General features: G+C 46.0%; 1 protein-coding gene across 2 annotated transcripts; it reads left to right on the top strand.

Annotated features, from left to right (window-relative positions):
* Positions 1-16,938: 16,938 nt before the first annotated feature.
* Positions 16,939-32,699, top strand: LOC147236746 (uncharacterized). 2 transcript variants are annotated; one of them, XM_086173448.1, is made up of 5 exons: positions 16,939-17,211; positions 17,913-18,085; positions 20,930-21,048; positions 29,284-29,457; positions 29,543-32,699. In XM_086173448.1, exons 1-4 carry the CDS (start codon positions 17,201-17,203, stop codon positions 29,434-29,436), a joined length of 456 nt encoding a protein of 151 aa, XP_086029574.1. In that variant the 5' UTR covers positions 16,939-17,200; the 3' UTR covers positions 29,437-29,457; positions 29,543-32,699. The 2 variants fall into 2 exon arrangements, with proteins under 2 accessions (XP_086029574.1, XP_086029564.1); XM_086173438.1 differs by having other exon boundaries at positions 29,284-32,699.
* Positions 32,700-62,409: the final 29,710 nt, after the last annotated feature.

The following is a 62,409-nucleotide window of genomic DNA, read 5'->3' as shown; positions in this document are numbered from 1 at the left end:
TGAATGACGCAAACGGTGAAATAGCACCAATTAGAACAACCCGCACATACACTTTTGGTGCCAGCAGGAATTTGAATTACGGTCCTAAAATGTGATGCAACATTTGCAAGGGGTGTAAAGTTGAATGGAATAAACCTGCTGCAATTCTGCTGATAACTCCACGTGAAGTTTTCTGCGGTCTGCAGAGCCGGTAGAAACTAATATTAGAAAGAATACCGCTTTTCTTTGCCACTAAGGGCGGCAAGCGCACACTAATGCAGCTCAAACCCCCAAAAAACATTTCAAGTCACATTTATTCGGTCGCTAATCAATCACTAATGCATGAAATCTCAATCTGAAAAGTGCATTGAAGGCACTATTGTTATTTTTTTTTCCAGTTCTCTATTGAAAATAACTTACTTTGTTTATTGTTATACCTGCTATGACCACAGGAGTGTCCCAACGCCCCACGTCTTCCAGACTCATGCCTCCATGAGACGTCCCCTCACCGTAAAACACAAGGTAAATCACAATCATATCTTTTGACCAGAAAGTTTATCTGGTCAGCTGAGTTGCAGAGCTGATGCAGGCAGAGGCAAATACATTTGTTTACTTGTGTGTTTTTTTCATTTCTTCTCAGACGTCGACTTCTTTTAAATCCCCCTCACCACTTTTAGGGGGCTTGTTTTCACATGTGTGTGTTTGTTTTCTATGCATGTAAGACTGGGAAGTGACTGTGCATTCAGACAAGTGCATGAGCATTTCAGCAGTATGCGTGTGTGTGTGTGTGTGTGTGTGTGTGTGTGTGTGTGTGTGTGTGTGTGTGTGTGTGTGTGTGTTTGATCTCTCATGAGCACATCCCGTTCTCAATAGCCGCCCACGTATGCAGGGGAACCCTGCATTGTTCCACTACTGCAAACGCAGTGAGGTTTTTTTTTCGTTTTTTGTTTTTGGGTTTGTGTTTTTCTGCCTCCTCAAATGTGGAACGTGAGAGTAATACGTTCTTTGCGTTCTTTGGGTTCCTCATATGTATTCGCTGCAATTTTGTTTGCATTGTCCATAAAGCCAACACGTTTTGGACTTCAACGTTAAAGGTTATTGTGCAACTGAATGCTCTAAAAAAAATAAGAATGCATATTTCCCACAACAACTCGGTAAGTAGATGCAGTGGATGCCGGAGAAATGTAAATATAGATTGAAACAACTTTAGTAAACTCTGTGTTTTCCTTACATTTCTTAGAAATGATCAGCCAGCCTGAGGAACCGCCTTTCCAACAAAATCATGTGACTTCACCCACTGATTCAGAGGGCGTCTGAGTCATTCGGGTGTCGGTTGAATCTCCAGCCCGATGCCACGGTTTCCTCCCCGAGCACATCATTTCCCATCAGGCCTCTGGTACGCTGCATTACCTGTAATCAAAACGCGTGTGAGGGTGTTTTTACGACACAAGTTTTCACTTGTGGGCGAAGGATTTCCTCTGTGGTTGGGATCCCTGCGCTGAAATGTTGCAGAGACAAAGGGGACTCCCCCTCTCTCCATGCGCACGATAACGTTGACAGCGATCTGGAAAGCAGGATTTCGGCGAGACGACTTGACCTGAAACGTCACGTCTGTGGAAATCACGACATCAGAGAAGGTTTTCAGATGAGCGATTTGCTAAATTCGAAATCCAGACTTGGTGCGATCTCTCAAGATATGTGTGTAACTCATGAATATCCTGAGAACCTCCAAGATTCTCTTCTTTCACACCATCCCGAAGCTTTCGGGGTGCACCAAGGTGATGACAGTGTGCTTCATTGGTTTTAAAAAAAAAAAAAAAAGGTCTTTTTTTTATCATGTGGAAGGATCACTGTTTCCCGTATTTAATGAAATTCCCCATTCCCCCCACTAGAGGTGCCCCGTTCTTGTTATTTTCTTTGAAAGCAGGCCAGTTCCTGAGAAATGATGAAGAGTTCTTTGAAAAAAGGCCCCAGCTGGTGGAGAACCAGAGGAAGTTCCTCAGCGACGGGTGTGTGTGAAACTGGCACGTTCCTCAGTGTCCTTCTCAAACGTTCATCCATTCATTATCTAAACCGCTTTACTTCATGGATGGTGGTGGTGTAAGGAGGTGGAGCTGGACCAAGCTGCTGTCATCAGCCATCAGCTGGCTTCCCCCTGGACCTGTGGATCCAACGCTTGCATATAAAGGTAAGCAGCAGTTCAAACAAACTGTTCTCCCTTTCTGACTCAAGGTAAACACAATCACGCATTTCTTTCGTGCGTCTCAGCAGTTGGTTTTGGAGGAAACGCGTTTTGTCAGACGCTGGAAACCAAAGCAACATCTGCGTCAACCGGAGTGCTCCGAAGACACGAGATACCAGAGAACTCGGTGAGTGATGTGGTCACACGCATTCATGCTAACACGCATGCACGCACGCAGACACACACACACACACACACACACAGCGGCGTACACACTCACTGTAGCCTCATGCACCTGCTGCGGAATGAAGGGGGGGATTGAAAAAAGTGTTATCAGCCCTGTGGATCTGCTGCAAATGCAGCTGAAATCATTTGGCTCCTCTTACATCAGCAGTTCACTGGCGGTGGTGAACGCGTGAACGCAGCGTGCTCAAATCCATGCTTTCAGGTGAAGCGTCGCGATTTTCGGAATGGAGAATCCCAGAAGTCGAGGCCTCAGGAGGTTCAAGTCGGGAAGGCGCCGTCTTCTCCGCCCGACCTCATCGGGTTCCAGAGAATCTCAGGGTTCGACGACTATGAACATCGTTTCCCGGAGTTTAAGGTCCCATTTCGGAATAAGATATTTGAGAATCATACAGAGACGCTGAGTCGCCTGTGCCTCGATATGACGAGCAAATGACAGGGTGAAACGGCTCGTATTGGGAAACTCCCCACAGACATGTTTCCATGAAATGGATGAGAGGGTGAATGGTTGGATGTTTACATATGAATTTTGAGCGAGCGGGTGAGCGGTTGAATGTCTCCATGTGACAGGAATGATCTTGAGGATAGATAGTTGTGTGTCTTGATATAATGTACAAACAAATGAGTGAATTGTAGGACATCACTGTATTTTGTGTGAATGAGGGATTGAATGTTTGTGTGTTAATTTGAAGCAAGAATGGTTGTATTCTGCCGTAAGAAGTCTTTCATGGACTCACTTGCTCATTCACTTAAATGCAAAAAATTGCGCCGTAAATATTGCTATCACTTTTTCTTGTTTTTCTTGCAACTGCACCTCAGTACTTCTGTCACTTTCAAAACAAATCAAAATTAAATTGCACCCGAACAATATCCACCTCGGCATAACTCATTGTTGTTCTCCATGACAATTTTTTTGTACTTTTGCACCGTGGGTCTTAGGGTAACGCTATTTCAATGCTCTGTATATGTGAATGTATGGCGGTATTGACAGGAAAGATGACTGACCATTGGACATTTGAATAAGAGTGAATGATTTTAATTCTCTTTACGATTTAAGTGAGAGGATGAATGGTTGCATGTCTTGATATAATGGAAGAATGACTGAGCGAATACTTGGACATCTCTTTGCGAAATGTGAATGCTTGAACGTCTATATGATGTGTGAGTTACAAGGTGAATGCTTGTAACTCCATAAGTCTATAAGACTCTCTAAGATATTTGAATGAAAAAGTGAACGGTTGTAATTCTCTTTACGATTTACTGTAATTTCTGAACTAAAAATAAACAAATAAAAATGTGTACATATATAAGCCACACTTGTCGATAAGCCGCAGGTGTCCACATTGCAACATGAGATATTTACACAGAAACCTTTATTTTAACTTTTAATTAAATATATACCGCTAACATCCACAATTATATACTGGAAATGCTTTTTGTTCCAAACAGTGCCTGTTGCATGGCTGATGAAAAAGATTAATCATAGATAACACAAGGAAAAGTCCATCCATCCATCCATTTTTGGTCCCCGCTTTGTCCTGCTCTAGCTGATCGCTATCTTGGTCTTCCTCCTGCGCAAGAAAACCGTTAAAGTCGTCTTCTTCGCCGTCTGAATTGAACGGCCTTGGAATTTCACGCCAATTTCATTGATCCCGTGTGATGTGGGTAAATGTTTTGGCGGCATGAAACATGTCAGCTTGAAAAAATCCAGGTCCGAGTTGAACCGCTTGTCTTGTCCAATCACAGCAGGGACAGGCGCCATCCACTAGCGACCCTGGCTGCAGGATAAGTAGTTTAAAAAATGAATGAGAGATTGAAAAGGGAACAATATGTCCTGAGTGAAATTAACACCCCGTCAGTGATGGAGTAACAGTGTGATGAATTTAGCGCTATCCTCACACACACACACACACACACACACACACACACACACACACACACGAAACACACGCGTCAAAAGAGAAGCACGGCTTTCTTGTGGCGCGTTCCTTTTGTCACCCAGGCCCCTTCACCTTTTCTCGCTCGCTGTTTTAAGTCCGACCGCAGGAGATTTGATTAGATATCAACCTTAATCTGAGGCTGCCATGAATCCCCCCCCCAACACACACACACACACACACACACACAAGTGTGCAAAGAATACGCCAATGAATGCTTCTCTAAATGTGATATCACATGTGACATCAGCAAATCGAACCCTCGTCCACTTCTCAAAGTCTCGTCTGACCTTTGTGACTTTGTGTAGAAGCGTGCACGTGTCCTGACCTTTGACCTTCACCAGCTCTGTGTATTCAGCCCCCCTGTGTGATCCTGCATCGTCACTCCGGCTGCTGAAGGCTGCCTGGCTACGGAGAGCCACACCTTGTACAAAGGTGTGTGTGTGTGTGTGTGTGTGTGTGTGTGTGTGTGTGTGTGTGTGTGTTGCGTGCAGGTGTGTGTGTGTAGACATCCATTAAGGGATGTCTGTGTGTTCATATAATATGAACGTCTCCATCTTAGTGTTGACAGTCGTTTTAAATACGACAAAACCCTGTTGTTTTTTTAAGCAAAAACAATTCTTATTGATGTGTGTGTGCGTGTGTTTGTGTGTGTGTGTGTGTGTGTGTGTGTGTGTGTGTGTGTGTGTGTGTGTGTGTGTGTGTGTGTGTGTGTGTGTGTGTGTGTGTGTGCGCGCGTGTCTGCATGCATTCATCGTGCTAGTGTGTGTTTGTGTGTGTGCGTGTGTGTGTGTACTTCTCCATCTACTATATGTTGTCTGTATGTACATATAATATTAATGTCTCCATCTCAGTGTTGACAATAAGATTAAATATGACACAACCATATTTATTTTTTTAAGTAAAGACATTTTTTTTTTGATGAGTGTGTGTGTGTGTGTGTGTGTGTGTGTGTGTGTGTGTGTGTGTGTGTGTGTGTGTGTCTATGTCCGTTATGGGATGTCTTTATGTACATATATTATGAATGTCTCCATCTCAGTGTTGACAATAGGATTAAATATGACACAACCATATTTATTTTTTTAAAGTAAAGAATTTTTTTTTTTGATGAGTGTGTGCGTGTGTGTGTGTGTCTGTGTCCGTTATGGGATGTCTTTATGTACATATTTTATGAATGTCTCCATCTTAGTCTTGACAGTTGGTTTAATTTGACATAACTATGTTGTCTTTATTAATTAAAAACGATTCTTACTGACGTATGTGTGTGTGCGTGTGTGCATCTACATCCATAATGAGGTGTCTGTATGCACATATAATGTGAATGTCGCCATCTCAGTGTTGACAGTGGGATTGAATGATGAGCCAGGACTCTCCTAAGAGATGGGTTTGAGGCCCAGACGCTGATAACCTTCAGGCCACCGGTGGAAACTGGGCTACTGTGGGTCAAAGGCGGAGAGGAGGACTTGCAGCAGGTTCGGGTGATTTAGGATAGGGAGGGGAATGTATTGACAGATGCCAGAAGAGAGATGGGAAGATGGAAAGGGTACTTTTTTTTGGTGGTTGAAGGGTAGATGAGGTGACTATCATGGACCACGAAGAAGCGGAGATTAGTAAAGGTGAAGTGAGGAAAGCATTGAAGAGGGTGAAGAGTGGAAAGGCAATTGGTCTTGATGATATACCTGTGGAGGTATGGAAGTATCTAGGAGAGGCAGCGGTAGAGTTTCTGGTTGAAGAGGAACTTAGAGAATAGGATGATGCCTCAGGAATAGAGAAGTGTGACGGTTCCTATTTTTAAGAATAACGGAGAGGTTAAAATTTGCAGCAACTATAGGGGGAAAGTTGATGTGTCATACAATGAAGTGTTGGGAAGGAGGAGTGGAAACTAGACAGAGCAGAAGTCAACATTTGTGAGCAGCGGTATGGTTTCATGCCTCGAAAGAGTACTAAAGATGCAGTATTTCCATTATGAATGCCTGGTAAAGAAGTACAGAGAAGGTCAGAGGGAGCTGCATCATGCCATTGTAGACCTAGAAAGAGGATACAACTGGGTGCCAAGAGATGGAACTATAGTATTGTATGAAGCAGTCTGGAGTGGCAGAGAAGTATGTTAGACTGGTGCAGGACATGTATGCCAGGTGTGAGACAGTGGGGAGGTGTGATGTAGGTGTAACAGAGACGTTCAAGGTGGAGGTGGGACTACATCAGGAATCAGCCCTGAGCCCCCTCTTGTTTGCAGTGAAGATGGACAGCCTGACAGATGAGGTTAGACAGTTATACAATATCCATGGGCCATGATGTTTGCAGAAGGTGGAAGATCTGAAGTACTTGGGGTCATCAGTCCAGAGCAATAGAGAGTGTGGAGAAGAGGTCGCGAAATGGGTTCGAGGATGGGCCAGAATGAAAGGAAAGGTGTACAAGACAGTGGTGACACCGGCAATGCTGTATCGTTTACACACTGTGGCACTGAGGTTGTCGAGTGTGTGTAGCACTGTGTGCTACGTGATTTCGCCTGTATTATCAATGAACCAGTCCTGGTGTTTTCTGCTCCGGTGGCTGGAGCCTGAAGCTGACAGAAGACCGTTCGGCATCAATGGGGACATCTGTGTGCAGCAAAGACTCAATGTCCCTCCAATTTACAGCCAGATTGTCTGAAACTATAGGCTTTTTCAAGCTGGGCGCAGCCAAGCCTCTTCTTCCCTGACCCCTGGGCGTATTTTCACATGGGACCTGGTTATGATTTGTCAATGGTCTGTCCAGCACCTCTCATTATACGGGTATGCAAGACATCTTTTATATCAGAACGTCTCATAATGATGTAGTCCAACAAGTGCTGACCATTGGAGCAAGGGTGCATCCAGGATGTTATGTGTTTATTTTTGAGCTGGAAGAGGGTGTTTGTGATGGTCGAGTTGTGTTCAGCACAGGGCCTCAACAGCTGCAGGCCACTGGCATTGACCTGACAAATAGTGCGACTCCCAATGACTCCCCTCCACAACTTGCTGTCCTTCCCCACTCTGGCAGATGTAGATCCCCGCGCAGGGACATTATTCAGAGTGCCACTGGGGGTGTGCATGTCCCAGCAGCTCTTCTTCTTTACTGCAGGACGGCGTAATCCCGTGGCAAGGAGGGCCCAAGACGACCAGCACTTTCTAGTAGTTGCAGGAGGCTACAACTGCTCCGGTTTTCAGGAGTACCGCTTATCGTTTGCCGCTGGCACATTGCTTTACAGCTCCCTTGGCCTTTTGTCATCCCAGACTCACCCACATTGCAGTGGGCAGAGGTTGATAGGTTGATAGGTGGGCCTGCGCACTGTTGCGCCCACTGCTACTCCCAGATCCCCTGCCAAGTCAGCCCGGAGCCACAAGGTCCCAGTTACCATGTGTGCCACAAGGAGGCCCAGCAGGAGCCCTGGTGGCGAAGAGGCTTTGTATGGGTGGAAAAAGACTGATGCACAAGTTGCACTTCATTCACCACAAGGGCTAGCCAGCGACATGTTCTGAAAGCGAGAGGCAGCAAGCAGACAGGAAGTACACATGCACCTTCCCTCCAACTACTGCAACAGACACGTCACAACACCCTGAGTGCAGGGACACCACACACACACACACACACACACACACACACACACACACACACAGACACGGTTCTTACCTCAGAAATCAAACCCCAGGCCCCAATCCGACATCAGCTTTGGATTTGTGGAGTGTGCTGCCCTAGCAACCAGTGATACATTTCTAATCACGCCTCTGGTTTTCAAGACGATATGATTTCCCTTCGTGGATGCGGAAAAAGAAAAATGGCACCCGAGTGATCCCGGATTGTGCGGGAGGGCGGCGGGGGAAGGTCTTCTGTTCACTTGTTCCCTCAATTCTCTCCATTCTCTCCATTTCCTTGTTCTTCTCTTCCCTCCATTTCCTCAATCCTCTGTTCCCTTGCGTTCCCTTGTTACCCCATTTTTCCTCCAGTCTCTCATTCCTACATTCCCTGTGTTTCCCTAAGTTTTCTCCCTCTTGTTCCCTCCTTTTTTTCGTTCCTCTCTTCCCTCCGTTCCCTTTTCCTCCGTTCCCTCCGTTCCCTTGTCCCTCCATTTTCTCGGTCTCCTGCACTCCCTCGTTTTCCTAGGATCCGTCAGTGATGACGTCGTCACATCTTCCCGCTCGAAGGCAAATCTCAATCCACCAAAAACAGACGAGTTTCAGTTGTGTTTTTTCGCGTTTTAATTTCACACGCGCAGGACTCCGAACCCGCCTGATGTGATTGTGTTGTGTGTGTTATCACTGTTATTATGGTATGTTGCGTTAATATGTCAGAAATGGGGCTACCATCCCGTGCAGGGGGAAACACCAGGCACGCTTACAACCAGTTCTGCCTCTTTTATCTGAATATCTGCTTCCTGTTTCTGAAATATCATCTTCTTGCAGTCATTTTTTTGCTGCTTTGCAGCCAGCAGTAGATGCGTGTGTATGAGAGTGTGTGTGTGTGAGGTGTGTGCTCAATGTAGCGTGAATGGAAGGAGCCGCATAAATGTTTTAGGTGAGAAAATGTCACGAAGTCATGTGTCTGAGGGAGGGTCTATTTTAGTGTTTGGCTTGGTTTTGGTTTTTTTTGTTTGTTTTTTTTTTGACATTTAATTCCACACAGCGTTTCCTCCTGAGCTTCACACCCTCTGCAGGTGGATCCGCAGCTCGTCTCAAGAGTCCAACCCACAACCCAACCGAGAAGGTAAGGCATCCTGTTGGTCCAGTGACGACGACTAACCACCTCCTTAACAGTGATGTGGAAATGAATTTTAAAAGTCCTGCAGAAAAATCAATATTTACCCCCGTAGCGCTATCAGTTACATAGTATATATATATAATGTATATACAATTAGGCCAAGAAATATTTGGACAGTGACACATGTTTTGTTACTTAAGCTGTTTCTGAAAACATATTGAGGATACAATTATATAGTCAATATGGGCTTAAAGTGCAAACTCTCAGCTGTAATTTGAGAGTATTCCCATCCAAATTGGAGTAAAGATTTAGGAATTACAGCTCTACATTACATAGCCGCCTCTTTTTAAGGGATTAAAAGTAATCAGACAGTTGACTCAGAAAGCTGCAAAAACAAAAGAAAAATAACAAGGCTACATGGGCTCTTCCCTCGCCAACCTTTCATCAATTGAGCATTTAAAAAGTCCGGAACACATAACATGCAAAGGAGCTCAATGGAGGTGAAACAAACCATCCTGACGCTGAAAACAAAGAAGAAATCTGTCAGAGATTTAGCAGAAATTTAAGTGTTTGGTACATTCTGAGAAAAAAAGAGTGCGCAAAACTTAAGGCAGAAAGACCCAGAAAGACTTCAGGCAGTCATTGCCTGCAAAGGATTCTCAACAAAAAATTGAAAAGTAACATTTTACTAAGTCGCGAGCAGATGACAAGGCCACATGTGGAGTCCTGCAAGCATTCACACCTCTGGACAATTCAGGGTCTCCTGTGAATGTCAAATATGTATATCTTTCTTTGGGTTTTTTTCTTTTCTCTTTATTTTATTTTAACTCATCAAATTTAATTTAATGTGTTATAATTTTATTTTATTTGATTTTATTTTATTTTATTTTACTTCATTCTTCTTTTCCTTTAGGTTCACCCCTACAGGGGTCGCCACAGTGAATCAACCTTCTTCATATAACCCTCTTGAATTCAATTAAAATTTGTTGTAATTTTATTTTTATTTTTATTTTAACTTATCAAATTTAATTTAATTTACTATAATTTTATTATTATTTTTATTTTGTATTTTATATGTCTTATAGTTTTATTTATTTTAATTTATTTTATTTATTTTTTAACACCGTGTGGTGTTTCTCTGATGGACTCATTCCGAGAACAGATATATCTCACATGTCTCCTGGCCATTTTTTAATCTTTTAATCAAAGTGAAATTGATGTCACTGAGCAGAAGTTGTCTTTCTTCATCTTTTCCTTTGAGATGCTCCTTTCCAGAATCAACCTCCTCCATCCAACCTCATTCAAGATCCAATATTCAAAGCGTTTATCGGCACATGTGCAATGTAGAAACGTGTTTCCCTGTACGGTGAAATTCCTACTTTGCTTTCTGCAGTGCGTTGGAATATGTGCTGATAGGAAGCATGTAAACATGATTTTAAATATGATTATAGATATAAATGTGAACATTACAACAGAACAGTGAGTACACACAGTGCAATACGACGTTTTAGGGCAACATGGTGTGCAATCGGCAAAATGCATGTGCAAGGATGAGTTTAAATTAAGTGGCTGTAGACTTTAAATGTGCATCTTCTCTTATATTCTATCATCTTCCACTCCATCCTTAAATACCCCGGTTACCCCCCTCCTCTTGCATACTTTTCTCCACCAGAGCCAATCGTCTTTGCTAACTTTCACTGTCAGGTTCTACGCACACATTCATTGGACATCTCTATTTTCCGTTTACTCCTTTCATACTGGAAAAAAAAAAAAAAAAACCCCAACCACTGCACTTTCATTTTCCTCTTATGACGCCCAAAGTGAAACCCCCGCCTCTCTTGCCCTCCTCGGTCTTATCTGACGTGGACTTTGGCTCCCCGGCAGCAGACGGAGGGACCGAACCTCAGGGTTCCTTGTCAACTCCCGTTGTGAAGCCTTTGGACGTCTAACGAAGAAAACTCCTTCTCCGGCTTCAGCCTCACACGCCGTCCTCGTGGAACCCTGTTCTGATCTCCGTCCAGGGGCCCCATCGATGCCCTCCTTTTGTCAGAGGCAAAGCCTTCCTTTGTGAGAAAGCTCACAGTTAGCATTAGCCTAGCCGCAGGGTAACTCGGCTGAGGGATGTCCCAGGATGCACCTCTCCCAAGTCCCTTCACGGATGCACGATAACAACGTCATATCTTCTCCATCTTCTCCTGAGTCCTCAGGCGCCCGTCGCGCGGATTCTCGGGAACGTGTCTTGATCTGCAAGGTGTCTTTTAGGATTATTAAAGCGAGTAATGTACGACATCCCATCTTAGCGTGTAATTATTAACTCTATCGGTATTTGTAGTAGATGTTTTGTCCGTCTCAACCCACGTGCATTTATCTTTTTCTTCCGTTCGAGGCCGAAGGGCGCCCCTGTTAAGCGGAGATCTTTCTGAGGCTTCCCCCCAAAAGCAGCGTTTCCTCGAGTTCTTGCTCTATCGTGTCATTTCCGCTGTTAGCATGTTAGCATCGCGCGACTGGGATTAGGCTTTCCTCACCAATCGACATCCTGATGTTTCCTCACCCTCCCATCTCAGCATCGGATGGCGACGCTGCCGAGGTCGAGCTGTCACTCATTGACTGTTTTATCAACAAGCATTGGGATTTATTACCGATTATCGGGGAGGGACAGATGACCGTACTTGCGTGATGCTGCTATGGTGTGTGTGTGTGTGTGTGTGTGTGTGTGTGTGTGTGTGTGTGTGCACAGAAGTGTGTCTGTCACTGCGGTTTGGTCAAAGCAGTGAGAACAACTGTAATACCAGACTGCTGGAATGAATAAACAAGCAGAGCAAACACACACACACACACACACACACACACACACACACACACACACACACATACACATACACACCTGCACATGTCGATGGGCCCAGGCATACAATGGGGGGAAGGAGGTGTGTAGGACAGTGTGTTTTGCCACAGTGTGAGATGAGACAGGGAAAATGAAAGAGGAAAAGAAAAACGCAAACACCGGTTTTCATCTAATTTCTTTGAGTAGTCCCACCCTACTTTCACCCCCCAACCCCCGCTCGTCCCCTGCGCCGGTGCATGTCAGTCGGTTGGGGGTGAGGTGTTTTCCAAAGGAAGTTGTGAGGAGCATCAGAAGAAGGATGAGTCACATGACTGAAGATAGATAGATAAATAGAAAGACAGATACTGTACATAGATAGAGAAAGAGAGTTTCCATGTAAAAATTGATTTATTTTGTGTTTATAGTGTGTGTGCAGAAAGAGAGTGCAAAAAAAAAAACAAAAAACAAATGCAGCTTGAGCGTGAAGAAGGGGCGAGACATATGGAGTGGGTGGCAGTGACAATTGAAAAATACTGTTTATGAATTTAACAGAGTTCAGCATTCTTTACACACACGGGTAAGGTAAATATTTGGCCAAAGTACAACGTGTCATTTAAATTTTGTTGTGGACTGTACTTGTAAATGAAATCCATTCACCTATCCTTTGGTCTAAAAGTCCTCCATCTTCTTTTAGTTTTAAAAGTCTCTCTATCTCAATAGAGATTGTTCTTCAGGGAGGAAAGACACCCTTCATCAGTCCGATTCCAACAATACGCGATATTTATACATACAGGTTTATATATATATATGTATGTATATGTGCAGTCAGTAAAGGCAGGGGAGGCCGGGCCTCACCGGTCATCATGGGAAGAAAAAAAAAGCAAAATGAAAAAGTAAATTAAATGGTTATATTTACTCAGTGATTTGTACTATAAAGTTATTTTCCACTTAACTTTATCTCTTTTTTTTTTTCAAAATCGCTGAAAAGACAGTTCACATTTACTATTCAAATATGAAGAAGAGACGTCGTGCGTTGACACGGCAACCAGCTGAGCCCACTATGTATCGCACAATGATTATGCGAACTGTGCTGGCATGCTATGCACTAAGACCGTATTGCTGTCTATGTGTATGTCACTTAAAATATTCAAACACTTTTAATATACAAACTAAATTTCCATAGTTTGGCTGATGTGTATAATGTTTTCCGTCAACAACTGTAACGTGTTTCGTGTGCTGAGCGATCATAAAACGACTGCGAAGAGACCTGAAGTGAGGCACGCAGTAGCGGTGCCTCATGTTAGGGGGCACTGCTGATCCCAGGGATCCTTCTTACTACTCGGCTGCAGAATAATATGATTAGCAATAGCAAGCTACAGTAAACGTCAGTCACTGACGTCACTGCACCACTCTGTTTGAAAAGACCGTCTTATTTTCTGCGCCGTCGTTTGAAACAAATCGTTAAGCTCTGGCGCCGGTTGCGGTTATTTTCCATTGATAAATGTGATAGATATTGCCATTGAGAGGCTTATATATATATATATATATGCATATATAATCTTCCATTTTTGCAATCATGGTAAAATAATAGAAGCAAACAAACTGACGCCCCGCACTTGACTTTCTCTACTTGATTGTTTTTTTTTCGCGAGTATATAATAATACATGATGGTATTATTGTATGTGCTGCCCCCCCTTCAGTGAGGCAGCACAGTGGCTGCCTCTTCTGTGTTTAGTCCTGCTTATCGGCGGCTGAACTTCTGACTCAACTCCTCGCTCGTGCCTGCGCAATCGGAGAGGACACACAGGATTACGTGACAGCTGAGTCGTCTTGTTGACGCCTCACTCGAAGTCTTTCCCCTATATTTGAACAGGAAAATACACAAATTCAGAGAGCTGGAGGTAGATAGATGGATACAGGTCTGTCTCAGAATATTAGAATGTTGTGATGAAGTTCTTTATCTTCTGTAATGCAATTAAAAAAACAAAAATGACTTTTTCATGATATTCTAATATTTGGAGATATCATTTTTGAGTTTTCTTAAGATGTAAGCCATAATCAGCAATATTAAAATAATAAAAGGCTTGCAATATTTCAGTTGATTTGCAATGAATCCAGAATGTATGACAGTTTTGTTTTTGTAATTGCATTACAGAAGATAAAGAACTTTACCACAATATTCGAATTTTATGAGGCAGTCCTATAGATAGATAGATAGATAGATAGATATGAATAATAACACTACTTCTGTAGTTAGTGTAATAGATCTGTGCGTGTGTGTGTGTGTGTGTGCGTGTACGTGTGCGTGTGCGCGCGTGTGTGTGTGTGTGTGTGTGTGTGTGTGTGTGTGTGTGTGTGTGTGTGTGTGTGTGTGTGTGTGTGTGTGTGTGTGTGTGTGTGTGTGTGTGTGAGAGACAGACACACACGCTCGCGCGCGCGTGTGTGTGACACATAGTTGTGACCTCTCTCAGCATGGTGTTAGGTCTTCAGAGTCACAGTGCCATTGTGTCCTGACCTCTCACATTACAACCAGTCAATATTATGATGGACACACACACACACACACACATGCACACACACACACTTACACTATTCGTCCAGGTGGCCATTATTGTGTTGGGGCTGGGAGGTCAGGGTTCATCGCATGGGAACCTATTGGCTTTCCATTAGCAGTGAATTGCATTCATCAATATGTTAAACATGCATGCACGCACGGGCCTGAGCACACACACATGCACAAAGTCATCCGAGGTGTGTGTGTGTGAGTGTGTGTGTGTGCACCCCTGATGAACCATATCGCAAAAAAAAAAAAGGAAGTGTGCTGTCCGTCTTCCTTCTTTGCTGACCTTCTCCTCTGGAGGACTGTCTCAGATGTCAGAAGAAGAGGTCCATTGAGGTCTGAAGGGACCAGGATGCAGTCATCGCGGCCGGCGGCGGAGCGGCTCCTGCTTCCTCCTTTCAGCCTGGAGGTCTCTGCTGGGATTCCCACAGGAGGCCTTTCTGTATGTAGCCTTCATGTGTCTGCGTGGGGTTGTTTATCTCTAGTTACATGTAGCTACATGGGAATGAGAGGGTGAATGATCTCGTCAAGGAATTTTATTTTGTGTTCTATGTATAGCTGTATGTGACGAAAGCGGTATTTCTATTTCTTCATCGCTTCCTATCCGGGCTTCACTGTGGCTAAAGCAGATTTTCCTCCTGCAGGGACACACCTTTCTGGACCGTGCGCGTGACAGTAACCCTTTTGTCTCAGGAGTGTATGATATTTGTGTTGGCTTATTTCCAGGTAATTGCGCATCACGCTCAGAGATGTTTCTACATGACGTTTGACTGAGAGGGTGAGTTGTTGGAAGTCTGTCTACGAGGTGTGAATGGTTACAAGTAAGGACTTTCTAACTAACCCCCGAGGCTGAACGGCACAGTAAAACCTTAATGTTTCACTGGTGAGGCTTATTATGGGGTATATTATGGGGTAGCGGCTCATTTCTTTGCTTTCATACATACTGTGCGGTCAGACACTTTGAACAAGCAAAACCAAACAGCAAACTACGAGTAGGAAGTGATTCACAGATTGCACGATGACCGAGCACACTCACACTTAAAGTATGAAGTATCAATCCGCCTAAGCGCACTGGGAGTCTTGAAATCTCGTGGGGCGACCCAAGGAATTTTATTTTGTGTTCTATGTATAGCTGTATGTGACAAAAGCACTATTTCTATTTCTTCTATTATCAATCCATCGCGTCCTATCCGGGCTTCACTGTGGCTAAAGCAGATTTTCCCCCTGCAGGGAAACACCTTTCTGGACCGTGCGCGTGACAGTAACCCTTTTGTCTCAGGAATGCATGATATTTGTGTTGGCTTATTTCCTGGTAATTGCGCTTCACGCTCAGAGATGCATGCGGTACCTTCTACGTCTCAGTTTGATTGACAGCTGTAGTTTAGCCGTCAAACTACGTGTACGTTTGTATTTTATAGTTTTTAATGATGGCTTTTTATGTGTCTCAGATCCGTGTGGTAACTTCTACTCATGTGCTACATACATGGCAGTCTTGCCATTTTTGTTATCGATTTATTTGTTGGCTTATTTTTTCTATATATTTTACCTGAGGCTATCAGACTTTTTAATTCCTCTTCCTTCAGCCGAAGGGAATATTCAAATCTTTGTACTTTTTAAGACCTTAAAACACTTTATAGCCTTGGCTTTGACACTTTGACATTTTCATTTGTATTTCTTATGCTCCCTCCTTCCTACTATTATTTATTATTGTTATGTTTTACTTGAAACTCTGGCGCAACAATTTCCTTCGGGATAAACAAAGTTGTTGTTATTCTTTACATGCATTATTTACATAAATTTGAATATTTTTTTTTATTTTTCTCTTGTTTTAAATGATGGCTTGATATGAAAAGGATATTAAATATTAGCGAGTGAGTAACTGATACACAAACGTACAATATCATTATCAGTAATAATATTTAATTTCATTGTTATTACTGCTATTGCTTCTACTACTACTCCTACTATTACAATAAGGATAATGATAATAATTACTAATTTATTGTATTTATACTATATTTACAAATATGTACTAATAATAATATCAAATATTAAATATATGTATATATTTTGGTATCATTGTTGTTAATATCCTGTGTATAATTCTGTATAAATATAGCAAAATAATATTGTAGTATTACTAATGTCATTATTATCATCTTTCTTGTTATGCTAGCAAAATATTTTTACTCGATAAATGATTACAATACTCGTATAATCATAGCGAGCAAAGACATTTTTATTCCGTAATTATTTTTAAAAATGGCGATATATCAAAACAGTACAGCTTTGTTGTTTTTTTTTAAATCATGAAATAAAATCGCAAAATACAAAAACCATCACAGAAATTTATGACGTGTTTTTCTCGTGTTCACGGTCGTGCGAGGTCGGATCAGGATCATGTTACTGGGGGCGGGGCTATGACGTAGAAGCTGGGCGTGGCCTACGGCGCTTTATCCAGTTGTGAGGCAGCGTCGGGCTCACTCCAGCCGGAGGAGCGCTGACGCAGCGGAGCTTCTCTTCGTCTCTCTCTCACCACCGGCGGCTTCATCTCGGCGACCCGATTTCGGGCTCTGAAGCTTTCGCCCCGGGATTAATAATTGCATCAGCATTTTCTTTTATCTCTATTTCTTTTTTTTTTTCCGGGACTGAACTTCTTGCCCCTGCACACACATCGGATCCGAGATTTGGAGTTACTTTTTTTTTTTTCTTATTTAATTTTTTTTTTCAATCTTCCGTGTGATGTGTTGTTGCTAACATGCAGCCCAGGTGAGTTCAGACTGACATAGATATATGTATATATATATTTAAAAAATTAAACATGAGTATAAACCTAGAATGCACGCAGAGCATCGCGGCAGGGAACGCGTTTCTCTAATTGTAAAAGTTAATCTTTTTAACGGAAAGCGATCCACTTCTGAGATTTTCCTATTCCGATACCCGCATCGATCATCGTTCGACAGCATCGTAAGACAGCGTCTGCAGTTGCGGCGGGTGGCCGCAAGGGAGCGCCGGCTCACTTGAGCAGATGGAGCCGCTGTCCGAGCCGCAAAGCGCCGGTCCTTGTCGGCGTCGGTGACACCTGATCAGTCGCGGTTATTATGGGATGTCCCGGCGCTTCCCTCGCGATTTCCCCTCATTATTTTTTTTCCCCACCGGTTCATGTTGTTTCCCCCACGCCGCAAACAGGAAACGATACAAATATACACACACATATATATATATATATATATATATATATATATATATATATATGAGTATACTTCTCAGTTGGCTTTATTATTTTTTTTATTTCTGAAAAGTTCTCCGTCTCCACGGTGATTTGCGCAGTCACGGCCGCAAGACGAAAATAAGTAAATAAAAATAAAAATAACTACACTTCCGGTCGTATGAGTCGAGCGCCGTTGGTAACTTCCGGTCCTCCCCTCCCCCGCCCCCTCTCCGCTGACCCTGCCGCTGTGCTCCCACAGACCCGTTGCGGAACCGCCGCTAGTCCGCGTCCCAGGAGCCCCGGAGCAAACCTCCCGCCCGAAACCGGGTGACGACCGCGGCGCGGACGGGCACCGCCCACCACTACGCCGCTGGTCCAGCGGGTATCACTCCCTGGAGGGCGACCCGCAGCCGGCGGAGGCGCCGGTGTACGGTGAGCTAACACACCACCTCGTCTATCACCTGGAAGTTTGCATCCTCCAGGTGATAGACGGCACCATCCCACAAACTCTGGCCTGGTGTGATGTAATATTGCAGTAATAAGACAAACCCGGCGGCGGGTCCCGCTGTAAAAGTCAACTTTATTGACAATACTGACATACAGAATATAGCGTTCCCTTAAAGTAAGGTGCAAAAATGTAACTTCCTGTAAGGCGGTGCTTCTATGAGGGGGGAGACCCCCTGCAAGACCCCTTGTCGTGACCCCTTGACCCCTCAACGCCACCCGGCCCACTGCGATCAGTCAACCCATCGGTCAATGTATAGAAATATATAATCATGTTTACATCTGAGGTGTCTACGTTCACTATTCCACGTATTGCAATTAGGTCAAGACCAATGCTCTTTATTGAGGAAGCCTTGCAATAATCACCGCACCGCCGCCGCCGCCGCCACCGCCACCGCCTTATAATCTGTGTTTAGTTTGGTCCCGACAACACACACACACTCATACGGCCTGTGTACATCTGGGGTTATTTTCCCGCGGAGAAACACTCATAACTATGTAATAGTTATGAGTGTAATAACCCGCCTGCTAGGCATTAATGCTCTTGCAGATGCATTAATATTTTTGTTGCACTTCTCAAACAGTGTTTTCTTTCATTAATCACACCGCTTGGAGGGATTCTTGGCAAGTCTGGGGTTGAAAAAAATGAGATCACACACATTGTGTGTGGCGCGTCCCGTCAGACGGACGACAAATGAAAGATCTGATGGGTTTGATTGTCTCGCACCGCCTGTCAGTCATTTGATGAACTTTGGCTAGGTGTTTTATTGTCCTTCGACCTCCATCCGAACTTTCTCAGAAGGCTTTGCCCTGTGGCTCCTCTGCTCTTTCCTGTCCAAACAGTTTGGGAGTGTGTGTGTGTGTGTGTGCGTGAAAATGTGCACAAATGTATGCGTCATCTGCCGCCAGTCGCCGTCTCTGTCACAGCAAAAACATTTTCCCGCGGTGGGGAGATCACATCTACGCCGCTTTCCCTCCGGGCTAAGCTGGGCCCGAGCAGCTGATGGTTCTCTGCGGTCTGAGTTATCGGAGAACCCACATACAAACACACGCCCACACATACACACACATGCGTGTTTGTCTGGGACTTTGAGGACAGAAATAGTCCCTGTACACAAATCAGAATGATCGATGAGCGACATCACATGAGGACCATCTCTGGCCTGTTCATACCTGAAACCTCAAAATTGGTCGTACTCGGACTCTTACATGCCTTTTCATTCATTCATTGTCTTGCACTCGATGTTTCTTTATCCTGCCGTCCCAGCTGACATTGGGGAAGAGGTGGGGTTCAACTTGTACCAATCACATGCAGCCATGCATTCATACAAATCATATAGAGATGTAAAGCCATTACTCCGCTGGTTTATACCTCATGGATGACACACAACCATTCACTCTCATTCCCACGTCATATAAAATCAAGATTTTTAATTGTCATTGTGCAGGTACAGTGAAATTTTGCGATGAGAGCTCCCGCCTCAGAACACGTACAGGTTTTTATGAAAATAAATAGACACAACCACTCACCGTCTCGTTCACGTGTTGAATACAGACACACAACATTCACCCTATGGTTTCTACCGGATGTTTAGGGTCTGCAATGGACCTCCTGCCGGTTGCGGTCAAACTCCGTGACGGATCAGGGTTTGGCGAAATGACAGGGTGAATCGAATCCGCGGTCGGTCTCGGCCGTCCATGTTTTCTCACGCGATCTTGTGATGTTTTCTTTCGTCCGAGTTTGTTTATAGACGTGCTTCCCCGTCTGTCTCTGTCTTTCACAGCAGGTTATGTAATGATAACTCAGCGACTGCAGTCAATGCTCGGTTCATTATGTCATAACATATCAATAACAAGTGCGCACAGAGACGTAAAACCTGTTAAATTTACAACATCGTCTGCTCTGAGGCGACGGAGGAAAAGCTCCTGTGCTGAGTCTTTCGTCACTCAGGAGGAAAAAAAAAATCCTGCCCTTTGTAACACATAAAATATTTTAATGTTTGCTTTGTTTTTTTTTCTGTTTTTGAAAAAAAAAAAAAAAAAAAAAATTGAATTTACTCTTAATTTGTAATTGATAAAGATAATTTAATAGACCAACATTTAAATCAGGCACTGTATTTCCTGTAATTTATTTATTATTTAATTGTGTGGTTATTGTTCTTTTTTTTATTATTGGTGCAACTGAATTTGCTGTCCAATCTTTTTATTTTGTATTTGATACACCCTGAGATTTGTTACATAATCTGCTGGCGTTTGCGACCGTGCAGAGCAAAGTTGTTACACATTAAAAAAACATTTAAAAAAGGATCCCGAAAGTAGGTCATAAAAGCTAATTTGAATTCAAAACAAACCAAAGGCCAGTTGAGCAAAACGCTGCCCGCAGAGTTGCGCAACCCGCCTTCACACACTCACGTCTGAAGTCAGGAAAACCAGCAATTAGCTCGACCCGGGGAGCAGCGGCGATGTCTGGGAAATGTAGTGTTGAGGGATTGATTGTAGCGCAGCCAAACAGGCGCTGAAGGAGGAGAGATATTAAAAAAAAAAAAAAAAATCAGTGTGAGTCGCTGGCGGCGGATGCATCGCCACCTGCATGCGCTTCCACGCCACGCCTGCAAGCTGCTGGTTTTGGTGGACAACATAATCGCCTGGAGGTGTTTCTCATTTACGCCTGTTGCTACAAGGTGTGTGTGCATGTGACACACACACACACACGCCTGGACAAGCGCGCTGTGTGTGTGTGGCAGTTTCAGCACAGCCTCCTGTGTGTTGCAGGCCCCGCCAACAGGCCCTCTAGGCCGCGGCGAAGCAACGCAGCAGGGGACATGCAGGCGGTGGACATCGGACGGCAGCTCCGAGAGATTGGAGACGACTTCAACCGCCACATTCAGAGGGTGAGCCTTCGCAGAACACGCACGCGCACGTGTCTGTGTGTGTGTGTGTGTGTGTGTGTGTTGCTCAGCTGATGCCACGAAGCAGCTGCTCGGCCGGCAAAAAAAAGATGTGAGTGACAGGTCCCGCTTTCCCCGAGGCGTGTTTTCCTTTCTTAATTTATTATTTTTTGGGTCAAGTTCGTCACAAACAACAACATGACCCCCCACCCCCACCCTTTAAACCAATTTTGCTGCATTGTCCTGATTCGTCAAGTCATTTTTCATCCAGTCAATGATTTGCATTCATGAGAAGAAAAGAAACAAATGGATTCATGTCAGTGACAAAGTGCTCCAAGGGATGGGGATGACTGAGTGCTTATGTGTTTGTGTGTGTGTGTGTGTGTGTGTGTGTGTGGGGGGGGGATCCTGTCTGACCAGCTGCTTGTTTCCACGGGGCCTGGGGCGAGGAAAATATAAAAATACATAAAAATTGAATCGGAAAAATATCCGAGCGGGCGGCCAGGAGCTGCAGAGAAATCCAGATGTCACACGAAGAACCGCGGCGGGTAACGAAACACCACCGGGAACAACAACAACAACAGGGCGGGACGACCACCCAAACAGAAACATGGCGGTTTGCGCAAAATGTTTTAGCGCGAGCCAGAGAGATGATATCTAATACAACGGTGACACATTGGTCTGATGACACTTGCAGGCGGCCTTCTGCCTCGACCCTCTGGGGTGAAAGGAGATAGAGAAGTTGCAACAGGGCTATTAATGCTAATAGCAGAAGCGCTAGCATGCTAATAGCATGAGTATAGCTTCAGTATTGCTAAACGGCTGGCGAGACGATTGAGTCGTGTTAGTGGTGGTTGATGCCTCCGCCGCCGAGCTGGATATCATAACCGTAGTGCTTGCGTGAAAATCAAAGTGTCGTCAGGGCCTCTCGGATCCGGGCGCCGATCCGTAGCTTCGCGCCGGCGAGCGCGGCAGAACGCGCCCACGCGGCTAACATGTGCCTCCCCCCCCCCCCGGCCAAACAAACCTCAAACAGGAAGTCGCCGTTCCTCCTTCTGCATTGGCTCTGCGTCGTTCTGGTCGAGTCACGCACGCTGGAGGAGGCGTGTCGCTCACGTGCGCCTGCCGAGCGCTGGAGCAGAATCCGGAGTCCGCTGTCTGAATCGCAGGAAACGGGTGGGCGGCAGGAGATAATAGCAACGCCTGCGATAAGCCGGGCCTGTGACTCAGCACTTTATTTGCACAACACAGAAGAAAATAGGAAGGTGGATCTATGTGTGGTTGTTTATTGCAAAGTCTAAGCCAAGCAAATCACAACCTGGTTGTCCGATACATTCAGACAACGGGTGTCGTCGAGCTTCCAAGAAGCGCAGGCGGGATGGGAAGTGGGAGGAAGGACAGGTGCATCATGGGATATCCTTCGGTCTTTAGCAGCAAGGGAAGCTAGGCTAACGCTAACTAGCTTTCTTAAAAAGAAAGCCTATTCTAAAGTAAGGAAATGATGTTTGCCTCCCAGATGGAGGCCCAGAAGATGGAAGTCTCCAGAAAACTGGGTTACAGATTTATGTGTGTGTGTGTGTGTGTGTGTGTGTGTGTGTGTGTGTGTTGTTGCAGCAGAACAGTGTGGAGGCGGTGGAAAGCGGAACGTAGACACTTGTTCCCCATTCGCCACTGCCAGGTGCCGAGGTGAACAAGTGCACGGGACGGGTTGCTCATAATGGCGGCGTCGGGTCCCGGCGGTTTACCTGTTGCGACACGCGTTGCGGCGGGTTAAGCGGCTGCAGGCCCTCACAACAAGTCCTCCCGACTCAGAACGCCGGCGCCGTCTGAAGAAAGAGACGTCCCGTCTGGGTTCAATCGGCCCCCGAGATTTGATTTTAGAATCAGATGTAGTAGAGTTAGAAAAACGGAATGGGAAATGATCACCGAATTGTAATTGGACGTAGAGCCGCAGCCCTGATTGGCCGGGGCTGCTTTCCCTTTAATTTGGAGCTGTTGCCTATTTGCTCATGTACTGACTCATGCCCCCTCCGCCCGGGTTTCGGGGGGGGGGGGGCAGTTCAAGGCAACGCCGCGGCGCCATCAGCCGAGATGAGCTTTTCTTGAAAAACAGCCCCGACCGGTTTTGTTTGCCGAGCTAGAAAGCAGACGCTCGGGACGGACGTCTCCTGTCCGCGACGTCACGGCGGCTGGCCGACATTCTGCCCTTCGTTCATTCATTGACTGGGGCAAGAGGTGAGATTTAACCGCTGTCCACTTTCTCATTCACACATCATAGAGACACATGCAAACATTCACGCTCTCATTTATACGTCAAATATAAGCATGCAAACGTTTACGCTCGTTCTCGCTCCAGGTGATTCTCCCGGTCGGAGCCTCTGTTAGCAGAACTTGTTTGTAGATGTCGGTGAACGGGCAGCGCGCTGTCCCCCCGCAGGCTGTGGAGGATTTTAAATGCGTCATATAATCAGTTACAACAAACACACACGCACACTGTAGCATCGGAATCCAATCGCCATGGTAACACCCCTTGGTCCTGAGCATTGACTTCTTGTCCCTTCTCTCCTCATTGAACTCCTGCCGCTCTTTCTCTCCCTGGTTAAACATTTACAGTGTGTGCGCACGCTTGTGTGTGTGTTTGTTTTCAAACATCTGTAAATGTGTTCAGCGGTGTCCCTGTGTGTGTGTGTGCGTGCGTGCGTGCATGCGTGTGTGTGTGTGTGTTATGGCAGCTGAATGTCCGTGACAGTGTGGATTCATTATTGCTCAGCCGTGTGGTTAAAGGGCTCTCAGGGAGCGAAGCGCAAGGTCTAATTTTCGGGGGAGTGCACGCACACACACACACACACACACGCACACACACACATCTTTCAGTCGCCGCTCCGCAGCTTTCTCATGGGCTTTAGAGGGAATTTAAGTGCCAACTTGTGCTGTCAGTCCCTGTGGATTGTGTCTCTATCCATTTCATAACAACCTAACCAAATCCCAGACGCTGAAAGCCAGGATTTCTAGCCAATTGGACATAGCGTGTAATTAACCCGGTCACGTGACATGCACACACACACATACACGCACGCGCCGCGAGGCCAAAAACACACGTCCCCTCATTGTTTGGAAACACGCAGCTGTAAAATCGGGGGGGATATTTATTCGTTCTGCTCTGTAATCCCTGTGAAATGACCGATTTAAGAATCGCAACGTTGTCAGTCGGATTACATTCATTCATTCATCACCAGACCGCTGATCCGCCGGAGCCCGTCCCGGCTGGGATCGGGCGAGAGGAAGGGGTTCGCCCTGGGCCGGTCCATCGCAGGGCCACACACACCTTTCACCCTCTGGTTTATGTCGTAGAGACGTACAAGCGTTCACCCTCGCACCGCCGGCTCCCATCACATCTCGAGATAAAGTGGAATCACCAACGGTGGCTTGAAGCCGGGCCTTCACGCTTGTTTCCAAGGATGAGGCATAAATGACACTGTTTCTCTGCTGCCTGGACACACATGCACGCACACACACACACACACACACACACACACACACACACACACACACACACACACACACACTCATTCTGTGCACCCAGGCTTTATGATCACGAAGGGGGTTTGTCATGTGAATAGAGGTGAAAGTTAGAAGGACGCCGCTTCTCCACCGATTGGATGCCCAATGGTTGCAACCTGGGTATGTGAGGAGTCATCGTGAAGCTATGTGTGTGTGAGTGTGTGTGTGTGTGTGCGCGCCACACTTATTTTGAAAAGCAAGGAGTGTGTCAAGGGCTTTTCTTTGCGGCATGACGCAGGAGCGAGGGAGGTAGCATCTCAGAGGCCGAGCCAGTTTGTGTTGAGTGTGTGTGTTTATGTGTGTGTGTGTGTGTGTAGCCTTGTTTGGAGAGCTATTTTTGCCAGGCAGCATAGTAAGTTGCGGTGAACAAACAAAATCACATGAGCCCTTTTTTCTTTTTTTTTTCTCCTTTTTTTTCCTCCTCCTTCCAAAACAGGCTGAATCAATGTTTCCACTGTGAAAACAAAGAGTGAAGAGGAGTGAGAACTCCTCAGCGGTGGCAGGAACCTCGTATTTGTAGTCGAGTCCAGCTGAACTGCAACTAGTTTAACAAACTCCCAGTAGGAGTAATACTTCCCCAGCACGAGCGCCAAAATAAACAAGAGGGGAAGCGAAGGAATGCAGGTGGAAAGATGAAAAAGGGAATCTGCTCTCAGACAGAAGAAGCCTTGTGCACCGGTCGGTCGCTTCCACCTCGCCGCGAGACCGGCCGACTTTTCTGTTTCCTCCGAAACACTCGCAGGAGGTTCCCAGGAGAACCTAAAGTGTCCAGACATGTGAATCGCTCAATGAAAAAGCAACGGCGGACTTAAATCAAATCCACACGGGTCAGTCTTTAGGTCAGGGTGAGCGGAACGTCCTCAAACGCCCCGCGTAACCAACCTTGAAGCCGAAGCAGACATCCCAGCAGCCCGACTCTTGGGACTAACGCGATTGGTCTCGCCGTGTTGGATGAGGTCAGGACGCCAATACGCAATGGAATCCAGGGCGACCACAGTGTTTCCTCTTGCAGAGCTCAGCGCAGGGCGAGAGCCGCACGAATTGTAGGTAATCTGCCGTTAGCGTCTCTGTGATTGGTCAAATTCACTCCTGGTGTTTTGGTCTCTGAAGGGGCCGTTATTTCAGGCGTTTTTTTTTTTTGGGTGTAAATATGATGGCAGATATTATTGCGTTTCCTTTTCAGTCACTCCGAGGTATCACTTTGAGCATCAGAAGTACTGAAAGTCATCTGGCTTCAAAACACGTCTGTTTCTATTTGCAGTTGAAACCTTTCATTCTGCCTTTGAAAAACATCCCATAACCCCTGAATCAAGACGACGGCAATTCCTGTAGCGCATCCTCTGTCTTCGATCGTCTATTAATATCAGTCACTGCAAAGCCTCCCAGCGCGGGTGAAGTCTAATGAAGAACGACGAACGAAGTTCTAGGATGTCGTGGAGCCTGTAGATTGGCCCGATGACGCCTTCTCGAGGAAGTTTCTAGACATCGGATAGCAAAGAAAAACAAACATGCTAGCTCGCTAACAGTCTCAGCTAACCTCATACCCTCTGAGTCACAGGAACGCGTCGATGGCCCTGAGAAGATTCCCCGAAACGCCATTCAACTTCACTTCCACCCTAGTTGCGTAGTTGGAGACGGCTCATCGGCACTCAGACGCAAGCTGGATGTTTTTACCAAACCTGCCAAGAGTTGAGTAGCAGTAAACGTAGATATTGGTCAGATGTCATGACAGCTGTGTTAAACCACACGCATCAGTCTGAACTCCTCCCAGGTGCACCACATCCTCCTCTCGCGACGCTAATGCTTCTTTTTTTCTCCCCTCTCACTTTTAATCCGCTCCCCTCAGCCTTAGATGTTGAGTAAGAGGAGTACTTCGACCGCAGTGCTGATTCTTCTGCGGGGGGGGGGGGCAGTGACAGCTGTTGCCATGCAGATTTATTAGACTTGGCGGGAGAAATGCTGCAAATCTGGGAGGTGCGTGTCAGTGTCGAAGAGCGACTCAAACCCCAGGAGATCCTCCTTCCCCAGACTGTTTTGGAACTACAATGTATTTGCGCCCCAGCTTGAACATGACCCAACCAGTCCACCAGCACACGTGTCATGTCTGGACAACAGAAAATCTGCTGATCCAGTGAACTTCTATTTCAAACCGCAAAGACAACCCCGTCTACCAAAACAAGCGCAACGGTCCGGCGGCTTGGGCTCGGTTGGTGGAGCACGTGTTCCTGCAATCAAAGGGTTGGAGGTTTGATTCCCGCCTCCTCCTGCCTGCATGCCCAAGTGTGTTAGCTTGCTGTCAATGGCCTGGCTAGCACTATGTAGAGTTACGTAGTGGCATACAATCGCGGGTTTCTAATGAATCTCCATGTTTTTGGACCTTGGGAGGAACATAGTGGAACCTCATGTGGAAACGGGGTAACCATGGAGACTCCACACACAAAGGCCTTCTGTCGGAATCTAACCAGGGATTTTCTCGCTGTGAGGCAGTAGCGCTCACCACTGTGCCGCCCCATAAATAATTTAAGGAGTTAAAATTGACAGTAAATGTCATCCCCACCTTCCGGACAGTGGATTTCTATCTTGTCAAGTTGCGGTTTATATTTATCTTCAGGGTCGCAGGTCAGCACAGGAAACTGCGGGCACTCCTTCTCCGGCGTGACACAAAAAGCCCCGTCATCTTTGACCCATGTGTTTGTCAGAATGAGAAGCAGATTGATCGGTCGTGGAGTCTGACAGCCTTTCCTCCTCCAGTGGTTTCTTCGGTTTGAATGGAAACTTTGATATCCCTCCCTCACTCCTGAAGATCACTTATTTTCCAAATTGCTCCAGGGCAGACGGCTCACTCTGTGCCAGTCGACGTCCGGAAGGGATTGTAACAATCCTTCCGTCCAGGCCTTATTTTAAGGCCTTCACGCTGGAGCGGGGGATGAGTGTTTCCTGCCCTTTCAAAAGCCACATATTTACAGTTGAAAGGGTACAATTTTTAACTTTTGTCTTCGACCCTTTTTATTTATCTGGAGACGACAGCAGAAGTCGCATCCAATACTCAAGGCGCCAATCAGCTGGTCGCCACATTTAAGGCTAATTTCTCCTCAGGCTACGTCCATTTCTAGCATGGTTGGACGGGGCGGACAGTGGCGGCCATCAAATCCAGGGCAGCATGTGGGTGGAGAATAGTCTTCATCTTCTTCTTCTCTGTTCATTTTGCCGGTCGCCTTCGAGCATACAGTGCAAGTACAAGTTGAGGCCTCGCTAACGTAAACAAAGTGTTGTCGGCTCTATTTGGGTAGATTTTAGTCACTTTTCTCCAGTGGCGAGTCCGTGGCGGTTCCCGAGAGGATGTTTCTAGACATGTCATCGCTAGCAGGTATTGTTAGTCGCTACAATGAAGGGAAGATAAACAAACAAAAGAGACACCTGTGTCAGTCTGCGGCGGCGAACGCTACACTTTCTTTATGTAATGTAACTGACTGTACAGCTTGCTAGCGAGACAAGACGCAAACCTGCCAGGCTAATCCACAACACGCACACGAATGTGAAGATACATGTACACTAATAAACAAACTGACACGGGAAATCACACCTGGAGCCGAGTGTGGCCGGTGTAAGGAGAGACCCTGGGCAGGATGTTGTGAACTATACTTACCTGCTTCCTGTGGATGTAAACATACAGCATATGTGTCTGGTGCCTCTTTGATTTGAGGCCATGAAAGGGACCCCGGGGCAACGGCGGCGATCTGATATATGCATCGCACTCAGGACAGAAACGTCCCGGTCTCGAGAGGGTTATCCACGCTATTGTTTACATCGCTTTCGAAATGGATGGCTAATGTTTTAAGTGAACTTTCATCCAGTTCCTGAAAATAGAATAGTGAAACAGGAAGTATCTAAAAACCACAAAATGCAGTTATTTACAGTAAACTACAGAATTAGCATTAGCTCATTAGCTGTCCACAGTCGTTGTACATATGAACACACTATCATGAATTCCTCGTTGCTAGCGCGCTATCTAGCAGGACCCCAGCTTTGATACTCCACGTCCTCCACATTGTGTCTTCCACGCCATTGGACTGGAGACTTAAGGCCTCTACATCCTCCGCCAGAAGCAGGGAGTTTGTCTTTGTCGTTGTTCCTGTCGGATTCCCACAATGCTTAGCGCACATGACATATGGGCGGGGCCTATGAGGACTTCCGGGAGTTACGTGCCGGAGTTTCCCATGAAATATGAAAGTTCACGACCAGAAAGAACTCTCTCCCGGGAGCTTCTGACTGAGGATGTTTGGTTCCGTTTGTAGAGATTTGAGATTCCACACCTAATCGCTAATTGCCAGAAATAGACTATCTTTGGGCAAGACACCCCAAGAGTTGCTCCTGATGTCCTGGTTGGCACCTTGCATGGTCTGCGTGTCAGTGTGTGTGTGAATGGGCGAATGCGATCGAGTGTAAAGTGCTTGAAATCACGAGGTGTGAAAGTGCTGTATGTGGAGACTGTTTACCGTCGGACAAACCAGAAATACCCTATCTTTCTCACCCAGAGTCACAAGCCACTATTTCCAGGGCGTAATTTACGGTAGTTTTCGTTTCTGTTTTCCACTCAGCTGCCTCGACGTCATCGTCTGCATTTCATGCTTCTCTCTGATTACGAAACGTGTCCTCTCTGTCTCGTTTGTATTTCAGAGGGAGGCACGAAGGCATGGACAGCACGGCATCCAGCCCGACCACCTGCGCCTGGTGCCGGGCTTCCTGCTCTGTGGGGCCCTCCTGCTCCTTGTGATTGGATGGCGCTTTCAAGACGACATGTTCCACAGCCAGTTCCACTTTCGGCTCTAGAAGATGGGAAACCCAGCAGAAGTAGCATCTTCAACACTGAAGTTTTCAGGAACCCCACATTTTCCCTGGTTTAAAGCTGGACAACCCTGGTCTCTCCCTGTCTCAGTTTCGATCCAGACCAGGGATCCTCGTCACTAAGAAGCCCAAATGTTTGGACCCGTCTTTCCCTCACGATCCCGGAGCCTCTTTGACGCCACCAACGAACCGGAACTTGGCAATCATATCTGCCGGGCTGGAAGGACATGCCACTCCCAAAACCTTCTCGGAAGATGATACCTTCAGACATTCCAAAGTGCCTTTTGCGGTTTTGTCTTGCTTTTCGCATCCATGGGCTTTCTCTTTTCGGGTCATACCATCACAAGGCGGCTCCGAGCTCCTCATGTGGTAGTGAAGGTATCTGGATCCGGTCTGCTCAATTGCCCCTTCTTCCTGTTTGCACCTGACAAGATGTCACAAGGGACCTCACCTTCCCCGTCACCTCCCGGTGTAGTATTAACCGCACTTAAGACCCATGTTGGAACCAGCAGCTTCAATGCTTCACTTTATGCCCAATATTTTTGGTCCAAAATAAAAAACCCCAACCATGATTGGCTAAGATCGTAGATAATGAATGAATGAATGAATGAATGAATGAATGAATGAATGAATGAGTAAGATTCGGACCAATCCGTTCAACTGGGTTGAAAACATGACGTGTCTCGTGGATCTGGGTTGGAGGACCGAGGGTCTTCAAGGCCAAAGTGTGCAATCAAAAAGAGCTTCACAAACAAATCCCACTGAGGAGCAGATAAAGGTTGAATCATCACTCCTAGGAAATATTTGACACCCTGTCGCCACCTTTTATTTTTCTACTCGAAAAAATACTTTGCGACAGGCAAATGTCAAATATTTAGTGCGATTGGTCGGTTGGCGCAGAAGTGTTCTCCTACCTACAAGAGAAGTTCGTCGGCCATTATCAGCATTTTAGAAGAAGGTTTCGCCAATATTAAATCAATTCGAAAGGTGACATGTCCACCATCCAGCAACCGAAAGGGACTGGATTCCTACAAAATCACATAATCCCGTTTTAAGAGCGCGGTGATTCACAGGCGACCGCCAGCTCATAAAAGAGGCCCAGGGAGGAAGCTAAGCGACGAGTTGACTCCGAGCAAAGTGAAGGATTTCTACCCAAGGTTAAGTGTTGGGCAGAGAAACGGCGTTTTCCCCACGGCAGACGGTGAGGAGATCTGACTCACCGGTCGGCCAGAAAAGGCCTTTTGGTCAGGGAGGTTCGTCGCTGCTCCTTGTGGTCAACTGGAGAAAGTCGCTCTAACGGAAGCGAGCAATTTGAGTCGTGTCTTACGTTCTTGTGTCGGGTGTCGTCTGCCCTCCGGCCCATAGGGGGCAGTAGTGATATCGGCATGCCGCCTTTTGCCTTCGTCGCGCGAAGCCCGGTCTAAAACAAGAGAAACACAACCGTAGAGACATTTGACGTGTCTGGTTTTAGATTTGTCTGGTTAGCAGGTTACGTAGCCACCTGCGTGCGGTCAATGTTTGTGAATTTCAACACGGTCGTGCCATATCAAATCCAACGTGGCTGATCTCGCCCCATCGGAAAAGGTTGCTGCGTCTGCCCTCGATCGCAGGGGCGGGGGTAAAAAGCCATATGGTCGTGAAATTAGCAAGACGTAATTGATGGGGTGGAAGAGTCCAACATTTCACTCCTGTGTCTTCAAAAATAGGAACGCGCCATTCTTTCACACTTTCCCCCCGGGCAGGGACTGAGCGTGAACGCCAAGATATCCGGCCAGAATGAGTTATTTTTACTTGGCTGAGTTTCACAGGTCCTCAAGAGGACAATGTTGGAGAGGAAAAGCGCCACTAGAAGGTATTACTACTGAGTCCTGATTCCTGATTGAAAAAAACAAACATTGCTAGATGAAATACTGTGATTTGGGCGAATCAGGCATCAGGAGGGGAACCCAGACACTGATATAAGCATGAGTTTTAATCCAAAGATTGTACTAGGGAGGGGATACCAAAGTCCGTGAGCCGAATCACGTGACTTCTAAACGGAGTTTCGGGAGTTCTGTTACGATCGAGTCTAATCTCTTAATCGCTGCCCTTTCGCTCGGTTGGTTTACCAGCCGGGTCTGCGGAGACGCACTTGGCCATGTTTGCACAGTTGTGTCAACAAGAAAGCGCCGCGGACAACAAGTGAGACCGGCTTTCACTGCGCCCGAAGTCCCGACTCACTGATTCTGTCATCGCCGCTTTTATGTTTTAATGCCATCAAATTAGCACGCCGGTGGAAGGTTCGGGGGGAACGTTTCACACGTCCTACGAGCGGGAAAGATTGGGACACCGACCCAGAAGCAAACCTTTGTCCATATCTTAAAGTGAGTGACTCGTGGCTGTGGAATGGTTCCCTTCCTTACCTCTAAATCCCAGAAAAGCCATGTTTGTTGGAAAAAAAAAGTTTGGGATTTTTTTTTGAATGTAATTTGATGGCACTGTTGATACCAAAACAAAGTCCATTCAGTCTTCAAGTTACCAAAGGCTAACCTAGCAGTTTGTTGCCACTGTTCCCTTTAGTGCCAATATGCAGGAACCAATTACCGTCGATAGATGCCGTTTTGAATAAAAAGATATTTTTTCTGTCCGAAACTGGCGTTCATTCACGGGCTGTGGTTCTGGTAAAGCGTTCATTCATGCCCGATGTCCTTTGCGTTCGTTTCCTGTGTAATCCTCCCGAGAAAAAAAAAACGGTACAGAAACAATGACATGACATCAAGCCACCCTTTTCGCCCAAAAATGTATCTAGCTCGGCCTTTCCTGTGCGCACGTTTATTTCCGATGCTGTGCCGTGTGAAACGACAACACCTCATTTTCAGAGTACTGTACTCAGAGTGTCAGAGGATGGGGGCGTTGCAATCCAGAGGGAGCTCCATCACATTCAGGGTTTTTTCTTACTATCAGCGGTGGTGATGCTCCTCGGGCTGCCGATCGGATTGTTACGAGCTGCACACCAGAAACATGTATCTCTGTCCTATAGATTCAGACGCAACGCGCTTTCTCTCGCAAAAAATATCTTTATATATAAATATCATAGATTTCCAAGAAAACCAGAACCAGTTCCTTTGTAGCGCCGCATCTCTTCTTGTTAATGTTTGTTGTCCTGTAATTATCTGTCTTTGCACACCAAAATATAGTTTTACATTCGTTTGAATGGTTCACTGTGCTTTTAGAATTGAAGAATAAAAACCTTTTTTCACATTTCTAGATCTTGTGCATCTCCTGTGGTCTTTAATGCGCTGTATCTTTGTCAACGAGCACCAACGTATGCAATAAAAGTACATAAAGTATCAAGCAGAAGTACTCATGCAATGTAGCCTTCTTCTTCTTCTTCTTCTTCTCCTTCATATCCTCTCTCACTACATCCATAAATCTTCTCTTTTCTCCACCCATTCCAACCTGCTTGGACCCGTCTCTTCACCTCTTTTCCACACTCTCCGTTGCTCTGGACTGTTGACCCTAAGTACCTGAAATCCTCCAGCTTCTTGATCTCCACTCCTGTAGCCTCACCGCTCCACCCGAGTTCCTCTCGTTCACACACATATATTCTGTCTTGCTGCGACTAACTTTCATTCCTCTCCTTTCCAGTGCATACCTCCACCTCTCTAGATTTTCCTCTACCCGTTGTCTGCTCTCACTACAGATCACAATGTCATCTGCAAACATCATGGTCCATGGGGATTCCTGTCTAACCTCATCTGTCAGCCGATCCATCACCATAGCGAACAAGAAGGGGCTCAGAGCTTATCCCTGATGGAGTCCCACCTCCACCTTGAACTTCTCTGTTACCCCTACAGCACACCGTACCAGTATCTCACAGCTAGCATACATGTCCTGCACCAGTCTAACATACTTCTCTGCCACTCCAGACTTCCTCATACAATACCAGAGCTCCTCTCTTGGCACCCTGTCATATGCTTTTTCTAGGTCTACAAAAACGCAATGTAACTCCCTCTGGCCTTCTCTGTACTTTTCTATCAGCATTCTCAACGCAAATACTGCATCTGTAGTACTCTTCCTAGGCATGAAGCCATACTGCTGTTCACAAATGCTGACTTCTGCTCTCAGTCTAGTTTCCACTACTCTTTCCCATAACTTCATTGTATGGCTCATCAACTTTATCCCTCTGTAGTTGCCACAATTCTGCACATCCCCTTTATTCTTAAAAATAGGCACCATCACACTTTGTCTCCATTCTTCAGGCATCCTCTCACTCTCTAAGATCCTGTTGAATAATCTAGTCAGAAAATCTACCGCTGCCTCTCCTAGGCACTTCCACACCTCCACAGGTATATCATCAGGACCAACTGCTTTTCCACTCTTCATCCTCTTCAATGCCTTCCTCACTTCACTTTTACTAATTTTTGCTACTTTGTGGTCTACGATAATCACCTCTTCTACCCTTGCCTCTCTTTCATTTTCCACATTCATCAGTTCTTCAAAGTACTCTTTCCATCTTCCCATCACTCTTCTAGCATCTGTCAATACATTTCCCTCTCTGTCCTTTATCACCCGGACCTGTTGTACATCCTTTCCATCTTTAGCTCTCTGTTTCGCTAACCTGTATAGATCATTCTCCCCCTCCTTACTATCCAACCGAGCATACAAGTCATCATAAGCCCTTTGTTTTGCCTTTGCTACCTCTATCTTTACCTTTCGCCGCACCTCCCTGAACTCCTGTCTGTTCTCTTCAGTCCTCTCAGTATCCCACTTCTTTTTCGCTAACCGCTTTCTCTGTATACACTCCTGCACTTCCTCATTCCACCACCAAGTCTCCTTATCTACTTTCCTTCCAGATGACACACCAAGTACTCTTCTACCTGTCTCCCTGATAACACTAGCTGTTGTTGTCCAATCATCTGGAAGCTCACCCTGACCACCCAGACCCTTTCTCAATTCCTCCCTGAAAACCATGCAACACTCCTCCCTTTTCAGCTTCCACCATTTTGTCCTCTGCTCTGCCTTTGTCCTCTTCATCTTCCTTGTCACCAGAGTCATCCTACAAACCACCATCCTATGCTGTCTGGCTACACTCTCACCTACAACTACTTTGCAGTCACTGATCTCTTTCAGGTTACCTCGTCTATACAAGATGTAGTCTACCTGCGTGCTCCTACCTCCGCTCTTATAAGTTACCCTATGTTCCTGTTTTTTCTGGAAAAAGGTGTTCACTACAGCCATTTCCATCCTTTTTGCAAAATCTACCACCATCTGTCCCTTGGCATTCCTATCCTGGATACCAAATCTGCCCATCACTTCTTCATCCCCTCTATTGCTTTCACCGACATGTCCATTGAAGTCTGCACCAATTACCACTCTCTCATTTCTGGGAATATTCTGCATCACTTCATCTAACTCATTCCAGAACTTCTCCTCTTCAGATTCACATCCCACCTGCGGGGCATAGCCACTAACAACATTGAGTATCACACCTTCGATTTCCAGTTTCAGACTCATAAGTCTATCTGACATTCTTTTCACCTCTAGGACGTTCCTAACAAACTCCTCCTTCAAGATAACTCCTACTCCATTTCTCTTCTTGTCAGTACCATAATAGTACAACTTAAAGCCTGCTCCTAAGCTTCTAGCCTTACTACCTTTCCACCTGGTCTCCTGGACACACAGTATATCCACCTTCCTTCTCTGCATCATGTCGACCAACTCTCTACCTTTTCCTGTCATAGTCCCAACATTCAAAGTCCCTACTCTCAGTCCCAGGCTCTTTCCTTTCCTCCTCTCTCTCTGCTTCCGAACACGCACTCCTCCTCTTCTTCTTGTTCATTTTTGGAATATAAGCTGCTGTTTTTCACAGCTTTTAACACAGTGGCGTAAGCAATGACCAGGCTACATTTCTGATTTTTTTTTGGGCTTCATGCCGCCAAAACATTTATCTTCGTCACATCGGACCAATGAAATTAAGGTGGGATAGAAAATGGATGATAGAAATTGATGTTATTTATCATTAATCTTTTTCATCAACCGTGTTACCGGCACTGTACGGGAAAAAAAAGCATTTCCAGTACGTATGTATTTAATTAAAAGTTAAAAAAAAGAAAATTTCTGTGTAATGTTACGAAGTGGACACCTGCAGCTTATAGATAAGTGCGGCCTACAAATGTACGCATAAATGTATTCAGTTAAGTTTAACCCTTGTGTTGTCTTGCGGGTCAAAAGTGACCCACGACCATGTTTAGCTGTAGAAAAAATACCTTTTTTCCCAGCTTGAAATTTTATGACTTTTCCTAAAGAGACCCCATAATTAGAAAACGTGCTACTTCTTTTTTGTTTATGTTTCCATGTGGGCTGCACACCACGAGGGTACAAAGATTGTCTTATGGGTCATTTTTGACCTGTAGGACAAGGGGAGTAAACACAATGTTAAGATCACACAAGGGTTAGCCAGCGTGGCTTGTATTCAGGTTTGCTCAATAAGTCTGGAAATTAAATTTGATCTATCACCAAATAGTATTATAGGATGAGAAGGTCCTTGGTTGGATTGTGGGGTCTCCGTGATCTCCATATGTCTGAGTGGGGTTCCTCAGGGTTCCTCAGGGTTCCTCGGGGTTCCTCAGGGTTCCTCAGGGTTCCCCACAGTCCAAAAACATCTTTGGAGACCCTGAATTATCCAGATGTGTGAATGAATCATAAACGCCTGATCCGTCTCTCCAGCTTCCTCCCGTGGAGTGACTGGTCCTGCATCTCCATCTCGCTCCCTGAGGTCGACTTAGCTTTTCGATCGGCTCTGACGACGAATGAATGAACAAATGACTCCTGGTGAAAACAGGTGTGTGTCTGCCTCTTTGTTCTCTGCCCTTGCTGGTGTGTGTGCGTGCATGTGTGTGTGTGTGTGTGTGTGTGTGTGTGTGCGGGTGCCAGTGTCAGGGAAGTACGGTGCTCTCCGCCGCCTGGCAGAGAGCACGCCCTGATAATTATATGTCTTCTGTCAGACACGCATCTATCTAGTTTATTAACACACACACAGTTTTGACTTGAAAGTGTCAGCCAATCCTGTCCTTCGGTTGGGAGCGTGCGAGTCTCTGGTCCGATACCCCGCTAACCCGTGAGTTACAGGTACGAAGACGTCCAGGTTCCTCAGACCTCAGCGGAGTGTTGACTCCACGCCAGTTTTGCTATCGTTTTATCGTTTTGCTACCCAGTTGCCGGAAAAGGGGGCCATCACTCCCAGACCTCAAATGGTTACTTGTATGCTCCGGTTATCTCTCCTGGATCCTGTTTGTCAGATAGGAGCAGCCGGCGGCTCTGGCCTCAAGACTGGGATCTTTTTGCAGATGATTGGGTTGGTCATCCGACCGTTGACCTCCAGCTGAACGTGCAGCAGCCGGGATGAAAGTCAGCACCAAAGAAAGTCCAAATTCTGGGAAAAGGTGGAGTATGTCTCAATGTTGGTGGATGAAGATCCTGCCTCAAGTGGAGGAGTACATGTGTCTCGGGGTCGCGCTCACGAGTGAGGGAAGAAAAATGGCGAAGGAGGTTAAAAGGTTGATCGGTGATGCAGACTTGGCATTGGTCCGTGGTGTTGAGGAAGGAGTTGGGCCAAAAGGTGAAGCTCTTGATTTACTGATCGATACACATTGTCCTCTTCACCTCTGGTCTTGAGCTGGTGGTGGTGACAGAAAGAAACAGATCAAGAATCCAAGGAATTTAACCCTCTCAGGCTCAAATTAAGTTGTGGCGTAATTAGCTAAGTAGCATTTGGCTGTCGCAAATCTGCAACATCTGCCTGGAGAGGGTTAAGAGGCAGGGTGTCCAGAGCTTGCCCATCTGGGAGGGATGAGGGTTGAAAATGCTGTTCCACCGCAGTCAGATGAGGAGGCTCGGACATCTAGCCAGAACAGGATGACTCACGTGGGGAAGGCCCGGGAGGGACAATGTCTCTGGGCTGGTGTGGGAACGAGCTGGGCCTCTCTTCTCCGGCTGCTGCAGAAGATGGACAGATGGATGGACCTCCTAAGTGGGACCGACCTCTGAAAATCTGGCCTAAGTCGGGAAGCACCTGTCCTCCAGGGCCTCCACTTGCCGTTCGTTCTTCTCGAATGACTCATCTGAAATAAAAACAATCATGCGGGAAATTTAGAAATCAGGTGTGTTTACACGGCGGGCAAATGTTTGCAGAGATGATGATTCACTGGTAACTTGTTTTCAGTCAGAGCTCCTACAGAAACAGGCTATACCTTTAGCTCTCTTGCTTTCTCTACCCATATTTTCATATAGTTTTGTGAACCAGAAGTGTGCCAGTCAGGTGAGGTGAACAGCTGCAGCACAATAAAATTATCAGATTAGTGCTTTGCCGGTCATTAGTGCACTTCGGCAGTAAAAATGGAGCTGCCGCATGAGTCATACCCACATCCCCCACCGGCCTCCACCCACCCCCTACCGCCTGCTTTACAAGGTGAGGTCCAAGGAGACATACTTGCACTTGTGCAACTTGTGTTTCTGGAGGGGTGTGAAAGGGAAGATGACTGCACCTTCATTGCTACTTTCATAAACATACCGAGCATCTCACAGTGATAGTGATCTGAAGGAACTGCGATCTGCGTTGTGATTCAGACAGTGGTGGGAAGTGACCCTCTGCAACTCATGTCCTCGTGAGGTCTTGGAACAGAAGTAGAAGGTGCGGCATTTTTGCCATTGAAACACAGGAAGTCGGCGGTATGATGCATCCGGTGTGTCCCTTCTTTCCAAGAAAAACCATACATGGTGTCGCGAGCAGCTGGAGAACCAGCTGCAACGAGACGGCGGCCCTTTTTCTGTTGTGCTCAGCTTTGGCGGCGGAGCCACGTCCTTGGAATCTGGCAAAGGTGGCTCAGACAAACAGCACTGGAGTGTCTCCTGACAAGGCAACAGAACTTGTACACAGACCAGGACCACATCTCTTAAAACAATTAGAAAAGGCTTTTCTGAAATTGAGTCATCGGCGTGCTGGCCTGAGAGCGTTGTCTCTGTTTCCATGGAAATCTGTGACTATTTTTGTATTGTAACCTACCAGCCCTTCATTCATTTAGTCGGGGCTGCACAAGATGCGAGTACGCTAAATCTTCTTCTGCTTCTCCTTGTCCTTTGGACTGCTCCCTTCTGGGGTCACCACGGCCAATCACCTGCCTCCCTCAATCCCTCTCTTTTGCATCCTCCTCTCCCCTCTGGTCTTTGCAAAGACCTCCTGCATGGCAGTTCCAACCTCACCATCCTTCTACCTGGATCTTCACCACCTCCCCTCTGTCCTAAAACCCAAACCATCTCAGTCTGGCTTTTGGACTCGTTCCCGATGCTCTCCATCCTCTCAAAGAGGAACCTCCATATCTTCCTCTCTGCTGCCTCCAGCTCTGCCTCCTGGCTTCTCCTCAGAGTCTCCAAACCAGATAAAATGGCCTCTCTTCACCTCCGTCTTCTGCACCTTTCCTCTGCTGCTCTTTTATCACCCAACCTCTTTCAAACCAGCTGGCACCTACACCTCTTCTCCAACTTCTCCATTTCTCTGGACTCTTGACCTTCTGTACTTTGAACCCTCCACCCTCCTTATCTCCTCTCTCTGGTACCTTCACCCTCTCATTTACAAACAGATTCTGTGTCGCTGTGTAGCAGCTAATTATGGTAAACAGTCATACAGCGCTTTCATCAAAGTGCTTCACGCTGGATTCCGTTCACGCACACTGAATAATATTAATAACGTTATCTGACATGTTTTTTACAACGCCACAATTACTGGGCTCAGATCCTCAAAAGGCCATGTTCTTCTCCTCCCTCATTAAAAATGTATGAGCATACATGTACGTTTCAAGAAGACACCGTCGGGATGTGTCGAACCTTTAAGCGCATTAAAAATAATCTTTTCTTCCCCCGCGAGTGAATATTGACCTCACGTTTCCCTCATCCAATCAGGCGCTTCTTCACGCAGACAAGAGGCGCTGACAGATTCATCAAGAAGTATTTCACAACCTTGAGTATAATTTCCTGTCTGTAAATCCAGGAAATGGGATTGACTCCACTGGATCCACAGATTGTGTATCTCGGTGGCTCATCTTTCCCTTCCACTCAGACTTCCATCGCCACGTGATGCCGGGATTTAAAAAATTCACATCTCCTCATTAAAATGCAGAGGTGGTGCCCCTTTGATGGCTACCGAGGAAGCAGACACTTCCTCTCCCTCTCTGTCTGCGGGGGTTTTGCGACTTTTCCAGGGAGCCGCTGTCCGTGCGCATACTGTACGGAAACACCGCTTTCGTCTGGCCGTCAAAGCGAAGAGGCGCCGCGATTGCAGCCGCCTGAGTCGGAGTTACATCAGCCTCCAGTGGAGCGCCCAAAATGCAGCTGCGAGAAAAGCAACCGATAAGACCGAGCCCCTCCGAAGGGCAAAGGAAGGGGCAGACGCTCACGCCGATCCGTAACTGACTTGAGACGACTCAAGATGGAATCACTAACAACGGCCTAAAACCCTTCGGAGGAAATCGACGCAGAACACAGGTCACTCCGACGACCAGCTCTAATTCAGGGTTCAGGATGAGGTGAGCTGTGTTTTCACCCGATACCGGTGAGCAGACCCCTACTGAAATAATGACCCCTACCCCCCCGGCCCGCATCCCGGCCGCTGCTCGAGTTTCCTTAGATGTCGGAGTTGTGAAACAAGAGTTCAGCACAAAACAACAACATGTTTACGCGGTGAGTTGAAGTTCTGGCTGGATTTCAAGTGACTTAAAGAACACTTTGAGTGCTCCTTCGAGTCACTCCCTGCCTTGCTACCAACGACCGCAGCAAAACAGATGAAGATGCCGAATTGCCGTTGTTTTGGAGTCCAGAGTTCACCCCTGGGAATACAAGTCCATACCGGGAGTTGCCCCTCGCTGGTTCCCTCCCATGGAGTTGTCAACGGGGGAGATAATTACACCTGACACCGGAAAGAACGGAGGAAACTTCAGAGTTCTAGTTCTTTTGTTCGGCCCGTCGGGAGCCGTCCCCTGAGGGGACTGTACTGTTGCGGATTGTTATACCATCTCTGCATTGATCGGCTACACCTGCTTCCCCTCTCCTCAGTCTGCTCTTGGTGGTCTCCTCACGTTCCTGAAGCAGGACACCCTTCCTTCTTCTCATGTCTTGGATTTTGTGTTGTTGTTCCAGATCTCATTTCCAAGTGAGGCCCTTTGGTTGTGATCACAGGAATGTGATTGTGATGCCCTGTTTACGAAAAATTGTTGAAATTCGGGTTCCCTCATCTGGTTGAGTCAACCTGTGTTTTGTCTGGTCTAGTTTGGTGCCTGAGCTCTGGCGTAGCATTTATCCAGATCGAGGAGAAGATTCTGAGCCGCAGTTGAAGGGCGGACGTCTCCTGCTGGAGCAAGTCCAATAGATTTGGGTTGTAAAAATGTGTTTAGAGATATGTTGACACATCTCTGATGGGAATATTGGGTCTGTGTGACCTTATCTTAACCCAAAAGTCAACGTTAGCAATAATGTCGCCTTGGGACATCATTAGAACCAACAAAATGACAGCTTGGTGATTTAATCTGACAAGAATGGACTTGTGGGGGAAGACAAACAGCTCTCACACAAGCAAAGAATGACTCAGCAGATCGTACCTGACATGCCTCTCATGGATAAGCGCATCATTCCAGTTCAAGTGAAAACGTTTGCTTTGCTCAATCACCTGAATCAACAGAATAATCTGTTTCAAATGGAGGATTCCCGTCGATGCCGTAACCGCAAAGCTCAAACGGTTAGCGACGCACACACGCCTCTCACCACCGGCGATATCCACCGACTCAAAGCATGTTGTTGCAATACGCTGGTGAAAACAATTAGCCGTAGCACTTTCTAGTTGTCTTACGACACCGTCCATGTCGAGCGGTAGAGCAGGTCCGGACCGCATGCTGAGAGATTTGAGATTATCGACAATAAACCCAACATTCCCTCATGAGAAAGCACTAAGTGATGGTGGTGAGGACGCACTGCCTCTTACCAGTTCCGAGCTCAACGTGGGCGGCCTTCTGCATCAACCAATCGGGGGAGATGTGTACGTACACTATTTGGGCAAAAGAATTTGCTCACCTGTCCGAATAACCGTAATCACGTGCTCCAATCATTTATAGAATCGAGCATCCAGGCATGCAGACTGTTTTTACAAACATTTGTGAGAGAATGGGAGCTCAATGAATTCCAGTGTGCAACTGTGATAGGACGCCACCTGTGCAACAAATCCAGTCGTGAAATTTCCTCGCTCCTAAATATTCCACAGTCAACTGTCAGCTGTATTATAACAACATGGAAGTGTTTGGGAATGACAGCGACTCAACCATGAAGTGGTAGGCTACGTGAGCTGACAGAGTTTGGACAGCGGATGCTGAGGCGGGTTGTGCGAAGAGGTCGCCAACTTTCTGCAGTCAGTCGCTACAGACCTCCAAACTTCATGTGGCCTTGAGATCAGCTCAAGAAGAATTCACGGAGAGCTTCATAGAACGGGTTTCCATGGCCGAGCAGCCGCATCCAAGCCACGCATCACCGAGTGCAATGCAAAGCGTCAGAGGCTGTGGTGTAAAGCACGCTAACACCAGAGCAGTGCATTCTCCGGAGTGATGAATCACCATCTGGGAATCTGATGGACGAGTCTGGGTTTGGCGGTTGCCAGGGGAACGGTACTTGTCTGACTGTATGTGTTAAGTGTGAAGTTCGGTAGAGGGGGGTCCCTTAGTTCCAGTGAAAGGAACTCTGCAAGCTTCAGCATACCAAGACATTTTGGACAATTCAATGCTCCCAACTTTGTGGGAATAGTTTGGATCTGGACCCTTCCTTTTCTAACATGATTGTGCACCAGTGCACAAAGCAAGCTCCATAAAAACATGGATGACGAAGTCTCATGTGGATGAACTTGACTGGCCTCAAACCGATAGAACACCTTTGGGATGAATTCGAGCAGACACTGAGAGCCAGGCCTTCTCGTCCAACATCAGCGTGCGACCTCACAAATGCGCTTCTGGAAGAATGGCCAAAGATTCCCATAAACACACTCCAGAACCTCCTGGACAGTCATCTCAGAGGAGTTGAAGCTGTTTTAGCTGCAGAGGGTAGATTGAGGTCATGTTGAACCCTATGGATTAGGAATGGGAAGTCACTTAAGTTCATATGCGAGTCAAGGCAGGTGAGCAAATATCTTTGGCCTTATAGTGTACAATTGGTGTACACGATATGGTGTATGCTTGAGGGTTCAGAGGGACAGACACCAATGATCTATTGCTACAAATACCAGTAGCACTGACAGCTGATGGGAACAGGCAGCTACCAGTATTTCTTTAATCAATATTAAGACAAGTGGAGTAGAACGTTACAAATTCAATTCGATCTTTGATTCCGTTTGCGAACCAAATCAATTTTGGTGTTGAAGTCGATATAAACCCCATTGATCTATTCCCCAGTCCCAATGCACTCTTCTGATACATTTTATGGGTTTATTTGTGGGAAAAATACAGAAAATAATTAGAGAAAGCCTTCATTATTTCTGCGTTTCTGGAGTTCTTTCTCTTCTTACCAGCTCTCTGACTTCCTTTGCTAAATCAGCAAAAGTAAAGCCATATCGCATATGAGATCCTTGCTAACGCCATCAAGCTGTCTGTCATTCATCCAAGCTAACAGTAACTCTTATATTTCTTCTCCTAAGCCTTCAGACCTCTGCTTCCTTAACATAGTTGCCCCTTTAGCCACATCAACTGTCTTTAGCGCATCTTTGTCCTTCAGGATCATACAGATGGTTGACTTAGCCGTGTTGTGGTAACACCAACACCGCTCTCACGTTTAGCTACTATTTCCTTCTTCAGATGGACTGTAACTCTCACCTTCTTCTTAAAACCACTAACACTTTTGACTTTTTTGAGAGCCATGTTGAGGGTAGCTAACTGAAAAAAAACATTACAACAGGGGAACACAACGATGAACAATGTAAACAACGCAGAGTAACACGCACAACTGTTGCTATGCTACAATGCTACAACGGCACAACGCTACTATGTGGAAAGCTGATTCAAAATTTGATGGAAAACAAATGTAAACAAAAATAGGGGCTTTTATTCGACCAGGTTCTACTGCATGTGTAATTTTAGCATGTAACTTTTAGCAATACTGTTATTATGAGATCATGTATGCCTGTCCCTCCCAAACTTCATACATGTATCTGTATTTATGTATACCTACCCTAAAGCAGTCGAGGCAGAAGACCTCCCACTATGAGCCGGGACAAGGTTTAATTTGGCACCATATGAATAAAAATCTAAAATCTAATAGCCTGAAATGATACGATAATAGCTTCAATGTTCATAAAGGAAATAACAATGGCGGACGCCTGGCGAGACTCTGCAGTAGATCAAGCCATGCCCCCTGGGAACCTGGAGAAGATATGAAGTGACTATCTTGCAGGGTGAGCCTGTGGCACCGGAGTGGAGTAGGTTACTCGGTTACTCGCTGCAAAACTCCACGTGCTGCTTTGACACCATGTTTCATCATCCTGTTAGCGTCTGTAGCGGGCGTGCAGACAAACAGGTCTAATCTCTGTGACGTGCTGCTTAGGTTTTTAAAAAATATATAAATAAATGAATGAAAAAAAAAAAAAAAAAATTTATATATATATATATATATATATATATAAAATCAGGTGCTGTTGCACGAACCCTACCTCGGGTTTCAGAATCAAAAGCTTTCACATCTTCAAAAACAAAAGGTATCAAAGCTCTCGCATCACCTTGGGCGAACGGGCCGGCTTCGCGCTCCTCGGGCGGATTCCTCCTCGCCGAGCGGCGTGCAGATACACACCTGACCGCGGCGTCGAAACTTGAAAGACCCACGCGGCATCCTCAGTGAGACTTTAATTTACCGCCGCTAGTTTCCCTACGCCGCCACTTTCAGGCTCTTTGTTGCAGCGCGTTGCATTTCGCTGTTGTCTTGCGTTTGCGCGTGTTTTGTTTTCACAACAGGCTCGTCTTTGCCGGGTTGCAACGAGTTGCGCCATGTGGGTATAACAGACGGGTATAACTGAGTAATAGTGGTCTCCGAGGGAGCGCCTCGGCGGAAGAGCTTCGCAAGCCCTTTTTACTGGCCTGCTTAAAATTCCCGTAGAAGTTTGTTGAAAGATCACGCACCGTAAAATGATCCAATAAAACATATAGGGTCAAGTTTTGCTGAAACGCCAACACCTCTGCCTCCTTTGGAGAGATCTGTCCACTGGAGGGACGTTTTTAATTTTACATTTCAGATGATTAAAAAAAAACATGGCAACCATTAAAGTTCTATTGCTGACATTTTTTTGTTTTTTTTGCATTTTCTTGAAGAAAATATATAGGGGTCGAATATGACCCATAACACCATAGATGTTACTGTAGTTATTGATTTTAAAATGAAAAAAATAAGTCAACAAATTCATTTCAGAGATGTGTCCTATACCCCTTACCAATATTCTGGTAACACAACATCCTTTAATTTATTTATATTATTCTATTGAGGTAAATTTTTCTGTTTTTATTGAAATCGAGAGGTATACTAGTAGCAATAAAAAGGCCCAGGAAACCACAACAAAAATTTTTAAACCCAATATTTTCATGGATAAGGAAGCCCAACAAGGTAACCAAGAGATGAGAAAAAGAATTGGAATTTAAGTTTGTATTTTAGTGTAATTTAAAGCTGATTTAAGACACGGGTCGAAACACCGGGGACGCCACCAGAAAACTAACACGGGAGGAAGGTTAAACAGGAGGACAGAGAATTCTTGTCCCTGCTTAATCCGGCATCATGTTGTCGCCTTCTTCTCTGCTCCTCTTACTGGTCATTCTTGAGCATACCGCACAACACTGCTGCCCACAGGGCCTCTGGTGGTGCCGATCCGTTTGCTGTGTTTAGGTACACATTTGTAAGTACGTTAATGAGTATAAAGATTAGGAGCTGGAGTTAGGATGAGGGCTAGTGTTAGGAGGTAATGTTTGGGGTTAGAGTTTGGGTTTATGACAGGGGTGGGCAAACTCTTTGGCTCAGGGAGCAGCACTGACTTTTAAAATTTGGCAGACGGGCCGGGTCAGCACAAGAAACGCATTTGTTAACATATCAGACTCGTCTGACATTTGTGTCTGACAACTGCTTTGAAAATAAAACCAGCTTGGTTTTGAAGGCTCTGACATTTGCTTGCATTTCATCCAAAAACAGTTTTTTCCCGTGTAGTTTCATATCCAGCTCATTCATGTGTGTCAGTATGTCCACAGAAAAGGCTAAATCACAAAAGCCAATCTGTGTCATTCAGCTCAGGAAAATTGTCAAGTGGCTCCACAAATGTAATAATCTCCTGTTTGAGCTCCCACATTCATTGATCCAATCATTCAATCAATCGCATCAAGTATGAATTCTGTACCGGCGGGCCGGATTAAAAAGACCAATGTGCCGGGAGTGGCCCGCGGCCGTAGTTTGCCCACCCCTGGCTTAGAATTAGGGCTAGTTGAGGGTTAGGGATAGGAGATAGTGTTTAAAGAGGACTTTGTTAGGGATGTTCTGGAGGTGAAATTTTTTTCAGATAGACTTATGAGTCTGAAATTGGAAACTTAAGGTGTGATGCTCAATGTTGTTGGTGGCCAAGCCCCGCAAGTGGGATGTGGGTTTGAGGAGAAGAAGTTCTGGAATGAGCAAGATGAAGTGATGCAGAATATCCCCAGGGATGAGGGAGTACTAATTGGTGCAGACTTCAATGGGCATGTTGGTGAAGGCAATAGAAGAGATGAAGAAGTGATGGGCAGATTTGGTATACAGGATAAGAACGTAGAGGGACAGATGATGGTAGATTTTGAAAAAGGATGGAAATGGCTGTAGTGAACACCTTTTTCCAGAAAAAAACAGGAACATAGGGTAACTTATAAGAGCAGAGGTGGGGAGCATGTAGGTAGACTACATCTTGTATAGACGAGGTAACCTGAAAGAGACCAGTGACTGCCAAGTAGTTGTAGGTGTGAGCATTGCCAGACAGCATAGCATCCTGGGTTGATGACTCTGGTGACAAGGAAGATCAAGAGGACAAAGTGGTGGAAGCTGAAAAGGGAGAAGTGTTGTATGTTTTTTGGGGAGGAGTTGAGAAAGACTCTTGGTGGTCAGGATGAGCTTCCAGATGATTGGACAACAACTGCTAGTGTCATCAGGGAGACGGGTAGAAGAGTACTTGGTGTGTCATCTGGAAGGAAAGTAGAAATAGAGGCTTGAATGAGGAAGTGCAGGAGTGTATGCAGAGAAAGCGGTTAGCAAAGAAGAAGTGGGATACTGAGAGGACTGAAGAGAACAGACAGGAGTACAGGAAGATACAACGTTAGGTAAAGAAAGAGGTAGCAAAGGCAAAACAAAGGGCGTACGATGACTTGTATGCTCGGTTTCACAGTAAGGAGGGTGAGAATGATCTATACAGGTTGGCGAGACAGAGAGCTAAAGATGGAAGGATGTACAACAGGTGTGGGTGATTAAGGATAGAGAGGGAAATGTATTGACAGATGCTAGAAGAGTGATGGGAAGATGGAAAGAGTACTTTGAAGAGCTGATGAATGTGGAAAATGAAAGAGAGGCAAGGGTAGAAGAGGGGACTATTGTAGACCACAAAGTAGCACAAATTAGTAAAAGTGAAGTGGGGATGACATTGAAGAGGATGAAGAGTGGAATACCAGTTGGTCCTGATGATATACCTGTGGAGGTGTGGAAGTGTCTAGGAGAGGCAGTGGTAGAGTTTCTGACTAGACTTTTCAACAGTCTAGTGTGAGAGGATATAAAGGTAGTTGGTGCGAGAGAGGAGGATACAAAGAATAGGGTTAGATGGAGAGGGTCGATTCGCTGTGGCGACCCCTGAAGGGGAAAGCCGAAAGGAGAGGAAGAAGAGGAGGTGGCCATTAATCACATGGCGGCACGAAAAAAGAGAACTCTTCTCCATATTATCTATTTTTGCTGGCCGCATCTACAAGTTCCCCAAAAAATGTGAAGGATTACACAGGACCTGGACAGACAGCAGGCTCCACTGAGCATGAATGAGGCTTTCCACTGGATACCTTCATCCATGGCATGTGTGATCCATACCAGATCACACATGCCAACGGTGGCGGAGCTACCATGAAATGCGCTAACCAGACCATCTGGAGCAACTATGGTTTCAGGTTCTTGCCAAAGCACAGTTTGGCACACAGAGGGTGAGGGCCCACGAATCGAACCGCTACTCTTTGGAGAAGGCAGTTCTTTCTTTCTGAACGTCCGCTCCTTCGTTTTCCTTCCCGACTGGCCTCTCACGAGCGTTGATGGATACTGAAAAAGGGAGGGTATGCTTAATTCCCTCAAACGCCTTTAAATTATAACAATTGAACCAAAACAAAATAATTTGACGTCATCACGTCAGCCTGCGTTTGCAAATGTGAAGAAACGTGTTGAAATATTCACGAAATTATCACAATTAGGAGACGCTACAACAGGACGGCCAGAGGTTAAGCCAAGATGCAACATTTGGAAAAAATCCTTAGATCCCATGACTATTGCCCAGGAGAAAGGTGGAATAAGTGACTACCCTGTAGCTGCAACAAGCTACGGGAAACACCTGTGACTCACCTTTTACCTGCCTATCTCGCTGTTTGTGTGGTTGAACATGGTGCCATCTTGCAGCATGAAAACCCCGGTACTTTCCATCTGGTCAGGTCCTTCCACTTTTACCAGTTGTCACGCCCCAATTTGTTCTCTTCCAGGAGTTCTTCAGCAGTGGCACTTAACTCCCGGGGGTTATTTGAGATCGAATCTAAACCCATGATAAGAAGCTAGGTTACATGCCTGTGGATGGTTCTCCTGGATTTGATCACCACTTTTGCCGTTTTAAAGTGTTAGGACTCCAGTACAAAAGCAGTTTTTAATTGCATTTATTATAACGCTGAGATAATTTGTCTCCCTCCTGGTTTCCTTCGCTTCATTCCCTGCTACCAGATGCCTGCACCCGGGAGAGCAGGATAAGCCGGGTCACTATTGCCACTTTTATTCTTCCCACCCAACCAGGGAGGAAGTTTCACTTTCTGTTTTGTTTCCACCACGTGACACATTGGTCAAGTGTTGCCAAAACTTTTACACAACTTAAGGTGGGGCGGGAAAGAACCCATTTCCTCTGATCTGTTTTTTGTTCTTGAAAAAAACAAATGACTTGTTGTGAGAAGATCAACTGATGGAACCACATCAATGTTTGTTGCCTCAAAAGCTATTTACCGCACCGGTGGGATCTTTCCACCTTGAGTAGTACATGGCCATATATAGAGACATACAACCTTTCCCCCTCTTACTCACACGTCTGAGCTGTTTATGGGTTCCAGTGAACCTCCTGCATGTGTTTCAACTGTGGGAGGAACCCGGAGAATCCTGAGGAGCCCCACGTAGACACATGGAAAACATGGAGACTCCAAACAGGAAGGTTTGCTGTGGGAATCCAAACAGGGACCGTCTAACCACTGCACTGCTAAGCTAAAAGTTAGCTCCTAACTGAAACAATAATGCTAAACATGCCAGAAATATGCTTTTGTACGGGGGCACCCATACTTTTTTGGCTTGTGAGCTACTCCTAAAATGACCAAATGATCTACCAGCAATTTATATATATATATATTGCTAAACATGCTAAACATGCCAGAATGCTAATGCCATGCTAAACATGCCAGAAATATCCTTTTGTACGGGGACGCCCATACTTTTTTGGCTTGTGAGCTACTCCTAAAATGACCAAATGATCTACCAGCAATATATATATACATATACATATATGTGTGTGTGACTGTGTATCTATTATTTCCCTTGCTTAACAGCATGAACATATATGGCACATTATAATTGTGTACAATTTTGGCTGTTGTCTTACTCTGGTGATGTCTTTCACTGAAAGGACTCAGTCAACAAACAGGTAGCCCAGCCTCTAACTCGCTTCCGAACCCATCAATCATGCTGGAACGGTATTCGTATCGAGATTTCTGATTGGCTGTGCTGTATGCTAGTCCAGCACGTCAATGCCGTTGTGGGGATGGATGATAGGCTAACAGATATTTTGAATGACACGCGATCTATCCACAGTACTTGTACTATAGCATATTCTGCGACTCGCGGTTGAGTCGTTTCTTTACGTTGTGCGGCAGTTTATTTTAAAAGGCAGGGCTCCGCCATCGACCAGTAGATCGGGATCGGCGTGTTGGGCGCCCCTGCTTTCGTATAGATGTCTGTGGAGGTTTTCAGGCATCCGGGTCGTGGGGAATTCTTGTCAAAATCTTCTTGTCGTGGCAACTGGACTTTAATTTTTTCACTTGAAGACGTTTCAACCCTCAACCCAGAGGCTTCTCCAGTTCTAATGACCTATGGGGAGTTTCCTAATATAATTAATCCTTTATTCATTCTCTGCAATTAACCCTTCATGGATGAACCATGAGCAGTAGGCTTGCCGTCGACCAGCGCAAGGGGTACAGTCAGGTGTTCAGCGTTTTGCTCAATGACACCTCGACACAGAGGAGGAGCCGGGAATCGAACAATGTTTGTCTCCAAAGACGATTGCTTTATCTCCTACACCATGTCGACCCGCAATGTGAATCGAACTCGGGCAGTGAAAGCGCCGAATCCTAACCACTAGACTACCAGGGAGGATAAGAAGTATATTAGAAATGAGGTGCTCAAAAATGATTGCAACATAGATGAAAATTTTAACTGGATTGATACAATGTCATTTGTGATTGTTTTTTATTTTCAGGACCTTTCTGAACATGCCTTCTTAGGCTTAGCGGCACAAACAGACGACCTGTGAGGTTTGGCACCAGGCAGAAGAGCCAGCGAGTCAGGTGTGAGTCATACTTGACGGCGACATGTAGATATAAAAAACATGGTTCAGAATTTTTTTTTTTTTTTTTTTCCCCAAGATGATTCACTGCACATAGTGTAAGAACAGCGATGGGCTAAATCTGAACTCCGAACTCAGCCAATGACATGAAAAGAGGGCGTGAAGCAGGGAGCTGATTGGCTGAAATGTATCATGCACTGTGGATGAGGGGTGGTGGGCCGGGCAATGGAGAAAAAAAAAAAAAAGAAAGAGTGGGAAAGAAAACATAAAGACAGGAAAAAAAAATCAATGTAAAACAGGAAGTAACCATTAGCAGAGTGAGTTTTGCATGATACTGGGGAAGAAACTTAAGTAAGAGCTGGAGCCCTCTAGGTGACACATCAGTGGCCAAAATTGTTTTCATTAAAATAAGTCGCCCGGGGCAGCAGAGTGAACGGGTCTAAGTCTCTGGCTGACGAGGGGATGAAGGAGTGAATGGTTTTTTGTATCCATGGTATGAGTAAATGAGTTGATGAATGGTTGTTTGTCTCTGGATGACTCATGAATGTGAGGGTGAATGGCTGTATGCCTCCATATAAGGTATGAACCAGAGGGTGAATGGTTGTATGCTTCCATATAAGGTATGAACCAGAGGGTGAATGGTTGTATGCTTCCATATAAGGTATGAACCAGAGGGTGAATGGTTGTATGCTTCCATATAAGGTATGAACCAGAGGGTGAATAGTTGTATGCCTCCATATAAGGTATGAACTCTATAGATGGTGAATAGTTGTATGTCTCCATATAAGGTGTGAACTAGAGGGTGAATAGTTGTATGCCTCCATATAAGGTATGAACTCTATAGATGGTGAATAGTTGTATGCTTCCATATAAGGTGTGAACTAGAGGGTGAATAGTTGTATGCCTCAATATAAGGTATGAATGAGTGAGTGAATGGTCTTATGCCTCCAATTTAGGTACGAAGTAGAGGGTGAATAGTTGTATGCCTCCATATAAGATATGAACTCTATTGAGGGTCAATAGTTGTATGCCTCCATATAAGATGTGAACTCTATTGAGGGTCAGTAGTTGTATGCCTCCATATAAGATATGAACTCTATTGAGGGTCAGTAGTTGTATGCCTCCATATAAGATATGAACTCTATTGAGGGTCAGTAGTTGTATGCCTCCATATAAGATATGAACTCTATTGAGGGTCAGTAGCTGTTTGCCTCCATATAAGGGGTGAATGTGAGGGTCAATAGCTGTATGCCAATATGTGATGTGTAAATGAGAGAGTGAATGATAGAGTTAAGTGTTGTTAGTCTCCGTATGACTAATGAGTATAAGGGTGAATATTTGTATGCTTCCATATAAGGTGTGAATGTGAGGGTGAATAGTTGTATCTTTCCATATAAGATATGCATGAGAGAATGAACGGTTGTATGTCTATGTGACAAGTGAATGACATGGCGAATGGCTGTGGGTCTCTGATCGATCCGGGGTGAACAGCAGGCTCCGGGCCCCTGTGATTGCAGTAGAACCCGTACAGAAAACGAATGGACGAATGAATGGATAGTTCTCCAGGTAATTTCTTACTTCACCAAGAATGATATTTGCATGTAAGTGCACATACACACACACATACACACACAAACACACTCATACGTGCACAAACACACCACAACCGCTATCACAAGTGCTGACAAACCACATTTTGCATTTCCACAGGAAATAAGAGGGCTTGTACCTTCCCAACGCCCCCAGTGGAAACACTGGTCGCAGCGACACGTCTTCAAATGCAGTTGTCTGTCATAAAACCATGACATCTGTCATGTGAGGGTTTTAACCTGGACTTGATCTGGAGATCAGTAAATCATAAAGTCGTATCTGATAGGGTAAAACTCCTCCCCGTGGGAATTTCAGACAACTTCAGTTTTAAAGTTCCTTGCTTGCAAAAGCACTTCTGTGGGATGTGTGTCATAGATAAGAAAAATAAAAAGGAACAAATGTCCAACACACAAACCTGGGGATGGGAGCTGGTGTACGAGAAGGTCGTTTCACAAGGAAGTGAAGAAAATGTGTGTGTTTGTGTGTTGTTTGTCGGTCTGTTTGCCTGTTTCTGTGCTGTTGTGCTAACATGCTGCAAGTTGGAAAAGGTTTCCTGAAAGCCTGTTGGATGAATTAAATGACAGGATGAATGCGGCAAAGAAGACAAGAGGGCAAGAGGGATGGTCTCCTTCCACCCTCGCCGTTTTGGGTTTTCCCCGGAGACTTGGAGGCATCCTGGCGTAATGTTTGCATCCGTGCCAGGAAAACTGTTTGTTCATTCATCCAGTCATCCAGTCATTCATTCATTCATTCATTCATTATGTGGGTCACGTTGCAGTCAGGGTTCATGGAGGGGCCAGAGCCTTGCTCATTCACCCTCTCATTCACACATCCAATACAGACATAATGCTCTCATTTGCTGGTGATTTTTGATAAGATAAGATAAGATAAGATAAGATAAGATAAGATAAGATAAGATAAGATCAGATCAGATCAGATCAGATCAGATAAGATAAGATAAGATAAGATAAGATAAGATAAGATAAGATAAGATAAGATAAGATAAGATATGGTAAGAACAACTTTATTAATCCCGAAGGAAATTGTTGTGCCAGAGTTACAGAAAATATAACAGTAATAAATAATAAAAAGAAAAAGGCAGAATTAGAAATAAAAATAAACTATAAACTATAAAGTGTCTCAGTGGAACTATAAAGTGTCTTAGTAAACAAGTGATAAAACTATAAGTGTCTTAGTAACAAGTGAGGTAAGGAGTGCACAATAGTATGATAAAAGGAAAAATTGTAGTGTAGCTGTTATGAAATGAAATATTGCACAGTTCTGAATATTGCACAGCAATGTAAAGTGGAGCCACAAACTGGCAAAGGCCAAAGAGTGAAGAGATAAAGAGGAGCAGTGGGGAATGTCCTTTGAGGACCTGAGTTTCTAACAAAATAGGAAACGTCACGGCCGGTGAGACCTTCTTGCAGCTCTAGGAGCTTCTCAGGGTGGACGCAGAGGCCTTTGTCCATGAATCTGTCCTTGTCCTGACTCCTTCAGTCACCACCCGAGTTAAAATGTCTCCCGCCAGGGTAGGAACCCCACCCTCCGCAGAACATCTGTTCTCCGAAACTGCAGAGCTTTCCCTCCAAAACTTTTGGCGGCACGTCCGGCCAATCGGCGGCTGGTGTCGTGTGACTCAGAGCCCGTTCCCTCCAATCGGCATCCAACCGCTATGAATCATCTTCCCATCAGCTGATTGGACAATGATTCACCAGCGCTGTCTCCGCGTGATTGGCCCGTCTATTCTTGTCCATATAAAATGAGCTCTGTCTCGTGGAGCTGAGTGAAGTGTGATGGTGAAGGGTGAGGGGGGACCAGTCAGGACCTGGTTGAGGAACTCCTGTCTGGCATTGGGTCAAGTCAGATCTTATCACTATGGTAATATGGCAATATGGCTCTTCACACAGTTGTCTGATGTACTTTCCCTGTAGAGCAGGTCTGGACCACTTGTGAGCGTCTTTTCAAATTAGTCTACCTGCATTAGAAATGCTGAATATAGATTTATTGAAGTACCCTGTAAGTGTATTTTACGCAATATATGTTTGTACAACTTGCATACCTGTGTGAACACTTATGGTGCTCTGCAAGAGTACATTTTTGTCCAGGACAGGACTCCGGGGTCCACCTACATCTGAACGACGAGGGCCATTCATTTGAAGACGGCAATATCTGGCCAGAGGAGACAGATGGTTCCAGAGAGGAGTCAAAGAAACCATTTCCGAACAGAAGAGGGGGCCTCAGACATATAACGCCGTACTGGAATCAATACCAAGGTGGATTTTCACACCTTGGACCAGGACCTTCTGCACCCTCCAAACAACCAGGAAAGATCCCCCACCAGAACCAGCCCTGGTAACTTTCGCATGAGCCTCAGTTCATGTGATCCAACAGGTTTCACTGGCTTTGCCTTTTCAGAAGAATGACACCCCTGTTAGCATAACACCCCCTTTGAACCTAGTTTCTGCCGATCAACTCTTCCATTTAGATAACAAGCCATCCGCCCAAAACCCTATTGGTTATATTGGGAAACTCCCCACATGTCAGAAGAAGTGAAGAGGCCTCTGGGATGTGAAGAAATGAAGAAATTCAAGTCCAGTTGCTACGACCGGCCAGGGCAGATACATATGGATATGCAAATGAAGGTTGGGAGGGTACAGGCACAAATGATCTATTACTACTACAAGTAGCGCTACATGCTAATAGATGAAATGATAAGATAAATAGCTTAATGTTCATAAAACCAATAAAAATGGTGGACGCTTTGTGCCGCAGTAGGTCAAGCCATGCCCTTTGGGAAGCTGTCCAACGAGAGCGCCAAGGGACTTGGGAGAAGATATGAAGTTATTATCTCGGGTGCAGACAGGACGGGATGCATCAAGGGATATCCCTCAGCAGAGGAAGCCTGTGGCAGCATAGCTTAGGGCTAGGCTAATGCTAACTGTAAGCTCTCTGAAAAAGAAAGGTTGTAAGTCTACCCATCAATAGAGAGGGCGTCTGCCCAACTCTAGAGAGATCAGAAGGAGGTGGAGATCAGAAGATGGTTTCACAGAGGAGGAGCTCTGTAAAAAGCTAAAAGCTCCTAAAGCTAATCATGTTTACTATAATTATGCTTACAGTTAGCCTCTATAATCTATTTGTTTGTTGCAGTGGCATTTTATTTGCAAGTTCCTTTTAAGCTAGTTGTCCTTGTAGTCAGTGGCGTAAATGAGCGGGCTGTTGTTAGCGGAAGATGACACTACTGTCGTGACACACCACCGTGATGGTTCCACGGCATTAAGCACACGTTCTCTTGTTGTAATGGGATGGAAGTCACTGCTGGAGTGTAACCCTTTATGATGTGTTGATACAGTCATCGTCTGACCTCAAAGTTGAGATAAACGTTTGGCGACTGGCTGGGGAAATGCTGTGTCTCCAGGGTTAGCACGGTGAAAAGAAGAAGCCAATCACGTGACGGGGACTGACCACGGGCGCGAAGCAGGACTCTGGACGGGAAGAGATTAACAGCCACAGGCAACCGCTGGAAATAGCAACTTCAATAAAACAATAATAATAATAACTTTACAGCTCTTTTCTATCTAACCGGTAATTCTGTTTTACGGCCGGTGTAAACGACAGGTTTAACGATTGCTAATAAAGTACGAGGCTTCCCCGGGGTTGTTTTGAATTTGGCTGTCTGCAATATCTGGGTCAGATGACGTGTGTCGTAACAATTGAAAAACAGGTTGACAGACAAAGGGTTGAGCTCGCAGTCGGACGACGGTAGCCTTTAAGTATTATTTAATCAACCCGGGGCAGCAAGGTGGCGCAGGGGTTAGCGCTCTAGGCTCACAGCAAGAGGGTCCCCAATGGGTTTGACAGCCAGGTTACATAGAATAGAAGAGAATACAGTGGGGAAATTTCAACCACACACAACACTTGTATAAACAAGTTGCACCAAAACAATGTGACAATATATATGCAGTATAAACATGTGCAAAAATTGCGACTAGCAGCTAACAATAGCGATACTTGTAGCGGTAGCAGCGCAGTAGTGACACTTACGGTGGAATGAGTCTGTCGCTGAAGGAGGCGTTGTTCATGGGATAGATAGCTTAGCTACCATCCTCCTATCTCCGGCCACTTGCAGTAAGTCCACGGGTTCCCCCAAGACAGAGCAAACCTTCCTCAACAGTTTGTCAATCTTCTTCCTGTCAGCCCCTGATAGGCTGACGCTCCAGCATACAACTCCAAAGAAAATGGCTGATGCCACAACAGAGTGGAAGAAGTTCCTGAGGAGAACCCAAAGGATCCGAGTCTCCTCAGCAGGTACAGTCTGCTCTGACCTTTCCTGTAAACAGCATCGATGTCGTGAGAAATGAATCGCCTCCAGCACCAGCGCCACCCTGAGTGCAGGATAAGGAGGATAGTTAATGAATGGCTGAACAAACCAGCTGCTCCTTTGCTCATTCCTTTACTGCTTGGTTGTAGATCCCGCCGATCATTTCGGAAGAAGCGTTGGTCTTCTGCGAAGATGCCTCTTGGCTGCTTCCCAGAGGTGAACTTCTTTGGAATTATCAGTTTCATGAGCGATTGAACCGTGGACTCTGTGTGTCCACCACCACGATGACAAATTACGCCGTCCATGCAGAAGCCGTGCTTCTCGATGACTCTTGGGAACTGGTGGTGAGCGGTAGCAGGGGGGGCAAATCCACGAGAACCCCACCTCTGGTCCGGAGGAAGCTGGGATCTTCTCCAGGCCCCCTGTGATTCTGATCACAGGATGAGCGGTTTGGACAATGAATGAATTGAAGACACAAGCACCTTTCACAATAAGACCTGAGCTCATTTCGGTCCAAAAATACACAGTGGCGAGTTTGATCACGTCACGGTGACGTGAACGATGGCTCCTCCTCCCCCTCACCATGGCAACAAGCTTCTCCATTCGGACCGTTCATTCGTTGCGCAACAGCTTAACACACATGCAAAATTGAAAACAAACTGCGAGTGACTCAAGAGACTTCTGTGCTTCTCACGTTTGACCCCTGGAAAAAAGGACAACCTGAACTGCCTGAAAAAGGGTTCTGCTGTTCCTGGGTGGTCATTAGCAAGGTAATGACACCAAGACTTAAACAAACAAATACTCGGTTCAAAGACGAGAAAACAGGTCATCACTTCCCGTTTGGAGTGTGAAGATGATGATTCATACATCAGGCACATTCCAAAATAAGTAGTTAAGACCCGAGTCCTTGCTTTTTGCGCCTTCCTGCTCCTCTGCATCACCTCTCCTGTCCACATCTGTCCCCTCGGACCTCTTGTTGGCCACTAATCCTTTACGTCTTTTGTTTGACCAACAACGTGCCCGACAGACACTCAGGTGTTGCAACCTTGCCGCACCTCTGATCTTAAAACCGGCAAAACAATACAGAAGCAGCCCCGGGTTGTTTCCGATGAAGAAATCTAAACGCAGAGAGGTTTTTGCTATAGCTCTTTCTTACAGCTGACCCAGAGATCGTGTCATAAGGGATTAAGAAGTCTGCCATTGAGCTTTCACAACTCGGCCTTGGTGAGAAAGTGCACAAACCACCAACCTTCAGAACTGCAATTCCCCCTCCCCCAAATAGCTTTAGGCCGCTGCAAAACTCGTCCGGTACCTATAGGTGACTTGTATGTGAGTCATCGCCCATGTTGCTAGACACAAAGTGTCAACTGTTGTGTTTGTGAGATGATAGCAGCTTGCCCTCTGGAGCCCAAAGTCAGCGGTAGACCAGTGCCAATGAGGAAAAGAAGCGTTTAAAAAATAGCACCATAGATAAAGGGTCCATGAGTCAAAGCTACTTAGTTCTTGTGCAAGATAGAGCCTCATTAAAACCTTATTACAGTCCCCAGAGAGACACACTTGCAGGTTAAAACTCCCTGCCCAGGAGTTAATAGCCTCATGGGATTGACAACTCACCGCAGAGTTGCACATGTTGACCGTCAGCCTCTGCAATGACCACAAAATGGGGTACAGGTTCCCACGTCAGAGTTAGAATGAGCTTATGCATCCCATCTGTCCATCTTCCCAAAGCTCGATCTGCGAGCCCTCCTGACTCAGAACTCGCATGACGACCGCAGAACACCCAGAGTGCGGTCGAGCGCCTTCAGACTTGGCACAGAAAAGGGGTCTAACATCTTAACATACTTGCTTGCTGGCTCTGAAGGGAGCCGCGGGAGCTCTGGTGCTCGGCGAAGCCTCCTGGCCGGGGAAGCGCCGGGTCACTTCCGGACCAGAACCGGGTCACGTGTTCACTGACGTCCAGTTAAAATTTCACGGCATCAACAGGTAGCCTGAACGACAGACCCTGCTTTTACTTCCCTTTATACACCAAGAGATGCACGGCAGCTGCTCGCTGCACTTCGAGTGTCACATCCACGCTTATATTTTTGAGCTTCCACCCCCCCCCCCCCCCCGCCGATCTTCTGCCCCATCGGCCGCAAACACACCACCGTTTGCCAGTCAACGTATCGTCTTCCCTCCGTCTTCGGCGACCGCGCGCTTCTTTCTATGCTAGCGCAGCTGCTACCGCACATCTGGCAAAATGACTCGATTTACGTGCCTTTTTTTCTTTTTCTCATTCCCTGTTTAAAGCTTGTGGTCATGAATTTGTCTTTCGGGTGTGTTGGCGTTCTTCTCCTGTTTCCCTTTCACTTTGTACCATTTGACTGAAAGCTCATCTCAACTCCAAAATAGATGTGGAGGCACATTTCTCGACGTCCCAAGGGACGCCAAACTGCCCGGCTCTGCCTCAGTCATCGGCTTTGACTGTACAGGAAGTCGAGAGTGAAGGCTTTCACAATGTGTAGCGATAAGGATAAGGCGCATCAGACGTAAACATGTTGAACCTGTTCAGGACCTTCGATTGTTCACGTTTGCTATGATTTTCTTACTTTTAACGTGCGGGAGACCCCCTCGAACCTTGAAGAACTCCTTCAAGGCAAGGGCTTGGATTTAATTTTGCTTTATGGGAATGTACAGCCCGTGTCAAAACCCGACAGCTGTTTGAACTTCCTCTTTTTTTTCTGTCACCGTCCCCTCTGGTCTTTTGGTTTTCTGCTCAGAGCATCTCAGCCTGGTTTTGGAACGAGCCCTGCATTGAAGATGTTTTTGCAGATCCTTTTCCTGTTTACCTCCTGTCCCTCCACCTGCGCTCCATCCCTTGTTCCCGCCTCCTCGTCCCTCTATCTCAAATGCCACCAGCCGGAGCCTCCCTCCCGGCCCCGATGCCTGACATCAATCAGGTTAAAATCTCTGACGCACAAATTTTTTAGCCGTAGTTACAGCCCGATCTTGCACAAATACCCACCTGGGCAAAAAAAAAACAATGCGGTTTTTGCTTCATGTTTTGCTTTTGGGTGAGTGAAAAAAAAAACAAAGGGCGTATCTCGAATCCGAGGCGGAGACATTCCTCCACGGGGGAAGTCAATCCAGTTTTTTTCTTACTCCAAAGTTCAATCAAGCAGAAAACTAAACCAGACGGACAAATATACTGGAGTTGGTTTGAAGGCGAAGCAGCCACTTGTGGATGGTGTTTAGCATCACACCAAGACAGGGTTCCACACAGGACAGGGTTCCACAGAAGATGGGGTTCCACAGAAGATGGGGTTCTACAGAAGATGGGGTTCCACACAGGACAGGGTTCCACAGAAGATGGGGTTCCACACAGGACAGGGTTCCACACAGGACAGGGTTCCACAGAAGATGGGGTTCTGCAGAGGTCACAGAAGATGGGGTTCCACACAGGACAGGGTTCCACAGAAGATGGGGTTCAACAGAAGATGGGGTTCCACACAGGACAGGGTTCCACACAGGACAGGGTTCCACAGAAGATGGGGTTCTACAGAGGTCACAGAAGATGGGGTTCCACAGAAGATGGGGTTCCACACAGGACAGGGTTCCACACAGGACAGGGTTCCACAGAAGATGGGGTTCTACAGAGGTCACAGAAGATGGGGTTCCACAGAAGATGGGGTTCCACACAGGACAGGGTTCCACACAGGACAGGGTTCCACAGAAGATGGGGTTCTACAGAGGTCACAGAAGATGGGGTTCCACACAGGACAGGGTTCCACAGAAGATGGGGTTCCACACAGGAAAGGGTTCCACACAGGACAGGTTTCCACACAGGACAGGGTTCCACAGAAGATGGGGTTCCACACAGGACAGGGTTCCACAGAAGATGGGGTTCCACACAGGACGTTCTGCAGTATCTCCATGAATCTGGTCAGGTCATACCTGGGAAACTACATTTGCCTAAAACCAACAACAACAAAAAAGTTTCTCATTTGCCCGACAGTCTGGATATTTTGACGGGGCATTTTGATCCTTTATTCATTCACTATCTCACCTGCTTATAGGTGGGCTGGAGTTTATCCCAGCTGTCACTGGGCGACGGTTGATGTTCACCCTGGATCCGTCACAGGGCCGCGTGCAGACATACAACCTGTCACCCTCTCACTGAGGCGTCACATAGATTCACCCCATCCTCCTCGTGTCATACAGCAACCAACAACCATTCATCCGCTCATTCACACATCAATAGAACGATTCACTCATTCAAGTCAGAGACATACAAGTATTGACCCTCTATACAAATATATATATGTACATAAAAATTTACTTTTTTCTCTCTTTTTACTCTTGATGTTCACATGTTCACAACTTTGCCTCCCAATTGTCCCTCGGGGACAAATACATTTTTCTGATTCTGATTCATCCTTCCTGAGAAGTTGCTCCAGTGAAGTGACTCTGGATCAACTCAACGATGAGAAGGATGGAATCAGACAAGATCCACGTCCCACAACAGAGCTTCTTTGTTCTCCTGGAGATCCTTCACTCAATGCGATGTTCTAATGAATTGAGAAACCCGACGGTCACCGTTCCTGGAAGAAATTGACAACAAACTTCAAGAGCCCGTTCCACCTCAGTCGCTGTCAAAGGGGCCGCTCTGTGTTTTACTGGAACAGTGAGTCCACGGTGTCAGCCAGACCTTTATCTGGGCTATAAACCAGAGGAACGCCTGGCTGCGACCACAATGGCACACACACACACACACACACACACACACACACACACACAGACACTCAGAGACTTTCATCGCACATGAGCAACGAACTGATTAATCTAAATTTCACCGGGACACGACACCTAACATAATACTGTTTGTGTTTCACTGAACGATTGCAGAAGTGTGTGTATGTGTGTGTGTGTGGTGTGTGTGCGTGTGTGTGTGTGCGTGTGTGTATCTACAATAGGCTGCACTTGAACATGTCAGGGCGTATTCTCAGGCGCTGCTGCAGACGCCCCGAGGCTATGCTCGACAAATACGTGAGCGCACACACATGAGCGCGCACGAACACACACACACGTGCACGCACACGCACATGCAGGGGACAGACAGTCAGTCTGACGCAGCAGAAACGATACCTCCAAATCTTACAGAAAGAAGAAAAACAATGCAGAGATGTTACAAAACAGATTCTGAAGTGGAAAAGCTTATTCTATGGCAACACAGCCGCCAACCACTGTGTGTGTGTGTGTGTGTGTGTGTGTACGTGCGTGCGTGCGTGAGAGACGGGGGGGTGACGTGCGCTCTGTATTACAATCACGTTGTGTTGATTCAAAGTGCCACGCGTTCTCTGTATTTATGTAACCGTCTCGGTAATGAAAACACGACCTGGTTAACCAGCGAGCCGCCGGCGTCCTCTGGGTCTCGTGTGTTAATTCACAACGGAACCGGTGTTGTAAAATTCGGCGGAAAAAGCAATTTACTTCAGTGTGGGGACTTTTCAGAGCAGCCTAGTTTCAAATAGTGGAATAATGATAAAAATGTGTAAGACGAACATACACCCTTGTCTTTTTTATCACTCCCTTGCTCAGTTTGTTATGGTTAGCGGCTAGCTATTAGCCGTTAACCTCTTTTAAGAACCCCGCCGCTGAATAGTTCTAACAGATGTGATCAATCGGCATATTTTATTGCGTACGCGCTACACGGCCGGCCAAAGGGATGAATGGGAGTCTTCTTGAAGAGGCTGTCTCCGTCTTTGATTGACCAAAGGGTCCTGGGACTTCGGAGTTCTAAAAACAAAATGAGCCGATCTCAGGGAGACGGTCGGCACAGCAGGTACATTAGCAGGTTAGGTATTAGCATGGTTAGCTTGAACCGACGTCAGGGAGACGGTCGGCACAGCAGGTACATTAGCAGGTTAGGTATTAGCATGGTTAGCTTGAACCGACGTCAGGGAGACGGTCGGCACAGCAGGTACATTAGCATGTTAGGTATTAGCATGGTTAGCGTGTCGATAAAACTTATTCAATGAAATACAGCCTGTATGTTCGCTTCTGGAATTGTTTCTGGAGGAGACGGTTCACGCTTACCAAAGCACACCAGGGCACTAGGGAAGGTCTCATCGGCCTGAGAAAGCTCTTAGCATTGTCAAAATCCGCGCCGAAAATGCTCGTAACAGCAAGT

Source organism: Fistularia commersonii, chromosome 2 (genome assembly GCF_037954325.1).
Source record: "Fistularia commersonii isolate RoL2024-O1a breed Wild chromosome 2, RoL_Fcom_v1.0, whole genome shotgun sequence".
Lineage (NCBI taxonomy): Eukaryota > Metazoa > Chordata > Actinopteri > Syngnathiformes > Fistulariidae > Fistularia > Fistularia commersonii.
Note: the sequence above shows the minus strand (reverse complement) of the source record. Positions and strands in the feature narration are given on the sequence as shown.

Coding starts and splice junctions, on each gene's coding strand:
- LOC147236746 (XM_086173448.1), top strand. Junction 18,086..20,929: donor GGCGGAGGCGCCGGTGTACG/GTGAGCTAACAC, acceptor TGTGTGTTGCAG/GCCCCGCCAACAGGCCCTCT. Junction 21,049..29,283: donor TCAACCGCCACATTCAGAGG/GTGAGCCTTCGC, acceptor TTTGTATTTCAG/AGGGAGGCACGAAGGCATGG.